The sequence below is a fragment of the Neoarthrinium moseri genome (assembly GCF_022829205.1).
Source record: "Neoarthrinium moseri strain CBS 164.80 chromosome Unknown scaffold96_Wmoseri_CBS_16480, whole genome shotgun sequence".
Taxonomy (NCBI): Eukaryota; Fungi; Ascomycota; class Sordariomycetes; order Amphisphaeriales; family Apiosporaceae; genus Neoarthrinium; species Neoarthrinium moseri.
The window spans coordinates 1-67,309 of record NW_026055210.1 but is presented as its reverse complement, the minus strand read 5'-3'; the positions used below and the strand labels follow the sequence as shown (position 1 = coordinate 67,309).

At 55.4% G+C, this 67,309-nt stretch overlaps 19 protein-coding genes across 19 annotated transcripts in view; 10 read left to right on the top strand and 9 right to left on the bottom strand.

Annotated features, from left to right (window-relative positions):
- JN550_012854 (uncharacterized protein) overlaps window positions 1-428 on the bottom strand; it is a gene marked incomplete at both ends in the record, with an annotated part of 2,289 nt that extends 1,861 nt beyond the window's left edge. The window contains one exon of the mRNA XM_049311376.1: window positions 1-428. This exon is cut by the window's left edge and continues 1,861 nt beyond it. Coding sequence (XP_049165181.1) covers window positions 1-428 — 428 coding nt within the window.
- Window positions 429-5,589: 5,161 nt separating this feature from the next.
- On the top strand, window positions 5,590-6,386 carry JN550_012853 (uncharacterized protein; the record flags this gene model as incomplete). The annotated part of the gene is made up of 5 exons (XM_049311375.1): window positions 5,590-5,691; window positions 5,756-5,785; window positions 5,900-6,053; window positions 6,119-6,297; window positions 6,354-6,386. 5 exons carry the CDS (start codon window positions 5,590-5,592, stop codon window positions 6,384-6,386), a joined length of 498 nt encoding a protein of 165 aa, XP_049165180.1.
- A 933-nt stretch (window positions 6,387-7,319) lies between these two features.
- On the top strand, window positions 7,320-9,909 carry JN550_012852 (uncharacterized protein; the record flags this gene model as incomplete). Its single annotated transcript, XM_049311374.1, has 2 exons — window positions 7,320-7,515; window positions 7,811-9,909. 2 exons carry the CDS (start codon window positions 7,320-7,322, stop codon window positions 9,907-9,909), a joined length of 2,295 nt encoding a protein of 764 aa, XP_049165179.1.
- Window positions 9,910-12,065: 2,156 nt separating this feature from the next.
- On the top strand, window positions 12,066-13,596 carry JN550_012851 (uncharacterized protein; the record flags this gene model as incomplete). The annotated part of the gene is made up of 3 exons (XM_049311372.1): window positions 12,066-12,683; window positions 12,852-13,012; window positions 13,068-13,596. 3 exons carry the CDS (start codon window positions 12,066-12,068, stop codon window positions 13,594-13,596), a joined length of 1,308 nt encoding a protein of 435 aa, XP_049165178.1.
- A 974-nt stretch (window positions 13,597-14,570) lies between these two features.
- JN550_012850 (uncharacterized protein) lies at window positions 14,571-15,390 on the bottom strand (the record flags this gene model as incomplete). The annotated part of the gene is made up of 2 exons (XM_049311371.1): window positions 14,571-15,080; window positions 15,349-15,390. The coding sequence occupies 2 exons, from the start codon at window positions 15,388-15,390 to the stop codon at window positions 14,571-14,573; spliced, it is 552 nt and encodes a 183-aa protein (XP_049165177.1).
- A 12,769-nt stretch (window positions 15,391-28,159) lies between these two features.
- On the top strand, window positions 28,160-30,691 carry JN550_012849 (uncharacterized protein; the record flags this gene model as incomplete). Its single annotated transcript, XM_049311370.1, has 1 exon — window positions 28,160-30,691. The coding sequence occupies one exon, from the start codon at window positions 28,160-28,162 to the stop codon at window positions 30,689-30,691; it is 2,532 nt and encodes an 843-aa protein (XP_049165176.1).
- Window positions 30,692-31,388: 697 nt separating this feature from the next.
- JN550_012848 (uncharacterized protein) lies at window positions 31,389-32,866 on the bottom strand (the record flags this gene model as incomplete). Its single annotated transcript, XM_049311369.1, has 4 exons — window positions 31,389-31,997; window positions 32,168-32,228; window positions 32,321-32,700; window positions 32,804-32,866. The coding sequence occupies 4 exons, from the start codon at window positions 32,864-32,866 to the stop codon at window positions 31,389-31,391; spliced, it is 1,113 nt and encodes a 370-aa protein (XP_049165175.1).
- A 953-nt stretch (window positions 32,867-33,819) lies between these two features.
- JN550_012847 (uncharacterized protein) lies at window positions 33,820-36,657 on the top strand (the record flags this gene model as incomplete). Its single annotated transcript, XM_049311368.1, has 2 exons — window positions 33,820-36,049; window positions 36,107-36,657. 2 exons carry the CDS (start codon window positions 33,820-33,822, stop codon window positions 36,655-36,657), a joined length of 2,781 nt encoding a protein of 926 aa, XP_049165174.1.
- Window positions 36,658-36,955: 298 nt separating this feature from the next.
- On the bottom strand, window positions 36,956-37,389 carry JN550_012846 (uncharacterized protein; the record flags this gene model as incomplete). The annotated part of the gene is made up of 2 exons (XM_049311367.1): window positions 36,956-37,092; window positions 37,161-37,389. The coding sequence occupies 2 exons, from the start codon at window positions 37,387-37,389 to the stop codon at window positions 36,956-36,958; spliced, it is 366 nt and encodes a 121-aa protein (XP_049165173.1).
- A 990-nt stretch (window positions 37,390-38,379) lies between these two features.
- Window positions 38,380-40,782, top strand: JN550_012845 (uncharacterized protein; the record flags this gene model as incomplete). The annotated part of the gene is made up of 4 exons (XM_049311366.1): window positions 38,380-38,536; window positions 38,865-39,317; window positions 39,562-39,902; window positions 40,021-40,782. 4 exons carry the CDS (start codon window positions 38,380-38,382, stop codon window positions 40,780-40,782), a joined length of 1,713 nt encoding a protein of 570 aa, XP_049165172.1.
- Window positions 40,783-42,561: 1,779 nt separating this feature from the next.
- Window positions 42,562-43,756, top strand: JN550_012844 (uncharacterized protein; the record flags this gene model as incomplete). Its single annotated transcript, XM_049311365.1, has 3 exons — window positions 42,562-42,923; window positions 43,161-43,368; window positions 43,625-43,756. The coding sequence occupies 3 exons, from the start codon at window positions 42,562-42,564 to the stop codon at window positions 43,754-43,756; spliced, it is 702 nt and encodes a 233-aa protein (XP_049165171.1).
- Window positions 43,757-44,500: 744 nt separating this feature from the next.
- On the bottom strand, window positions 44,501-45,963 carry JN550_012843 (uncharacterized protein; the record flags this gene model as incomplete). The annotated part of the gene is made up of 7 exons (XM_049311364.1): window positions 44,501-44,641; window positions 44,695-44,839; window positions 44,901-45,363; window positions 45,489-45,576; window positions 45,659-45,769; window positions 45,851-45,882; window positions 45,951-45,963. The coding sequence occupies 7 exons, from the start codon at window positions 45,961-45,963 to the stop codon at window positions 44,501-44,503; spliced, it is 993 nt and encodes a 330-aa protein (XP_049165170.1).
- Window positions 45,964-47,875: 1,912 nt separating this feature from the next.
- On the bottom strand, window positions 47,876-48,774 carry JN550_012842 (uncharacterized protein; the record flags this gene model as incomplete). The annotated part of the gene is made up of 4 exons (XM_049311363.1): window positions 47,876-48,053; window positions 48,207-48,331; window positions 48,407-48,618; window positions 48,729-48,774. 4 exons carry the CDS (start codon window positions 48,772-48,774, stop codon window positions 47,876-47,878), a joined length of 561 nt encoding a protein of 186 aa, XP_049165169.1.
- Window positions 48,775-49,859: 1,085 nt separating this feature from the next.
- Window positions 49,860-50,246, top strand: JN550_012841 (uncharacterized protein; the record flags this gene model as incomplete). Its single annotated transcript, XM_049311361.1, has 1 exon — window positions 49,860-50,246. The coding sequence occupies one exon, from the start codon at window positions 49,860-49,862 to the stop codon at window positions 50,244-50,246; it is 387 nt and encodes a 128-aa protein (XP_049165168.1).
- A 1,390-nt stretch (window positions 50,247-51,636) lies between these two features.
- Window positions 51,637-52,752, bottom strand: JN550_012840 (uncharacterized protein; the record flags this gene model as incomplete). The annotated part of the gene is made up of 2 exons (XM_049311360.1): window positions 51,637-52,423; window positions 52,502-52,752. 2 exons carry the CDS (start codon window positions 52,750-52,752, stop codon window positions 51,637-51,639), a joined length of 1,038 nt encoding a protein of 345 aa, XP_049165167.1.
- Window positions 52,753-54,550: 1,798 nt separating this feature from the next.
- On the bottom strand, window positions 54,551-55,487 carry JN550_012839 (uncharacterized protein; the record flags this gene model as incomplete). Its single annotated transcript, XM_049311359.1, has 3 exons — window positions 54,551-54,978; window positions 55,032-55,154; window positions 55,217-55,487. The coding sequence occupies 3 exons, from the start codon at window positions 55,485-55,487 to the stop codon at window positions 54,551-54,553; spliced, it is 822 nt and encodes a 273-aa protein (XP_049165166.1).
- Window positions 55,488-57,459: 1,972 nt separating this feature from the next.
- On the top strand, window positions 57,460-58,451 carry JN550_012838 (uncharacterized protein; the record flags this gene model as incomplete). The annotated part of the gene is made up of 3 exons (XM_049311358.1): window positions 57,460-57,567; window positions 57,624-57,845; window positions 57,903-58,451. 3 exons carry the CDS (start codon window positions 57,460-57,462, stop codon window positions 58,449-58,451), a joined length of 879 nt encoding a protein of 292 aa, XP_049165165.1.
- A 5,667-nt stretch (window positions 58,452-64,118) lies between these two features.
- On the top strand, window positions 64,119-66,158 carry JN550_012837 (uncharacterized protein; the record flags this gene model as incomplete). The annotated part of the gene is made up of 4 exons (XM_049311357.1): window positions 64,119-64,242; window positions 64,354-64,435; window positions 64,497-65,877; window positions 65,928-66,158. 4 exons carry the CDS (start codon window positions 64,119-64,121, stop codon window positions 66,156-66,158), a joined length of 1,818 nt encoding a protein of 605 aa, XP_049165164.1.
- A 482-nt stretch (window positions 66,159-66,640) lies between these two features.
- On the bottom strand, window positions 66,641-67,309 carry JN550_012836 (uncharacterized protein; the record flags this gene model as incomplete). Its single annotated transcript, XM_049311356.1, has 1 exon — window positions 66,641-67,211. A coding segment is annotated over one exon (571 nt), but the record flags the coding sequence as incomplete, so codon positions are not given.

Here is a 67,309-nt window from a genome sequence, read left to right as displayed (position 1 = left end):
GGCTTGGGTTTGGAGTCGAAGAAACCTAGGTTCAGCCGACCCAATTGAACGACGGGAGGGGGAGGGCTGGGCGTGTTTGTTCTGGCAGGGCTGGTGAGTCCCGTGTCGCAGGTAAGGTCGGCGGTGGAAGCAAGGCTGAAGGTGCTGTTCATCGACCGGCGTCTCGAGGGCGAGGTCCCAAAGCTGAACGAGGTCGGCTCGACCTCGTCGTCGGATTCGTGGTGCAGAGCCTTGGTCAGAAGCGACCGCGCATGGTCTGCCTGCTTGCGAACAGCTGTCCGCTTAAAATCGGGTTCGTAGTGGTGTTCGGGCGGTTCATCAACTTCTGCGGCCGCCTCGTCTTCGGGTTCGTGCTGCATGTGTGCACTCTGGGAAGACCACGCCAGTACGTTTGACGTGGTCGAGTCGTGTATCCTTTCGTTCGTCATGACGAAGAGATGTGAGAAGGGTTGGTGGGTAAAGTGGTTGTAAGTGGTCGTCGGCCGTGGCCCTGCGCGGGTGGCAAAACCCGCGTGATCGAGAAAGACTACCGGGCAGCCTGTCGTGAAACCGGGTACGACGCGGTCGAACAGAGTATCCAAGTCGCAAAACGACTCAATACAATAAGCAGAAATCTCTCGAATGTCCTCAGCAGCTGACGGTTCGAAGATATCGTCGGGGAGCCTTCAAAGGTTGCACTATGTGCAGTCCTCAGCAGCTGTGATAAAGTTGTCCCAAGGGACCGTGTTGCTATAATTGGCGACCCATGACGGATAAATCTGTAACGTGAGGGATTCGAATGATTTGATATAGATGGGAGGGCAAAGCAAAGCAAAGCTTAGCAGAGCAGAGCAGATATGCCACGCGCGCAAGGACAGGGGAGGGGAAGGATGATCAGTTGCTTGTGGGTTGTTGTTGTTATGTGTGTGTGTGTGTGTTGTTGCTGTGTTGCGGGCGAAGCAGGTAACTGAAGGGAACGAAAAGTCGCAGGAAAAAGGATCGAGGCGAGGGTTCCCTAGCGGGCACTACGGTAGAGTAACCGCGGGAATTATCTTGGCTGGGTGGGAGGCGCTGGGCCGTGTGATGGCACCGATGGGATCTGCACTGGGTGGATGCAGGGCTCTGGCGTGGTTTGCGTGGGAAGAAGGTCCAAGGTCCCTTGGGAAAATCTTGGCCCGTTAGGGTTCCCCCAGGGCGCGCAGGGGTCGCTGGTACTCTGGTACTTCACTTGGAGGAGTGCCAGTCAGGGAGTGCCAGTCTGCCACTCGATCCGGTCTCGCGCGGATGACGTCGGGATTGGGTGGCTCAGTGAGGCGGGCTTGGAAGTTGGGAATCCACCAGAGTAGGGATTGGCAAAGATGGGACAATGCACACACACAGTCAGCAGAGATGCCTGGCGAACCTAGAATATCCTGACAAACCTGACTGCCGTGGGCGCCGTGCAGCAGGTGAGCAGATGAGCAGATGGGTAGATGGGCAGACCAGGTTTTCCGGCTGCCGGAGCAGAGGGCGGTGGGAGGAATTGGACCCTTTTGTGAGAGCGCATGCGGGTGCGCGCAACGGCTGCCGCTGGCTCGAGGGCTGCCTTTGATTCACGAATAGGGCACCCTAGCCCAAGGACGACCTCGAGCTTGTGCCGTTGTCAAGCTGTGGGTGTGGTGTGCACTTGAGTGGATGCCCCAGGCGGTCTGGCGGAAAGGAACAAGCGGTATGGACTCGTTCCATTCATGTGCTGGAAGCTAACTAGCTGCGGGTAATAATAAAAATCAGAAATAAAAGAGGCACGCTTGCAAGCGGGACATGGCCCTGCGCCCAAGCGCTGGATGGGTGGGAAACGAGCGACCAGGCCCGGGCGAGGCTTGTCTGCTTGTGGTAGCAAGACGATGGGGAAACACGCTCCTCGCTTGCTCGCAGCCATTTCCCATGCGAACGGCGCTCCAGCACGGATCAGGCACTCCTTGTCCTCCCCTGCTGGCAAGCGTGGGGTCGAGGTTCTCCTACAGGGAGTATCCAACAGAACTGTGCGGTGTACTGTATTTGCGATGGCGGGCCCCAGTGGTTGGACAAATCACTGCGTTGCCATTGGCCGCGTCGCAGCTGAACGTTACTCCTGGCTTGTGCTGGCGTCGCCAGGTAGCGTTTCTGCCACCGAGCGAAATCAGAAAATTTTCTCACCAACCTGGAAAAGGGACCACCGAATAAGGCGGGCGCCAGCCGTAGTGCTGTTTCTCACGGCAGAACCACTGGGGTTTGGTCGTCGAGCGCCCAAGCTCCAGCGGGCTTGCTGGGGTCTGGTGGGTTCGGGGCGCGTCTTCCATACGCTGGGGAAATTTTCGGCGCGCTGCGCGAACGGAGCAGCCTCTGCAACAGGGCATCCGGACGCTGGATGGGCGCTGGAAGCCGACAATTCAGTTTGTCATAGCTGGGCTGGTTGAAATGAAACCTTTCCCATCAAATCTCGTCAACGCCAGCACAGTCCCACTCGACCTGCGTGCATGTCCGTCCGATTCGTCGCGCTGCAATGCATGAAAACCCCCTAAATCGCGAACGCTCCCGACGTGGGATGACTCGCAGACGGCAGCGCCTAGCGTACCATAGCAGAGTTGGTGGTGAGTGATTTATTATTCCTCACCTACCGTTTTGTTTTTCCTTCCCCATCCCCTTCGTGTGCTTGGTGTGAAGCCGGGCTCCTGCTCTAAGCTCTGAGCGACCATAGACTCGTTTCACACAGTGTCCTACCATTTCCGGAAATTTGGTCTATTAATGGAGACTCTCAACACGACGGCCTAGAAAATCTGGGCCTTGTAATTTCACAGTGACGAAAAGACTTTTGTTCAATTCATCCTGACATCACCTCGTGGCCTAGGGTGCATAACCTGACAATAGATCTAGCAATGCGCTTCGTTCCTGTTTTCTCAAACTAAAACATCTTTTTGGTTCCCTCCTTGTATGCCGATTGCGGCGGGGGGGAACAATGCTGCGGTTGGCTGTGCGAAGTATATTATAATTGGTAACAACAGGCGCGACAAGTACCTGTATACATTGTAGTAACTCCGTGCAGAGTCAGCATGGTGGCAAGCTGGAAAGTCAGCTTTACTTGAGCCTCCATGCCCGCGCACCGCAGCTGTCGCAAATAGATCGCCATGATCCTCAAACCTGGTTCACTGCCCTTTCGATCCTCTTGAGCACGTATAACCACGTTCCATGCTAATATCCTGGTTCTTGATACACGCCTCGAACTCTGCCATAGTATCTACCCAGGTAATGTTGGCCATCCGCGTCACAGATCTTGGCCGCTTGCGTCTCTGTAGCGTCGTCAGCTTTACACCATAATACCTTAATCAAGGCGCCTTGGCTGGTTAATCAGGCTGACAATTCCACTTTTGCCCATATTGGCCAAGACGGATTCCACCCAGGTACTGTACTGTAAGTACTACGACAGTACTGCCGTCTATGATATGATTGCGATATGCACTTCTATTCCCACCCGGCTTTCTCCAAGCGTGCAACTTGTCCTCGGTCCTGAGGATGCGGCACGCTGCAACGCCGCGCATCCTCTGACATCACTCCTCATCTAATTAACTCTTCAGGAAAACATGCATAACCGTCACCTCCCCCATCAACCAACCGAATTGCCTGGCCGTCGTTGGAACTGATAACCCCAATACTTTCACGTGGATCCCAAGTGTCGCTGGCAACGCTGGATGATGTGAATACAAGCCTAACCTAATGCAACTAGCAGATCATGGGCATGCAAATCAACTTGAGATTCCCATTGACAGATCATCCACGCAGCCACGTTTCCCTCTCGGCTCCGCTCGCCAGCACCCAGGTTGTCGATAGCTTCCATAACAGACTGGGGGATTGACAGGTTTCACCATGGAACTAGCTATTCCAAGCCGCCCATGCATCGTAATACCAGGCTAGTCAACGTGATGATTTGCAAGGCCCGATTTCACACGCGGGGGGAGGGGAGCGTCAAGTGACCTCCTCAATGCAACCAAGCAGACTGCGACGGTCAACTTCCGCAAAGTTGCACACAGCAGCCTTCGCAGCTTTCCACATGGTTTGGCGAGCCTACGGCCCTATGCCCTACGGCGGTTGGGAATGCCTGTCTAGGTTGGGGTTCACACCCTCTCTCCCTCTTAGGCCCTCTCGAGCCTCGAGAATGGAGGTCGCCTACGAGCGGTCGTTCCATGGCCGATATTGGGCATCCGAGCTGTTAATCTGAACCCCACACACCGACACCCACACGCGTTGTCGCTGGCACGAACCCCGCACTTCTGTGATTGGGGCCCGTGGGCAGGTATGGAGCACCAGCACTGCAGTGGACGCTGGCTGTGGACGCGCACATGCCCAAGAGGACTGCGGCACCAGCGCGTGGCACAAATAGAACATGGGCGCTCGTCTATCGGGATATCCTGGCTCGGGATGCCCGTTTTGGATCCTCCAGATCCCAAGGATTTCAGGGTCCTTTCTTACTCAACATCGAAACGTCTCATACGATCCCATCAGATATGGTAAGATTGTGTGCCAACAGCCTGTCGGAAGGGTCAATTGCCCGTATGAGACGGAATGTCTGCGGCGGTGTATAGTATCTCACCATCGATTGAGATCGAGACTCGGTGCTTGAGCTGGGTTGCACCGTCAGCGCAATGTCGCATCGAGACCTGTTACCCCAAGCCGGCGTAGGTATTGGACGCAGCTGGGCCCTGCACAGTAATAAGCCCATGCATGTGATGGTACAGGATAAGTTAGCTGGCGCTGCCTATGTGATCCCTTTCCAGCTCTGCCGCATCGTCGCCGGATCACGAGGCGCAATGAACTGGATGCGACTGGGGTGCTCGTCTGTTTTGGCTGACCGCTAGCAAAGCCATCATTCTTTAGAATATACGAGATGATATGTTTTTGGAAGCCAGGTCCCCGACAGCATGGAGCTGACTGACTATAATGCTAGGGAGCCGTTCGTGTAAGTCAGATTGCGGTGCGACTGTGCCATTGAGGCATTTACTAGGACCAATCGCTCAGGCTAATTGCTACACACACATTGCATGATCAAGGTGACGGCTAGAGCTAATGGCTACGTGCAGTGATAGTTGCACTGCATCTGTGACAGACCAGAGGCGGCAGATCTGTGACTCAGGACATGGCGCATGGCGAACAGGAGCAGAAGTCGTGGACCATGTTTGAAAGAGGCGATAATGCCATCGGGCTGAGCCCGTTTGCCGCGGACCTAGTTTGATACGTATTGCGGCTGAGTATGATATTTTGGCAACTGGCGGGCTTGGCAACTTTTGATGACTCTGACGATGATAACGAATTGATGGGCTCGAAGTGTCAGCAAATTGTACAGTCAGCGGTTAGCATCGAACGAGAGAGAGATGGAAGGACAAGATTATGTCACGCGAAATTTGTCACGTGACTTCCCTCGAGACTTTTTTTGTTCCCCTGGATCGAGCTCAGGTCACGGGACTCAGCACGTGCCCTCGGAGCAGGACAGCCGATTCGTCCCGAGAGCAACATTCCAATTCCTCAATTTGCGGTTGACGACCATCGTGAACGATTCGAAGCTGCTCCGATACGCATTCCCAATTGGCAGCACCACCCATCATGAACACCTTCCGCGTCGCCCGAGCAGCTCTGCGAGCCCGTCCCGCAGCTCTGCGGATGCCTCTGCAGCGCCGCACCTACGCCGACGCCGCCCCTGACAAGGTCCGTCCCAGCTTTCGTGATCGCGGATCCCCTGGGTTTTCGCGTAGGCTAACACATGACACAGATCAAGCTGAGCTTGGCCCTTCCCCACCAGGTACGATGACCCGAACGATGGAGCAGGAGCACGTCGATGCGATGGCCATGATGCCCCCGACGTCGACGACCGAGCCGCGCATTGCAGGACGGCCCGAGCTAATTGCCGCAACAGTCCATCTTCCAGTCCCAGGATGTCGTCCAGGTCAACATCCCCGCCGAGTCCGGAGAGATGGGTGTCCTTGCCAACCATGTTCCCTCCATCGAGCAGCTGAAGCCCGGTCTGATCGAGGTCATTGAGGACGGCGGCAGCAGCAAGCAGTTCTTCCGTACGTTCCATCCGACAAGACAACGACAACACCCACATTGAGAGCGGGAGGCTGACTGGTTACAGTGTCTGGTGGATTCGCTGTTGTTCAGCCCAACTCGGTCATGAGCATCAACGCCGTTGAGGGGTACGCCGTGGAGGATTTCAGCGCCGACGCCGTTCGTTCCCAGATCACGGAAGCACAGAAGATCGCAAACGGCAGTGGAAGCGAGCAGGACATTGCCGAGGCCAAGATCGAACTCGAGGTATGTGCCTCTGCTGCACGTCGCTGCGTTGTGGAGTCCTGCTAACAGAGTCCCAGGTTCTGGAGAGCCTGCAGTCCGTTTTGAAATAGAGCGTGTATAGAGAGGACTGGGGGTTACCCTGTGTACATCACAAAACTTTCCTATAATCAGCAAGGCGTGACTGCATGAATTGAGCATTGTTGAGGCCTTTCCGAATGGTTCCTTCCAGTTTGCTGTGCCTGTTCCGTTGGGTCCGGTCGCGATTGCCCCGGCGTATACTAACATGATTTACTCGCCACCGGGCAGCTGAACCATTCGTTGCCGCCTGATGCCTGCCACTCTATATTCCCTCATGCTACCTAACGCTCAATACTAGGCAGTCTTGGAGGCGCGCAATTCCGGCTCAATGACTTGTCCGACGCTGGCTCGGCAAGCATCCGTCGGATTCAGCTAACGGCAAGCAATGGCCAACCCTACAACGAACCCAGAATATCTGTTAGATGACCACAGCCGAGGTGAACCTCCTATCACCCCTCCCGGTTTCACGCATTGCCCCCAAGACGACGGCAACAGTACTATCTCGGCTCGAGCTCGTCGTCTTCGCGGGACACTTGATCACCGGCAAAACGCCTCAGACGAGCTTTGGTGGGAATGGGACCCGGAGCATACGTCGATTGGTTGGGGGCGCCTTTCTCGATCCCATTTTACCCGGCCTGAACACTCATATGTCGGGCTGAAGGTTGCGCGTTAGGAGCACAGTGATGATCACGCCTACACTGAAGAGACCCGCCATGTTCACGGCGAACGTCTGCATACATCTAAGGGGCGGGGACCTGAAGCGCAACGCCCCGCTCAACATCCTGGACTAACCTTCCCGCCCGCTGACAGCCATGACTACTCAAACTCCTCTGTCGCTTTTGATACCGAGGGCAGTGATGACAAAGGGAAACGGAAATCTGCCAGAGACCTTTTCGTACAGCATGGAGTAGGGAGGCCCAGCGGCTGGCTCTCGGACGACGAGGACTTGGATCTTCTCTCGGGAGATGGAAACCACAGCCCCCGAAGATATTGCCGCATTTGCCATGTCTGCTCGGCCCGTACGTGGTCGCCAGCACATTGCTCAACATGTGGCCATCGACTCTGTCAACGATGCCGCTGCGAAGTTCCCAAGACCACTGCAGAGGGCCACACGGGCTTCTCGCACCACCCGAGCCCCGCAATCAGACGGGATGGAGCGCGGTATGTCAAGCCTCCGACAGCAAATGAAGGGCGCGCAAATGATCAGCAGGCTATCGCGGAATCAGATCATGCTACGTTCCATCACATCTCTCATGTAGATGATCATTCCCGGTCAAGTGCCGTCAAGCTCGACACCCAAAAAGAACATTCTTCGCCGGTACAACAAAACCGATTTCTCTTAGCAGACAGGAATACCGCAGACATCGTAGGCGCTTCAGGAACGACTCAAGATACCCGTGGTAGTACTCACGTCCACGGTCGATGTTTTGACTAATGAGTGCTAACCTCCGGCCAGACACCGCCCCTGAAGGTTGTGGCGATCCAGCATGTCGCGCTACTCATAAGGGGCATCATCCATATCGTCACAGCGTAGCCTGCGCACACTATCGGAGCAGCGGGAGTGGCGAGTTCATAACTGGCCCTACAGCAAGGTTTGAATCTTCTGCCGAGGTTTTGGGAGCCACTTCACCGGCTCCGGGTCCACGGCAGTGTCCACCACGATCAACAGATGAGCATGCACGGCATGCGAATATACACAGGCACCACTCTTCTGGCTTTCATGGAGCACATCATATTGCGGAACATCTCGCAGCAGCAGCCGGACATGATTTCCCTAGTTTGCGTGTGCATGCAGCAGAAAAGCCTCACCGTAAAGGAGCACACGAAGGGTTACAAATAGCCAGGCATCTCACTCCCCTCACGCCTGTCCAAGCTGTGGCGGAGGTCAGCTCCTACGAATATGTAGAAGACCCTATACAACGGGGACATCCTTGCCGTGAAGAGCCCGCGCATGTCGGCTCTAGTCCGAACAACGGCAGCCATACTCTATCGCCTAGAGCTTTGCCCCCAGGGCTGCGGAGAACCCGTCAGAAACATGGGTCGACGCACAATGACTTCAGTAACTTTCGAAGCAGTCAAGGAGTAAAGCAGACCTCGGGGCATGCCTGGACTGGAGAACCAGTTGAAGATACACATTCGTCAACCCATTACAAGAAAACCTATGCAACACACGACCATCAGTCAGGCCAGAGCGCACATCATTCAAGTAAGCAGATCACGGCTGCCGGCTCTGACTGGAGTAGTGCCTTGTGTAATCAAGAAGAACACCAGATCACAAGCTTGGATTCTACGCATTTCAACGCTGATGTTTCTGAGGGCGCCTCAAGACCAATGACACAATTTGAGGCTCCCGCCGTTCCGATCAAGCCTCACGCTGCGCACTCCAAACAAGCCGTAGTGAGGCAGCATATGGCGGAGGGAGGCATCCATAGCAAGATATCTGCCATACAACAAAGAGTCGATGAGGAAGAACGAAAGAGGTCTGGAAAAGTGGAACCCGCCACTAACCCAGTCACTCATAAGCAAATAGCACCCAAGAAGCGTGTCAGAAGTCCTCCCTCGTGGTTGAAGCATCCAAGCCATGAAGCAGCTGAGGATTGGATTCATTCGAGACTACGGCATGTCTCTACTCAAAGCCAGCATGACTTGTGGCGCAGCCACTTGAATGCAAATCGACAGCTCGATCGACCCAAGAGTTTCGTTCGCGAGGGCGGGAATGCGCTTCGTTCATCCAACAGATTATCTGCTGCGCATGAAAAAGTATGGATGGCCAACCAGCATTCATCTTCTAAAGCTGAAGAATCAAACAGGGCTGAGGATTGGGCGGAACTGCTTGGTATACGCTCAAATCAACGCTCGTCCCAAGGATTCCGCCAAGTACACTCTGGAGAACATCACCGAGGCCCTGTGACTGGGTCAGACTCGGCAAGGCAAAAAACGCCGGTGGCTGTGAGACCCCAGACGCAAGCCCTTGAAAACGCCGTCGCCCAGCATACCATGAGGGGATCTCACCATGGGAACCGGACACTCCAAGAGCAATACCAGGAGGAGACTATGCAGACACAGGAAGAACCGCAGCGGTTGAAGATCGAGCAGCAACTTGTTCGGGAGACGCAAAGCGCCCAGCGCATCATCTCCAACAAATCTACCGCAAGCCAGGTACCTGCAACTCCTTTACAACCAGCTCATCCGCATCAAGTCGCTCTTCATCAAGGCCAGGGAGCAGCCCGGGATAGCCAAGTCGCTACGGAGGAATTACATCGGGAGAACGGCCTCTCCATTGTCGAAAAACCCTTGGACCTAGAAGTGCATCGGCCTCAACCCGTCGCGCCGCCAAATCACGCGTGTAGCTGGAAAGACCGTTACATGTCACTGACGACCGAGATCCGACACCTCAAAGCCGAAATGTCCGCTACGCACCAGGTCGAGGCTGTCTTGCAGGAGTCGCAGGAGAGTGACAACTTGGGCATTGAGGGGTTGACCATCGTTATGCACCTCAAAGGCAAGGACGACTTGGTCATCAACACGGACCTGACGCAGGAGGGTGATGAGTGATCAGTTGAGTTGCAGACTGTGAGTCACGGTTTGGTTAGGACGAAGTAGGGGGTTGTAGCCAGTCCATCATTGGTTGCAGTCACCGCCCTCTGTGGAAGCAGGTTGATCAAATAGCCCTTAGACTGCAACAATAGACCGTATATTCATTTACTGACTGTTTTCCCGATAGAGTCACTGGCAAATGATGAAGAGATACTGACATCTAAGCAGGGCCAGACCATTGTGTAGGCGTGCTGTTTCTGAGAAGCAACCCAAGATCGGATGAGTTGCAGTGAATTCAACCTAAATCCTCCCAACCCAGGTTTGAGGACTTGTCCATGCCACCATGTTTCTGGCTTCATTGTCTAGGTCAAAGTAACTCAGTCACTTGGTCCCCAAGCTCTGAGAATCATTTCCCCTTCTTGCAATCGGGTCCTGAAATTTTTTCAATGCGCTGTGATTGACACAGAGGTTCATCTTACGGTTGTGGACGCCGAGACATTGTGTTCGTGCCAAGGTCGTGGTCTGTTTCTTGAAGCGGGAAAACGCTTCAACATCTGCAACTTGCCTGAATAGAAAAGACCCTTCAACTAAGATGAGCTTTCACGCCATTTCCAGTGTGCAAGCGACTCTTGCTGAAGGGCGGCGAGCCCTGACACACCGAATCATAGGAGAGGGCGCACATTCACACTTTCCAAATTGCATGGGCCATCATCTGCGACCGTCACAATCTGCTTTGAGCTTATTGTCGACCTTGCTATTTGGCGCAGAAGCTACAATAAATACTAACCACGACGAGGAGGAAGAGGAAGAGCAGGTAGACGGAGGTGACGTCGACTACGCCAGCCTAGTTCTTCCTCCCCTCAGGCAAGGCAAAGGGGTTGTGGCTACCAGCATGGGTATCTCAGAAGCCTCTCCAATTTCAACAATCGCTGACACTTATCCTAGACGGAGATGAAACATCGCGACTTTATCACAGAATACAAGACTACCAAGGTGTGACCGACCAAGTTCCCTGGGAACAGCAGCCGATCAACCCCGGCCCTACGCCGGAGTTCGACCCTTTGGTGCCACTGGTGCCAACTCCGGGGTTGATGCCGCCTCCCTCTCCGCGGCCACGGCCGCGGACTACTTTCCTACAACGACCTCCCCGGGCGTATCGGCTACAGTTTACATACCCCTACCCAGCCAGACAAAGACTCCCTCGGCAGTCGATGTCTATAAGTCGGCAAAATGTCGGTTTGAGACACGGACCGTCGCCTTTGAGATACTCCGTTCTTGCAGAGGATGCGGGTGACAGCATGTAAGCCAACCAGGTATCATCACCGAAATGGGCATGGACAGGGATAGAGTGATTACAAAGTACGAGGAGCAGGAAGTCACAAGCATATATTTTCAACCTTGATTGCTCGATCACAGATTTCACTTGGTGTTACATCGTGCTTGGTACTTCGCACATGCCGTCAGTGCAAACAACCCGGAAATAGGAACAATTGAATTAATGATACACTCACTTTCAAGGAGCATCGGGAGGTTGGTACAAATTGGGCTGAACAAAATCATGGGACTAGATGTGGTTAAGATGGGTTTGTTTTCGGCTTCCCGCTCCCATCAAGAATCTTTAGTCCGGCCGCATTTGTTTTAGCGCTTTCTGAATGAATTTCCATTATAGTTGATAAACTTCTAAATATACAAGTACATGATATGTTATATTCTAAGTTCTAATTGAACTTAATTAATAGTATGTTTGTTCGGCAATGTTTGGCCAATCAAACCTCTCCGTGAATACCCGCGCCTACCTCCAGGTAAGGGATCAATATCCTTGTGTGGTCACATCGAGACTAATGCTTAACGTGATTGTTGGTCTGTCGTACGCAGTAGAGCCTTCGGACCTTCCTTATGTGATATGTGACCCAGAAAAGTATCCCTGGCCTATCATAGATTCTCACAACGTTTCTCAGCCGCAGCAACAGCAGGGTAAGGATCGCGGAGGTATGGATCCACGCTTACATTTGCTTTCCAAGTTCCAACATTGATTCCACCAACAGTGACGCCAACTGCCCCTCATTCTAACAAGGCTTTCAGAGCGAAGATACCAGGGCCAACGCCATTTCCTTGTTTGGTTGTCTTAAAAACGCATCTGAATTTTCATGACCAACGCGACAGATAACTCTGCGATGGAGAGTAAATGCAAGCATGAGCAGAGTGCCCAGGCTGCTTGCCTAGTGAGAGCTGGACTGAAAACATGCGTATTTCTTCCCGGAGACCTTGAATATCAGACAAGCATAGGCTCCTATTTCTCCAACACAGCAAAGCTCGCACCGGCTTGTGTCTTTATTCCGGAGTCAACCGAACAGATCTCCCGAGCTGTCAAAGCACTGGTCGCTGCCAAAGAAAAATTTGCCATTCGCAGCGGTGGACACGCCCCATTGAGCGCGGCGAATAACATTCAGAACGGCGTGGCAATTGATCTAAGTCAACTGAACAGCATCCAGTATGACGCTGAGTCCAAGCTGGTGACTTTTGGTCCCGGTGTTCGTTGGAAGCACATCTATCACGAACTCCAAAAACACGAGCGTGTCGTCGCTGGTGGCAGGGAAGGCGAAACTGGTGTTGCAGGTTTCCTTCTAGGAGGCGGGAATACCTGGTTCACCGCACAGAAAGGGTTCGGGTGCGACAATGTTGTGTCTTATGACATCGTATTGGCGGATGGCCAGATTATCACGGCTAAGCAGGGATTAAACGCTGATCTTTTCCGTGCTCTCAAGGGCGGTTCCAACAATTTTGGCATCGTTGTGAGCTTCACTATGAACACGATTTCTTGCCAAAATATTTGGGGAGGCGGTATGACGGTGTCCAAACAATACTCGGCAGACGTGATCAGGGCTACAGCCAATTTCACCACAAACCTCACGAAATTCCCAGATAGTAGCTCGATTTCAATTATTAGCTACAATCCCTAGGTGAAAGATATCATTGTTGGAGGAGCACTTGTGGAGACACGAGGCGTTAAAGACGCTCCTGCATTCGCGGAATGGTTCAAGTTACCCAAGATCATGGATACAACCAAGTCCAAGTCGATATTAGATATGGGGCTTGAAACTGCACTGCCTTACAACTTATAGTAAGCCAACTTCCACATCATTTGAACGGATCGCGCTGCTCACCCTAGATAACAGCGATACTTGGTTCACATTGACCATTAAGAACGATACCCGTATCATGTCCAAAGCGGCAGAGATCCACGATACACTTGTCGAAGAACTGAGATCCTACATCCCCGAAGGAGATTTCATCACTCAATGCCTCTTTCAGTCGTTGCCAATGACTTGCGCCAAACACTCTGTGGCTATCGGTGGAAACGTGATGGGCATCGAGCGCAACAAGTCCGACGGGCTTATTTGGCAACTGAATGCTATGGTGAAGACTGCCGATCAGAACGACTTCGCATACGCCAAGGTGAAAGCTGGTGTAAAAGCTATCAAGGAATTTGCAGGCTCCGTAGAGGGGGGTTTACTGGACTGGATCTATCTCAACTACGCAGATCGAAGTCAGGATCCCCTTGGAAGCTATGGTGCTGAGAACTTGAGGCTGCTGAAAGAAGTTGCCGCAAGGTACGACCCCGGTCGTGTATTCCAGACATTGTGCCCAGGAGGCTTCAAGCTTTCCGTGACGGACTCATATGGGGTAATCGCAGAACAGGAGTAACTCTGAAGATACCTGGAAAGCACGGTTATATAATGCCCATGCTTCCCATTTCCTGCTTTACTGTTCCTTTTGTTCTTCAGACCTATCTATTCTACCTGTAGTACTTCAGAAGATACAATCACGGATAATACCGTTTCGAAGCTCCTATTATTGTGACTATCCCGTCACACTTTCAGAGTCGGAAAAATGATCAGGCTGAAGGAAAGAAGTGAACTGTAGGCCTTGATTGATAGATCATACCGGCTTTACTTGGCATCACATTAGAAAGGCCTGCTTTATGTGAAGCTCCGGTAATGAATCGTGGCAATCTCGTAGAGCGGCGTCGAGCCTACCCACAATGGTGAGTGTATAGAATTCACTTTTGGTGAATTCCCATACAGGATGAGTGAACTGGAAGCGTGTATTTGGAATTTTAACAAAGGATTGGGCTCTAAACCGCTGTGTAAGGGAGGAATGAGCCTTGGCACGTGGAAAATAGTCCTTAGGTGTCATATTCTCTAGCGGATATAAGTCCAGATAAAGTGAGAGATGGGATAGGAGGAAATTTCAATGGAAAAGACTATGGAGCCGCTCAATTCGAGGGTCATCACAAACTTACATCTCTAGCACTCCCTTATACTTGGGCGGAACACGATATTGATACCACACTCTGACGCCAGCGCGCTCTCAACTTACAACAATAGTCGCGCCACGATATTCTATTTTTCGAAGCATGGTAATAATGTACCCCATGAATCCATTTGCCGTACTGACTTGCTATGCCTAAGGAGAGGACTGCTTTCAACATACAGATCAACTCATACCTGACTGATAGAGCACCCGTCCATGAATGATCTTCAATGCGGCAGTCGCACTAAGAGTTTGGCTATGAGCAAGCTTTCAGCCGATGATAACAGTTGACTAGGAAGCTGACGGTTGTCGGTTCCTGGGCGTGCCTTTCGGTTCGTCGAGGAGAAGCATCGTGATTTCCCCACTTATTTATTTCTCCATGAGCCCACAAGGTCATCCTTCGTCTCCGCCCAGTCGATGTATGGTGGACGGACGTAGAAGGGCCACCAAGCATCCTCCTCGGTCAGTATATCGTACCAGTTCAAGTAGTCAAAAACAGGCAAATACATCCAACCGACTTCCTCCTCGCCATCATCAGTTTCGCCGTCGTGAAAATCAGGATGGATCTCGTACTGCCTCTCTGCTAGAGACAGGGGACCCCAATCCTTCTCAAGCACCTTGACAACTGGGCAATTGCGAGTCTCATGGTCCAACGACTCTAAGCATATGTCGTCCACGAAGAGGCAGTACCGATAGCGAGCTGTCTCGCTTGCCCACTGCCCAAATGCTTTATGAGTAGGTATACCTGGTTTCAGTCTTGATTCTAACTCGTGTGGAGCCCACTGAAGGAAGTGGTCCCGGACTTCATGCGACGTCGCCCCACTAAAAGACTTGGTTAATTGGAAATGGCTTTGGAGAACATAAGGATTTACGGACTAGGTATATAATTGTCAGCATGTAGATCAAGAGTGTAAGGTCCTTGGCAAACCCACCTAGAGTGATTTGTCGTCTATGATATGTAGGTCGTGGTACTGTAGCAAGTCCTTGCTTTGGCAGAAGTCAAACGTCCCAGCCACACCGTCGCGGATGGCTTGCAGCATTCTACCCCACGCGGCATCGTTCCCTTCAGTGCAGCGGTATATCTGCATCCACGGCGTTGAGTGCTCCAAAGCCGACGATCAAAAGTGAGACGTGGGCACTTACAACGAAGCCCCAACGGCTGTCGCGAAATTCGGGACAGGTCATTTTGGACGTGATGCGCGCCAACCAGTCGTCATCGTTGGGTGGGTTGAAGTTAGTGGTTGGGGTGCTCCCTGGGGGGGTGCTGATACCCCGTTTGTACATGACCCGGAAATCATGGGGTTTGCCATCACTACGGTGGCTGCTGAACTGTCTGAATGACTTCGGACCGAATCGTGGACCTAGCAAGCCCGATTGTGCACCGAGTAGAGGTGCAGTGATCTGTCGGCGGGCTGTAAGCGATGTAAAAACTGGATGCGCGCCTCGTCTCATCGCAGAAGAGGCCATGGAGTCTTCTGCTTCGGTAAAGGAGGAGGAAAGGAGACTGCCTAGTTTGGGCGGGCCGTCCTTTTGTAGGACGGGCTGCGGCCCGTGCGAGAGACCCTATCCTTGTACATACCGTCGCTGGCTTGGCTACCAGTGACCCGGGGGGCACCGGGGGCCGGGGGTTCTCAGTGACACGTCGAAATCATGAAATTGTCTACAGAAACTACGGCGGGCCAAGGAAACCGTTGTGGCACAATGTTATCCGTATGACGTTCTCCGCGTTGTGCACAATGCGATCATATGTTATAAGAACTCTATACTGATGCAATAAATGCGTAGTTCGTTGATGACCATCTACCCACTTGTTTCTACAGCTTTGCGGCGTTGTATAGAAGCTTTGCCGACGGTTCGTTCCCAAATGACTCGCCGTCAGGAAATATTTACATTACATACCCTACTCAATCATCAGACGACTTGACCTACCTATCGACCGCGTAGTGCCAGTAATCTGGCTCTCACTCGGACCAGACCGCTGCTATGCTCTTCAGCTCGGGTATGTACCGATCTGCATATGGTATTTTCTTGGCGCCTTTCCTGCCTCAACGAATCCGACCTACAGATTGTCATCATTCACTGAATTAAAAATGCTAATAATCTTGTCTTGCGGTCAGCGATGCGTGATGGGTAGGTGGTGATAATCATATGAAAGAGAAACAGTGGGCTGGGTTATATTTACCATATGAATAATGGTGGCGGTTTGGTTGGCTCCTTTCATGTCTCCATTTTGATAAACCAGCTCGAATAGTTGTTTGAAACTCGTCATACAGCACCGGAGTTCGCTTTCCAGAAGCACGTATTTTTTTCACAGGGTTTATGTCTCCGGGAAGAAAAGACAAGCCAGCACGGTAGGTGTAGGACTCCACTACTTCATATATGCAGTCGTGGGGCGACAACGGCTAAGTGAATGGATAAATCAGGCTACTAGTGGTGGACTTGTGGCAATCTTCAGCCGGGTAGGTATTTACCTCCAGGTTATTTTGTTGGGTGTTTGTCATTATTTGGGTTCTCAGGTTGTTATAGACTTCATATATGTCCTTTCTAAGCAGTGCGGCGTGCGCAGTAAGCTATAATCGATCTTGTGAGAGCAATAGTCATTGATTATCTGTTATTCAACTCACCGAGATCCGAAGCTCAAATCAGCGCGCCTGAAAAGCCGATATTGTCCTCCCATTATTCTTTTGCTTGAATGTGGCTGCGTCGTAGTAAAAGATCCGTGGGCCATCACCCCGTGTGAAGTACTTAAGCGCGGCGTCTTCGTCATGGATTACTTCGATGTCGGGGTTCTCATTCGAAATGTCTTGGATCTCATAGTAGGCCAGATCTACTCCCTTTTTAACCTTAGTCTTGTTCACCATCATTCAATTGGCTGATCGAACCTCACCAGTCAATGTCGATACCGTCGAAACCACAGGCGTCCAGGAACGTCACCATGTTGTCCGCGAACTTCTGGCGGTTTGACGAGCTAGGTGCAATATTCCCAAGTATTGGTTGAGTATAAGTACCTTTGCCTGAGAAAGTCCTACCGCCGATGCTCACGAGCAATTCGCATGCAATCTCCTGTGTCAAGGTTCGCCTATATTACAATGAAATTGCCACTTTGATTCCTGGCATCTTCAGTCAGTTGTCACTAGCTAGAAATGTAGGGTTAATGGCTGAGCTTAAATTATATCTCAGTGCCCGGTCTGAACAATACAACGTGCTCAAAGACGTAGAGCCACAGTAGCGGCAAATGCGCAAATTAGGTCGAATTTCCAATCTTTAGCTACGAAGCCACGCCAGCGCACTTACTTTTTCCATCCACAAATTTCTCAAGGGTGTTAGCATTATTGTCCCCATATACCAACACACCCTGCTGCACATAACAGAATCGCATTTCTTCGAGAGCTGGCGCTGCGCGTTTCCTGTTGACTGCATTGTTAACATGATGGAGATGATTTGAGCTTGTCACAGCCACCGACGTGACTTTTGCCGCTCTTGTTGAGAAAAAAATAGTCTGGCCTGAAGGAGCTCAAGCACGGTCAAACTTTTGCGTCATCAAGTTGCTTGCCTGCTTCGTTAGGGTAACTCATTGGTCAGAAGACATCTCCAAAGGAGAGACATTGCCTCAAATGGCGACAGCTTACTGGAAGTCTTCAACCGTATGGGATTGCTCTGAAAGGGCTTCTCTGTCACCACGTCTACGACCGTTGTGGCTGTTTTGGCATGCTTTTCATATCGATGAGACGCGGAGATTAATGAGGTTCACACCGAGGAGAATGATGGCATTCGTGAAACTGTCTCAATTTATATTGGAATAACACTAACCCCAGGTAGTGTCGCAAAGGTCCAACTCATTCCTGTAGTTTACGGCAGCCCAGTGCTCCCTGCACACCTCTCTTGCAGTCAGACCGAGAACCATGATCCTGCTGACGATGTTACCACATATTCCTCAAGCATTGACCCGCTGGCAGTCGAAGAGGACGATGGTAACAGAGTATAGCTCATCGGTCCTTGTACCGCAAGTCGCCAATGATGAGTTGTAGCAGTGTCTTCTGCTTGTCACGTTTGAAACGTTTGATCAGGCATCAACGACCACGCAATCGAACCTGAGGCGACTTCAAGGACGGGCCTGGATAAAAAGTGGTGCGTTAGCCTAAGCTAACGTCTTGGAGGTGCTATCTGATCGTAACAAGTTTTTGCTTTTCCTCATTGGGGACTCAGAATTCTCTTCATTGTCCTCTCAGTTGCAATTTTATTCAATCATTACCCACCTGGTTGTGGCTCAAACAAGACAAGATCCATGATGATTGGCCTTGAAAGCCTTGGGTATCAAATCATTCGAAAGGGTGTTGTTGGGCCAGGAAGCATAGTCTGAGATCTGAAGAGAGTCTTGTGTTTGAGTTGATGCGCTCGAGATAGCCAAGTGGTATTGAAGTATATTGTTGGAGATAGTAGAAGTGGTTGAGATGCTCGAATGGATTCTGAGAATGATTGCAGAATGGTGGTAGTTATCAGCATAATAACACTGTGGACGAGTGGTGGAATGGGGTTCAATCTTGTGAGAGGCTTCCGAATCTCCTTGAAAGGGCCATGTAGATGAGTTTCTGATGGTAAAAGTACAGAAGGATGATTAGAAGGTTGGTATTTGGGGGGAACGATGGAATCATGATCACTGATGGAAGAACGAGAATATGGACCCAAGTGATCTCGATACTGCAACTACTACCAACAGACATAAGATCATGGCATTTCTTGAAAGAGAAGTTGCTGCTATGAATAATACCATTCATCATGGCCTGCCCTGGCTAATTTAATTGTGGTAAGGAGCAACTTTCCATCTTCGTGACCTCTTCTTGCCACTTGATGCCTTTGGAGCGTTGTGCTTTCTCTCAAACATCTATGCAAGCCATTTCGCTGACACCAATGCCGGCATCATATTTCAGCGAGCATGATCTTGTGTCAAAGTCTGATCCAAGATGATATGTATTACTGTGTGCCATAGCTATATTATGGTGTGCAATAGATGTAGCACAATCATCACTGTCAAATGCAGATTAAGGGGACAGCTCCGGAGTAGTGAGCGCGGCTCTGCGCTCGGACTGTCCTTCCTTTTACGTGGGCAAAAAACTGGAAATGTTGACAAAGAGAAGGACTGTTCCCTTCGTAGCTTCTAGGATCTAGTGTTTCGCGAATCTTGACATTTTGGTTGGGTGACAGATGACGTTCGGCAGTGCGCAGCACTTGGCAACCTTCACGACTATGGTTGGAAGTGCCATACCTCAGAACATCGAAGGCGCGAGTGTGCAAGTGGATTTGGTAGTGCTTATTGACCTTGGTCGGGCAGACGCATCATTCAGATAGAGCAGGAACATCATTAAACTCGAGTAATCGCATCCGATGTCATTAGTGGCGAGCCCCCAGTCGTAGCCAGTACAAGGTGACCAGGAATGCAATACGAACAGTGCATGCAGGCTGATTGATGAGTATTTGTGGAATTGACAGCGATAGAATCGCATCGGAACTATACTCTGCTTTTCGGGGCGGTCACTGTGGTGTTGTTGAGTTGCAGGCGAGGACGGCAATTATCAACGAAACGGCAAAGAGTGAGTCCGTCCTTACATGTCTACGAAGTTTCATGCTCATTGTGTTACGACAAGAAAATCGTATTTGAGAAGATTCTTAACATCCTACTAGATTCTTTCTACATACATCTTCGATATTTGGATACAAGAAAGTCGTCGTGTTTCGAGGTATAAGTAGTAACAATGCAAGGAGTCGCTTCTAAAAATCTAATGAACTTTACGAGTCGCGTAGGCGGAATTATTATTGAGCAGTAATTTGACAATGCGATGTCGAGTTCCTCTCGCCATGGTTTACAAGATCTTGCCTTGCTACATAGGCCCCAAACGATCGTATAGGCATCGTATCATCCCCCACGCGAGCACAGGTACTATGTGAATCTGGGAGTTGGCGAGTCAGGAATGACCAAGACAAAGCGACAGCTCGAAAACGCCGCATCCCAGTCGGTCGAGATCACTTAAAAGTTGGATTTACTTTTTCCAAGTCTTTGTCATGTCTCTGGCTCACCGTAGTCCTGCCACGTTGATGGGTATCCATTCGGTATCTCCGTCCCCTCATCATCACGATCATGCAACAAGTTTGCAAAGCATACCAAGTAGAGTGCGATCTCCTCTCTGGACTTCGTACTTGGAAGCAGTCTCACCGCTCGAAGTTGCCAAATGTATAGATACTCGCACAGGATTTCGCTCTCCATGGAAACCCCTCACGAGACCCAGAGCCTCGGCAGCCTCGAATATAGAAGCGGTCAAGGGGCCCGTGCCTGGCGATCTCCCGAAGGATTGCGCGCGTCTTGGTCTGACGGGACGTGATCGGCAATCGGGAGTTGGCACAGCAAATCGGGAGAGTCCATCGGGGTTTGCAGAAGACAGGCGACGGGCGAATCTGGGAATCTCCATATTTTTGCGGATATAGTCGACAGCAGGAAGTGCGACGGTGCTTCAAGATGGGACGAAAGCCCCCAGTTTAAGTGTCCTTTCAGGCAAGGCCGTTTACATTAGCGCCAACCTTACCGGCGGGAGTTGGCGATGCTGGACAGCTAGCAAGGGTATAGTCGTAGAGTTGAGTATGTAAGCTGCACGTCATCGTTCCCAGATCGCGACTCACCGTTTCCATAAATGGAGTTCAGGTGGCTGTCAGAGGAGAAAAGTCTCTTTGCGGTGGGGGGATTCATGCACTGGCTGCGCTGGCATGTGCCTTGATTCGTGGCGGCTCGTGAAATCACAAACTATTATAGCTACATAGGACGAATCCGGCGTAACGGTCCCAATACTCAAAAGTATGTTACCCACTGGCCCGAACCCGGGGGATCGCTGCTTCGCTTCGCAGCCTACAGATGAGGTGAATGCTCACCGTAGAATAGTTGCATATACCCACAAGATCTACAACTCCAGGTCAAACTCTAACGGCTTTGCGGCTTCGGCATTCGTCCTCCTGCGCAGATATAGTGGTGGCGGTCAGTCAGCCTCACTTGGCTTTGTGCTATGTGGGCCCCGTAGGCCCACTCATTCTGCCATCCGATCCATTGGGACGTCCTATTAGAAACTTGGTTTTGGCAGATCTGGACATGGGTGTTGCTAGTGGCCAAGATCTCCACGAACTTTTTGCAGTTTGGCAGTCGGCTATTTCTCTTCCTGTTAGCGCGAGGCTGCTGGCGATGCGAATGCCTGCCGGCCATCGTCTGCATTCGGAGCTTCGCTTCAAGCCCCTCACTTATTCTCCGACCCGGCGCCGGGGAGGCCGGCGGAGAGGCTGGTGGAGAAGCAAGCAAGGTGTGAACTCGCACGGGCCTGAGTGTGCCGAACGAATTGCCCACCAAAGGCACGGCATGGTATACTTGTGTATCGCTGCGGTCAGTAGCCTTGTTATACACCGGTGAGATTTCTGTTAGTCTGCTGCTGGGAAACCTAAGCTCTAAGCGGCGCGTTGCAACCCCGTGCTCTCGGCGCGTGCCTCTCCTGAATTTGCGACGGGTAACTGCTCTAGTTCCCTGTCCCAGTGGGATGGCATAGAACGGTCAGCCGGCGTGATCACGATAGAGAAGAAGAGGCGGGCAGGCGCATCTTGGGACCCTAGACGCAGCCAAACCCGACAGACAAATACGAGTGTTCGTGGTTAGCCGAAGCAGCAATTAACTTCGAGCTCACATCGTACCATTGCACTTTGTTTTCCAAGTGCATGCATCGTCACCCCTGATTAACTGCCATGGTATTCAGATCACAACAGCCGGTCAGAAAAACAAGACGGTGCCCTTGTGTAATGAGGACCACGACAGAGGAGATGCGTCCCTACCAAGAATAGTCTGGAGTTCTGCGTTGTTCAGAGGCGGTGGAGATATCAGACCGTTTGGTGAGATCAAGCATGCAGATACGCTGTGTGACATCCAATGCTGTGTGACATACCAAGAATGGTGGCAGGCTACAGGAATTGCCCAATGAAGTTCCTGTCGTATGTTGCAAATAAAAGTCAATTTACATTGGTAGGGAAGTTAAGTGAGCGGTCAAGAAATAAGCAAACGTAGTCATACAACCGCCCAGTATAGCGTCGTCTTCAGCAATGTGGTGTCGAGCTTCTCTGTGTATAGGCATGATTTGATATCTGCTCGGCTCATCTCCATCCGGCAGTTGTGAGGAAAATCGATATGTTACATTTCCATCTGCATCCAGCCGTGTGGTGCAAGTCTGCTTCGACGTCGAGATAGATACCCCACGCGATCGAGGCTAAAGAGCCCCCCTAGCAAGCCTCCGATTTACGCCGTCAGCTTACTTGATTCGTCGCTAGCCGATATGCACGAAGGGACGGGGGCCCCCCGACAGGGATGATGGCTTGCACCCATCAGAGGCAGATATCCCGCCCCAGATGTGGTAAGCATGTGCCACCTGACGGTGCTAATCTCACGATGATTGAACCACACGATCCCCGACGTCCCAGACCGACTGATGGAAGGCGTTGGTAGCGAACAATTAGGACCTCTTGCGTGATACTACGCGCTCCCTTGCGCGCGTCACACCGAGAGGGGCAGGCGAAGAGGCAAATGGTATCGCGTGCACACGGCGTCGGCATCAGCATGAGCGTCCTGAAAAATTTCTTTGCTTTCGCTACGAGGCGGTGAGTGTCAATTGGCGTATCGCCGTTGCGGGAACACAGCTTTGGGAAACCCGATGCAGACGCGAACCTTATCCTGTGTGTGCCCCCATCAATCCCATTCTCCAACCACCAGAAACAGATGTGGGTGGGGAACTGTTATTTTCGGACCAGGTCGATGCTTCTTACGAATTGGCTCGCTTGTCCGGCGCAAATGTGGAGCGTCGACTTACACTGTCGCTGCAAGCTGCAGACTGAGGTTCCCGAACTGCCGCCTGTAGCGCCAGGGTAATAAATCAAGCATCAGTATCAACCTCGTGATTTGAGACACACCGCAGCGAATGCCTCCAAAGGGAGAACAAGTCTCAAGGTGTCACAAAGTCAAGAGACAAGAGACACCGTGGTGAGGGGCTCGCATCAATGCGAGTCAAGCTATAGCAATACTGCTGGGGCTCATGATTCGTAGGGAGCTAAATCAACCCCATGAAATGCAAACCCGGTCATCTCCTGCCCATGAATTGACAGACAGGGACTACCATGGGACCTGTGAAGCAAGTACAAGCCCATGAAATGGCTGATAGTTGCTGACTTATAGGTCCAACATACACTTTTCCTGGAGAGTTTTCGCTCACCGCAGATGATCAGCAATCTTCTGAATGCAGCGTAGTTAATGGTACCGAGCTTGCAAGATTGCAACTGTCGTCTCTTGGAGCGCAGCGCTGGTTAGACTGCGCGCGAGCCTCTGTTCCTTCCGCAATCGAAATGTCTGAGCCATCCCACCACCCCGACCTCTGACTTGAGATCACCGTGCTAGACAGCCTTCGAGGCCCGAGGCTGGCCAATGATCATGTCGAGCGCTACACCTACAGGTGAGCACTCGCAACCCACCGCTGTTAGTCGCATAATAGATCTTCCACTGCAAATCACATGAAGGGGCCGACATGATACTGAGGGAGATGTAGATGGTCTCTAACTATGCCACTCTAACCTTCCAGATGATTCAATAAGTCCCTGGAGCGCAAACACGGCGCCTGTCAGGCCGGAGACTAGAACAAAGGAGAGAGTCTAGCGGGACGCCGGTCTCTCGCGACGAACATACCTAGTTAGATGGAGCAACTACTGTAGTTCAGTGCACTGCATCTTATCAGCAGAACCCATACTTGCACAGAATCGTTTCCTGGAAGGACATGCAGATTCAGTAAATAGGACGGCATCATTCCCGTCTAAGTGACGAAATTTTTGGATAACGTTCAGGCCACGAGGTGGGATGCTTGTCGCAGTGCTACTGTATGCGAGATGCAGGATGATGTCGGACCAGCACATAACATCGTGAGGGCGGCCGGGCAGCCGGGCGGATATAACCACGAGACGGAGCGATTGGCGTGATAGGATGCAACACTTGCCCGATTGCGCCGTCCCCTTTGTCGTACAGCAGCTGCAGGTATCCGCGTCGCCTTCATCCTGTTGATGAAACACAAACCACTGACTATCGCACCTGATGCGGCACGGCGTATCTGTCAATCACGACGTCTCCGCCGGGGCCGAGTCAGTCGCCACGACGAGATAGTCGCATCTTTGCCAGAACGGACTCGTTCGACGAACATCATCACCTTGCGAATAAGATGATGTGCGCCGCTAGACTCGACCGCGACGTGCCCCTCCAGGTGGTGGCCAACCCCTCCAGCCCTCCACCCCGCCTCGGCGGTGGGCATCGTACCAGCCTCTCTCATCGAGGTCTGACCCAGCAGGACCGGCGCGGAAACCAACCAGAACAGAAGCTCACGCAGTAGTCCGGTGGGGTCGAGGAACAAAATTGGCCATAGCTGCTCACCTCTGCCCAGTTGGGCCACTTGGAGAAAGCTCGTGAGTGGAATGACATCCCAATCAGACGTTGCCCAAACTGTCGGATGTGGAGTTATGACATAATTGTGCCCCAAGGCCAACCAGCAGATTATCATGCCGTGGGATGGATTTGTCGGCATTGGCATGGATATCTTGGAAGATTCCCACATGAGTAAGTGATTGGTGCCCGTGCTGTCATTGAAGCGGCTACAGATGCTGGCACGGTCCAAGCAGAGCCAAGTACAGCCGGGTAGAAACAGGTCAAGTGGCAGAGGATCACTCACGGGATCGGCGCAAAACGGGGAGCAACTCAAAATCCCAGCCAGTGACACGCGTCGCTGGGGGTTGTAACAGTGGCCCACGAGTCTGCCATGACCAGAAGGTACCGCGAAAGCGAGGCATTGGTAGGACGATGAAATTCAGCTCAGTATGGTAGAACGCGCTCTCCTAGCTGAGGTTACGCAAGTACCTACAGTAGACCACGGCTAATAGGATCTCGTAGAAGGTTCGGTCGGGTCAGATTTCCTCGGGAGCGGTTCTAGCTGGAAGGATAGCGCACAGACTCGGCCGCTGGTAGGCCAGCAGGCCCAGGATCGGGCATGTCGGTTTAAGATTAGCGACCGAACCAGGTGTTTCCGGCGCAGGATGCGAGTCGAAAAAAAGAAAGGGTCCATGATGACGGACCAGGACCCTGAATCTCCAAGGGCCTCTGCGTGCTCTCGCAGGGATAGAAGTAAAAGCCTGTCGTGTGGGCATCGAATGAATGCTTTGCTCAACTGGCGACACAGTCTGTTCCGTGTTTACATTCGCATACGGCGACTGGCCAGTTTGATTGCATACCGTCGAAGCTTCTGATATGGGGCCCGATGATCCCCGTTGGGAAACAGGCGGGCGTGCACAGTTGTTTCCATTACCAGCCAAGTTGCATCGACGTGGGTGCCCCCCAGCGAGGAATCGTTGTAGGCGCGGGCTCTAATTTCTGGCGACGGTATGGCTTGCGCCGACGAAATTAATCAAACAAGCCGGTCTAGTGCTGGCGCATGGCATTGACGATAAGAGAGGCGTAATGTCCGAGTCGGAGGCTAAAAGGAAAGGCGCAACATCAACATCAACAAAAACAACAGGCGGGAGCTGATTGTAAACAACAAAAGCCAACGGCGCGTCCACTGCCGGCGTGAAATGACTAGAAGCTCTGGCTGCCGATGCTGAGGTGTACCTTGGTGTAGTATGGTATGGTTACTGTAAGTCACACCTAGAATTGTCGAGGAAACCAGGTGGCCGGCCCGCCTGACAGAGAGACATGTCGGAGCACCCCCTTGGTATCACGCATTTGCCCACGGTGCCCACGGGTGCCCTCGGGGCCCCTCGTATTACCCTCCAGGCACCCAAGCAGGAAGCCATCGTGACGGGGCCACGGCTGCGAAGACTCATGTGGCTCTGGGGAGAGGTGTTAGTAGCTGGCGCGAGAGTCGCTATCGACATGGGTGTCACACCCTTTTCTCCCCAATCGCGAAGAGTCGGGGCCCATCCATGGCGGGCGAGCCACGGACGAGCAGGGGCCCTGGTCCTCGGGCGGTTGGTTGCTGGGCATCACAGATAGCAGAGATTCCCTAGCCTTCCTCTAGGATTTCTTGTCCTCATGCGGAATGTTTCGAGTGAGCAAAGCCATGAATAAACAATACTGACAGCGAACTTACCTGGGAGTACCGCACTCAAGCTGAAGCAGCCGCAGCAGCGCAGCATTGGATATTGCATCAGAAAAAAACCCCCCCCAGAGCAGCACGCGCTTTACTCGACTCAGACTTACATGCACCAAGGCAAGTGCTACCTCCTGCAGCATGGGAACTGGCGAGACAGCTGCCCATTATTGGCCCGTTCCACCCCCCAGTCCCCAGAGCATGCGGGCCCATTGGTTGGTCAGTTGGGTGCTGGGGCATCTGACTCTGCGCCAATGGCCAGTGCGCGTGGGCGCCCAAGTCTTTCTACATGGCGAGCGGCAGGCCAGCAGCGGGGGGCTTGGAGCTGATCCCACTGTTACTCCGCTGTTGTGCCCACCGCGGCCCACCAAACCACCGCGCGAACCCTGCTGGAGTGGTGGCCGTCCAGCGCGCCAGCCCCAAGCAACGGTCAGGTCTTGTACCGGTACCGACGCTGGCCCCGCCGCGCGTGGGGCCCACTCTGTCGAACAGCCCCCCCGGCTGCAGCACCACACTGGGACCAGCATGTATGGCCGAGAGGAAGAGAGTGGGCAAGGCCACGGCCATGGGAACCCTTGGGACTTGGGAGCACCTTGGGAGCACCTGGGAGCCCATGGGAGCCAAGGTGGGCCAACCCTGCTGCTTGAGTGGGCCGCTCGCCGGCCGTCCATGTCGTTTATTATATTTCCCTCTCCAACCGCCGCCGGCCAATCTTGCGATCCTCCCCGCCTGCCATCCCTCACAAAAGCTGCTTCACTGCACCTGAGGATCTCGAGAAGGGTTGAGAGTTGGAGACAGGCGTCACTCACTTTGGTTGTCCTTTGCATCCTCCGGCCTCTCGCCTCTCGCGTCCTACCGCTCCCCCTCTGTGCTTTTGCACATTCCGCCCTGCGAGACGAAACCGAGACGAGACGAGACGCTTATCTCGACCGTCTCTCTGCCAGCGTCGACCGGCTGGCTCACGGTCAAAATCCCTGGTACGTTCGACGAAACAATCCCTCTGCCGTTCTTTTCTGCTTGAGCGCTGCGCCAGTAGGTTCTCATCCTCTCTGCGCGGGTGCCGTTTTTCTGTTACTACTACTACCACCTTCTCTCCCGTCTTGCCCTTTTGTCGTTGCCGTGACACTGCTGCTGGATTGCATCGCCTCGCGCGTTGCCTCGCCTCCGCCGCCCTGGCCCTGCTACGCGACCTGCCACAAGTTCCTTCCCCTCGCCTCTTCCTCTGCCTCGGGCTCACGGATCCCCGCGCGCCGCCCGTTGAATGTGTCATTCAAAAGATTGTGTGATGTGTGTGAGACTTGTCGTTGGTCGTCCCAAGACCCATCTGCCTGACACGGAGCCGCCTGATGGCATCGAGGGCGGAGCTGGCCTATAAGAGTCAATAGCCGGACTTGGAGGCATCTCGAGTCATGGGCACCAAACCTTCAGCCGTCCTTGTGTTTCAGAGAGCACGCGGCTCTTGAGACCTCCACCTTTTCCCACTGCCGTCCCACGCGCCTAGCAACGTTGCCGTGCCTATCGTCGTGTTCATCAGTTTCATGTATCAAGACTAACCGATCGCGTCCCCCAGACTTATCTTGGCCCAGAGCCTCGAACGGTTGCTAGCCGACTCGAGACCAGAGGCTATAGACCGTTTGTTCGACCGTTCGACCCTATCGGACGAACCCCTCGTCGGGAGAGGTCGATAGTCCCCTGTACTTAACAAACGAGCCGCCTTACCGAACCGCTTCTCCCTCCGACCCTACCCCATGTCTCCGTAAGCCGAACAAATGGACTCAGAAGACGGGGAGTTCTTCATCAAGCAGCTGGCCAGCTTCGTGCGCACGCACGAGAAGGCGCTGGCCAACGCTCTACAGTTTAAGAGGCAGAACAGTGGCCCCAGACATGGCTCCTCGCAGAGCGTCTCGGCGCTGCCCGCCATGTCCCAGTCGTCGGCCCCGCTGCCCGAACGGCCCTCGACCGCGTCTTCCACGTCCGGTGGCCTGGCTGCGGCACTGTCCCTGGGCTCCTTTAGCTTCACCTCGCATAACATGAAGCCCGCCAAGCTGGCACTCACGCCGCACCACCTATTCTACCTCCTGTCGCGGTTCGAAGAGATGGGAATCAACGTTGGCCCCATGAAAGTCCGCCTGGAGAATCTGCATGACACTTCGAGCTCTGCCAACTACGTGTCTTTTCTCAGCTCCTCTCAGCGTACTCGCAGCTCTGACGTCGTCTCGATACGGTCCGTCTCGAGTGTGAGGAGCGTCATGTCAGGCATGTCGGCTCTCTGGACCAGTTTCGGTCTCGGAGCTAGCATATCGGCGGCTAGAAACGAAAAGCAGAAAGCTGCCCTCGCCGCCGACCTGAAGTATCTCTACTCGGCCTTTACGAAGATCCCCTGCCTCAGGTTTGCCCCGGATTGGCGTGCCAGGTTGATTCGTGGATACGAGGAATTTCCCTTCGACTCTGCCGTCCCGCTCTATGTTTTCAAGAACCTCCAGGCCTTGGAGATCAGCGGGATCGATTTCAGACAATTCTTCGGCTGGGATCGCCTCGCAGACCAGGTCCGGTCGCTAACACTCAAGCGTGCGGGCATCGACGACCCTGCTGATATCCTGATTGACATCGTCTTGGACGATATGGATAAGAGGCGCCGGAGGACATCCAAGAACCAGCACTCGCCCACCATACCCAACCCAAGCCCCCGGAGAAGTCCGACCATGGCCCATGCTGAATTGCACAGATCTGGATCAACCCCAGGCTCGCCCAACCCCAGGGGATCTCTTGGAGACCTTCCGGTCGGCTCGCTTGGAACCGATTCGTCGTCCCCTTATGGTAGCCGCCGCCCTTCGGTGGCCAGGATCGAGACCGATGAGCCACGATCTCCTGGAAAGTCCGATCGCCCGAGGAGCCACTCCCCTTCGCGCCCTGCCAGCTCTCGCCACCACACGGCGCCAACCACCAGACATTCGTACAAAGTCAGGCGGTCCGGCTCTGGCAGTTCCCACTCAAGCCTGTCCGACTCGTGGCACAACTCGAGGAACAGCGCATCTAATCTGTTGGGCATGGGCATACTCCCGGCTTCCAAGTGGCGTTTCCTGAAGCACCTCAGTCTAGCTGACAACTCATTGACTGCCATTCAGGCAACAAGTTTAACACCTCTTGCCAACACTCTGTACTCTTTGGATCTGTCGTCAAACTTGTTCACACAGATCCCTGACAGCCTGGCAACGCTTACCGCGCTGCGCGCCCTCAACTTGTCACACTGTATGATTGATTCATTGCACTCGCTGACGCGCAACCCCCTGCCTGCCATCACTGCTTTGAACCTCCGCGCCAACCGCCTGCAGTCTATCGCCGGGGTCGAGAAGCTCTATCCCCTGGAGAGACTCGACTTGAGAGATAACCGTTTGACTGACCCCATGGAGCTGGCACGCTTGACCGGCATTCCCGACATTCGAGAGATCTGGGTCGAGGGGAATCCGTTCACTCGAAGCCACCGGGACTACCGTATCACCATCTTCAACCTATTCCGAAAGACACCCGGCTATACTGAGGATGTCATCATAGACGCATCTGGCCCGACATATTCCGAAAAACGATATCTCGTGGAGCGGGTTGATGTACCAGCAGCTGTTCCCGTAGTGAAGCAGCCCATGCCAGAAGTACCTGCCGTGGACGTCAGCAAACCAGCCATCGTCTACGATGCACCCAAGGCACCTGCCGTACTGAGGAAGGAGCGCCCAACGCCCAAGGCGGTCGCCAGTGAGATCAACACAAGCTCGACACGCCGGAAGCGGACACCCAAACGGAGGATAGTTGACCTGGCGACGAATGATCCGGCCAAGGCGGCCAGTCAGGCCATCAAAATCAAGGAGCTGGGGGCAGACAAAACCTCGAGACCGGTCGGTACAGAGAGCAACTACCGCATCTCCCAATCGCCGGAAGCACAGAGACCGATATCGACAGAGATGAGGTCGTCGAACTCGTTCAACCTGCCCGAGATTCCCCGTTTTGACTCGAGTGCGATCTCGACGGTGTCTCCCACCTTTGGAAGTGACACCATCCCCAGCCAATGGAGAGACAGCCAGGACTGGAATGCCAGTGGGGAAATCTATCGGCAGAAGATCGAAGCGTTGAGGGATAAGGTTGGCAACGGGTACCTGAGCGTTCTCAACGAAGAGAGCTGGGAGCCAAACCGACCTCCTATTCCTACATTTTCAGGCGATTACGCCCCGGCTTCTACCATCCGACCAAGTCTAGCTAGTCCGCGGACGACGAGTGCGCAGACAATCACAAGCGGCCGCACACTCGGTTGATCCAACGGGACTTGGTCATGTCACTCTCGACCAACATCTTTGGGCTTGGTCAGCCTACCAGAATACCCCATTTTGTGTTTTTTTGCGCTTGTTTCTCTGCACATTATACACCATTGCAGCATTGTTACACATTTTTGTTTGAGGTCATGGAGCATAGCGTCGCGGCGTTTTTGGAAGGGTTGATTTTGATCTGAGGGGCTTGACACGGTTGTGCATTTGTTTGCTTCCATTTTTTGCAGAAGATACTCCCCCCCTTTTTTGTGCGCTGGATTTGGTATGACAGGAGACCAGTTGTTGGCTCGCATCAGGTTAGAGTGGTGGATGGCGGTCTCGCATGGTGAGAGATGCATCAGGAACACTTAGACTCCAAGAACGAAGTCGAGGATGAGAGCAGGAGCCCAAGCTCTCTCAGCATCTGGCTTCAGGATAGGCGTTCAGGTTGTGGTATGAGGCGAGATTGCAACGTCTCTAACGATGGTTGGGATTTCCAGCATTATAGTACACTGGTCTGCATTGAGACAGGGGACCACTCAGTAGAGAGACGGTTCCTCGGCGCCATGGTTAATCAAAAACTTGCATTCTCGCGGTGTCCTCCTACTTTCTTCTGCTTCTAGCATCGGCATCAAAGTGACTTTGATAAATTGCAAATACGACTATACTTAATTCACCAAAGAGCCCTTCCCGTATGATTTCACGATCACTTCTGCTGCAAAAGCCACCTCACCCCCACAACTGTATCCTCAACGAACTTCTTACTCGCCTCGAGCCCCGGATAGTTCGTCCAGAAGTAGTGGCCCAGGCCGGGGTACAGGTCCACCTTTGTCCGCACGCCGGCCTCCTCCCTCAGGACCCTCTCGTAGATCAGCGCCTCGTCCCTCAGCGGGTCCAGCCCGCAGACCTGGAAGTACGCAGGCGGCACGCCGCGGTGCCCGCGCTCGCCCTGCCGGCCGTAGTGGAGCGGCACCATGAGCGGGCTGTCCGGGTCGGCGCCGAGCCTCCGCAGCATGCGGCGGCCCGCGGCCGGGTCGTCGCCATCGCCGCCCAGCTTGAGCACGGGGTCCCGCGCCGGCGTCACCGCCGGGTGCGACAGGTACTCGGCCCGGTACGCCGCCGGCACCAGCCCCGGGTCCAGCAGGCACGTGATGGCCGGCACGCACAGGTACTGCCCCGTCAGCCCCGGCGACAGCCCGCTGTCCCGCGCCACGTGCGCCAGCACCGCCGCGATGTTGCCCCCCGCCGACCCGCCGCCCACGACAAAGCCCGCGCCGGCCGGGTCGGCGCCCAGGGATGCGGCGTTGGCGGCGGCCTATTTTTGGCGGGCGCGCCCGCCGTGTTAGCTGGGCGGTCGTTATCCTTCCTGGCGGAGCGGGGATGGGGAGGATGGGGATGGAGGGATCAGGATCGGGAGAATGAGACGATGGGGGCGTGGGTGGCGTGGAGGGATGTGGAGCAGCGGAGGAATGGAAACTTTCTCACCCATTGTAGCGCATCCCAGGAGTCGTTGATCCAGGTTGGGAAGGGGTGTTCCGGTGCAAGCCTGCCCTTGAACATCAGTCATCTCTGTCTATTTCTGTGTCTCTTCCTTCCCGTTTCAGATAGACGTCGAGGCGCAGCAGCATTGTCACATACCGGTACTCCACATTGACGCAGACAGCGCCGAGGTCGCGGCTGAACAGCCGGCAGTTGACCTCCTCGTCCGTCAGGTCGCCCATGCTCCAGCCGCCCTCGTGGTACATGACGATCAGCGGGCGGGCGGCGGCTCCCTCGTCGGTGGGGGGCGGCAACGGCGCCGTGGGCCGGTAGATCCGGACCGTGATCTCGGCGCCGTCGCGCACGGGGATCCGCCGGTCCTCCTCGTGCACCTGCTCCGGGATGGGCCCTGGCAGGTACCGCAGGTGGTGCTTCTCCCGCAGCGTCGTGGCGCGGTGTGCGCGCTTGGCCGCGTGGTCGTCCCGCCCGTAGTACGGGTCCGACGGCTGCGGGTCCCGGACCGGGTTGCGCTCCAGCTCCTGTTACATGGGTGAGTTACTGGGGACTTTGATCTTGGTTGTGAATGCGTAGAAAATACAAAAGAAGGGAGGGAAGTAGGGGACAGAATGGAACGAGACTCACGGCCAGGAGAGCGGGGTCCGGGATGCCGTAGGAAAGAAGCTCCTCTCGCGTGCGCGGTGCCATGGCTCTTTGGACTTGATAGTTTATGACAGCTAGGATCTCTGGTCTCGTATCGTATGCCGGGTTGGCGACGATCTAGATTGGTAAAAGCATATCTGCGAAGCGGATGGGGCCGCTTTCTATGGAAACAACTGTATGCAAGCTTAGCTCTGCTCTGATCGACGTCATATGCTCAACCACCCTTAGTCGGCATTAGGAGGGTCCTACCAGCACTCGATCAAGCACGGGCGGAATAGAAATGAGAACTACCAAGTGAAAAGCAGAAATACAGCCACATGCTTAAAGCGATAGTGAATAACATCCTTTGTCAATCTCCAGGTGCAAAGATCAAACATGATCCCAAACGAAGCGTTAACAACATTGCATTTTGGAGGCTGCGGAAACCACTGGGTCACAACAAGGGTCAGATGCTGCTGTTGAATGGCGTGAATAGATGCACTCACAATTACATGTCAATTATTCTGAGCCTAGATCCGGTGCACTCTTGAGATGAGAGACCTCCGTTCTATAGCACGGATGAATTTACAGAATGTCATCAAATGAACCTTGCGCTACCAGAGATAGTGGGGGAGTATAGCGGAACATGAGCGTTAGTCACCCCGCCCAGGATTTCTATAGCGATCCGCGCTAGGCCAAGGGGGCTAAGCTAGGGGGTCCATGGGTCCTGTGGCTGTGCGCCTGCCAGGTACCTACATCATCGCCAGCGTTTGCCTTCCCGCATGCTGCTCTCCAGCGGGCCGTGTCAATTAAAAAAAAAAAAAAGGCTGCCCGACGCGGTCCATCACCAACGCGCATCCTCAGCCTGCATTTCCGCAAGCGCATCACACCATCAACACATTTCACCACATTAGCTTAGACCACTGCGACGAAACTATCGATGCTCTCTCAAGCTCATCACCGAACCACCGAGAGGAAGACCTGAGAGTCCTCCTCCGATGAGCGCCACGGACGCGACCATGGCTGCCGATGGGGAGGAGCAGGCGCAGGGGCTAGAGCAGGAGCAGCGCATGTCGGTCGACCAAGAAGGGGAACAGGCCGCCACGAGTTCGAGCAGCGACGATGACTCCGATTCCGACTCCGGTGAACCGGCAGCCCCGCAGGTCGAATGGCTGGCGACGGGCCGAGAGAAGCGCTCGACCGCCGGGAACCGCATGAAGTCGATGCTCGCCGCAGAAGAACCCGACGACGATCTTGAGCTCCTGTTTGCCGAGGTCGAAGGGGAGGATGCCGGCTTCACCGATGTCGACGACGGCGACTCGGATGCCGTGATGGATTCCTCGTCCGACGACGAGGATGCGCAGGAGAACGCCGACGAAGACGAGGGAGAGCGCGAGCTCGAGAGGCAGGCCCGCGAGAAGCGGCAGGCGGCGCGGAAGCGCAAAGCCCAAGAGGCCATACCCGTCAAGTTCCGCAAGAAGGTCAAGATCAGCACCCGGACCGCCGCCCCCGCCACCGCCACCGACTCGTCCGCGTCGACGCCCGCACCCAGGCCCAAGAAGAAGTCGGAGCGCGCGAGCTGGCTGCCCACCCAGGCAGACATGCCCACGAGGGCCTCGAAGCGAGAGACCACCATGCTCAGCAAGGAGCAACTCCACCAGCAGATGGTGGAGCGCGAGGCCAAGCGCCTCAAGCAGATCGAGGCCATGGAGCGCAAGGCGAAGCGCATGGAGGCCATGAGGAAGCCGCCCAAGACGCAGGCCGAACGCCTGGCCGAGGCGGCCATCATCGAGAAGAGGAACGCGAAGAGCCTGAACCGCTGGGAGGAGGCCGAGAAGCAGCGCGAGGAGGAACGCCGGGCCAAGCTGGCCGCGCTGAACAACAGGCAACTGAGCGGGCCGGTCGTGACGTTCTGGAGCGGCGTGGGCGAGTGGGTCGACGGCAAGCTGAAGCACCTCGGGAAGACCGTCATCATCGAGGAGAAGCCCATCAAGAAGCGTGTTTCCATGGCCGGCCCCGGCAAGTCCTCGGATACGCCCGCCAAGGAGGACGCTGTCAAGGAGGAGCAGGCAAAGGATGCAGGTTCTACGACAACCCAAGCCCCCAAGCCAGCAGACAACGACAAAGCTGCAGTTCCGTCCGAGACAGCCGATAAGCAGACGCCGGACAATCCTAAGACGGCAGACGTCCCCAGTGAGCCCTCAGATCAGCCTGCGGCTAGACCGGAAGCTGCTTCTACGGCCGAGGCTGTGAACGCGCCGGCCGAGTCACAGACTCCAGAACAAAAAGATCCGAAGCCAAAGGCTCCAGAGTCGGAGGCTGCAGGATCAGAGGCCCCAGAGCCAAAAGCTCCAGAAGCAAACGCTCCAGAGGCAAACACCCCAGAGTCGAAAGCTCCAGAACCAGAAGCTCCAGAACCAAAAGCTGCTGCTTCGGTTCCTGAACCTCCGGAGGAACGGCCGGCGGAGACGAAGGTGATGGAGAAGACACCTGCGGAGACGAAACTTCCAGAGACAAGGCCGCCAGAGCCCAAACCTCAAGCGTCAAAACCGTCTGAGATGAAAGCCCCCGACTTGCAGCCTCCAAGCACAAGCCCCTACACGACGAGCATGTTTGCACCGCCGCCGCAGCCACAGAGCTCACCGATCATGAAACCTCCAGATATGAGCCGGCCGCCGAACAGCTTTCTGGCACCACCTCCTGGGGCTACGAAGAACGGGCTCTCGATGCCTATGCTTGCCTACGGCTCGCCAGTCAATGCCCCCTCTCATGGCTTGGCACCTCCCAATACAGCACAGAGACAGTCGCCATTGTCTATGCCGCAGGCAGCTGCTCGACCTCCTCCACTATCAGCACCTCCACCACCACCTACACCTGCAGCATCACATACAGCACCCGTGCATACTACACCATCCCAATCTACACCACATGCTCCACCCTCGCACACTGCGCCATCCCGTACGACGCCAACACCCACACCCTCACCAATGCCCCGTACAGCATCTGCTACAAAGCCCGCAGGGCAGCCGCCGGCAAAGCCTCTCAGTAGCCTCAAGCCATCGCATACGAATGCGGCTAAGAAACAGCAAAGTGTACCGGATTTACCACCTTCGCCCCGCCCACCACCACCGCCTAATGGCAAAGCCACCTGCAACTCTTTCATCCTGCAGAACTTTGATGAGAATGCCATCGAGCAGAAAAGCGTACAGCAGCGCATTCTGTTTGGCAAAGAGACGGGCAAGCTCGCAAGTGAGTCTTTCCACGTGCCCAAACTCGAGATGTAGCAAATATTAACCCATGTTACAGAGCAAGCACCGGCGCCAAGGTGTATCATCACGAACAAGGTGGCAAGGTACAAGGATCCCAAGACGGGCCTTCCGTATTACGACTCGAGAGCATACAAGGAAATCCAGAAACTGCAGCGGGGCGACTACAAATGGAGCCGATTGGTGGGTGCTTGGGTTGGTACGGGAGCATCCGCCGCCCAAGGAGTCCCGGCTCGGTTTCTCGACCCCAACGCACCCGCGCCTCCGAAGCCGGTTCCCGTCAAGCAGGAGCCGGCCAGCACCCCTAATCAAGGAGCGCCAGCCGGCGTGACGGCGTCAACACCCAGTAAAGGGGTTGAAAACGGACAGTCGGCCAAGCCCGCGACCCCTGCATCGAGCGCCACTTCCACGGTCACGCCAGGGGCTACGGCACCTACTCCAGATGTAGCGGCAGCGACCGCCAAGGCCACCACTCCTTCGTCGAATCCGCCGGCTAGTCTTGATCAGAAGGCTCCAGAGCCCGCCCCATCTGCTGCGGCAGCAGAAACGGCGCCTGTGCCGGCTGCGCAGCCTGCTCCAACAGCGGCATAGGAGGGGCGTTAGAATATCCCTTCCAAAGGGGCTGGCGCTGCACATGTTGTACTATTAGATGTAGAAGCATTGGGACATGAGAAATGACTAGGGTAAACAATGAATTTTAAAAGCCCGTGAATGGGGCCAATCCGATACCACAAAACTACTGACAATCAAATTCGATGACCCCTTTGCAAGAAACGCCTGTGACACCGTAACTCCTCGAATGCAGATGCCCGCTCGCTTGTGCCGTGTATGTACAGCACGCGAAGAAAACCACCGTATATCCCGGAAGCCGAGCGTCCCCTCCCGATCTCTACCTCTTCTTGCCCTGCTTGCGGTCGCTGTACTTGGGGAAGACGATCTTGGACGTCTTGCGCCTCTTGGCGATGCGGCCCTTGGGGTTGCGCTTGCTCGCGGACGCAGCCTTTCCGCCGTCGATGTCCATGGCGGCTGTTCGCGGGACGTGTTAGTTTTTGGTATCTCCATACGGCGCATTTTTTTTCTTCTTCAACACTTACCGTCTTCGGCGTCGGCCTCGGGGGCCTTTTGTTCGCTAGCGCTCTCGTCCTCGTCGTCCACGATCTTCATCTCGTTCTCCTCGGGCTTCGGCGGCTTGGGGGCGGCGGCCAGCTCGAGCAGCTTGGACGACAGGCGCTCCATGCGGGCGGACTCGACGGGGCCGAAGACCTTGGCCTTGAGGCGCTGGTTGTTGGCCTTGACCGTGCTGGCGCGCGAGCTCTTGGCCATGGTGTCGTGAGGGCACGGTTGTCTTTTGGCTATAGGGGGTTGTTGGTTGTCTTTGGGACGTTGGCTGTTTTGCTGCTGCAGCAGATGAGAGAGTCTCGCGCGGCCGTTATCGACTGTGCAACTTTTTGGTGGGGCTTTTTTTTCCCTCTTTTCCCAGTCGGTGTTCTTCTGTCCGCCTATCGAAGAAAAAAATTCCCTGGCAGGCCTGGGCGCGGCTGCTTATCGGCTGCCGTATCGGTTGGAGAGCCTGAGAGTTGGGGTCCGCCGTGGAGAACGAGCTTACAGTACAACCTATCTACTATCTACAGGCCCGACAGGCCTGACAGGCTAGACGAGGGGCGCCAAAGCACGAAGCCGATCCGCTACGCCCAGGTACTGGGTGGTCGGGGGACCCTTGAATGGTGCCGAGGTCGCAAACGGCAGGCGGTGTCTCTGGTTTCGCCGCCCCCGGGCGAACTGCGACGACAGGACGGGAACAGGTATGCAACGGGCGGCAAGGCTGGCTGGCTGGCTATAGACTTTTTGCATGTAGATACGACCTCAGACCACCCCCGTTCTGGGGATACCGCTTCAGCCTTCTGCACTGCTCACGAGGGCGCCCCGGGCCTTCTGCTTTCAGCCCCATCGAATCTGTATACCCGGATTCCGGTGAATAGGATCCTTGGCTTTGACTATAGCCTAACAAAGGCCCGCCCGCCGCCCGCCTCCCCGGTTCGCCCACGCACGCACGCGCGCAGCCTCTGCCCGGGTCGTCCGCCCGTCGGACGCCGTGTATTGCCACAGCCTGCTCCGGGTTTCTGGGGACACGACGAGCCCACCCTATACCGCGCCCGTGTCCGCGCCGACAGCGCCGGTTCGAGCTTGCCTCGCGCTTCTCTTCCCCCCATGCGGCAACCAAAACTCCCGCCTCAGCACCGCCCACGCCTCAGCCGAAGCCCAAGAAGCCTCACGCGACGACGGTAGCCAGGCCCGTCCCCTCCCCCACCCACGATGGCTTCCAACGCCAACGCCCAGACCCAGAGGGACATCTCGTCGCTCTATGCCCGGGTCCAGACGCTGCTGGTCAAGCAGCTGCAGAACGTCTGCCAGGTCAGCGGTCTTAAGTCGAGCGGTGTCAAGGCCGATCTGCAGAAGCGCATCCTCAACGGTAAGGAATCCCCGATCCCCAGATACTGCCCCCTTTCCCCCCCTCTGCCCCTCCGTTTCGCGCTCAGTTCACCTCTGCGCCGTGTGTTCGCGCCTGCCCAGGCACTCACTCTCGTATATCGCGCCCGTTCACCCAGGCGACAAGACCTAGACTGTCATGTGCCCAAACAATCACAACTTGACTCTTGACCTTTCCACTCTACTCCTCCATTCCCATCCACCACACCGCCCCTTCATTCTCGGTTCAGACGAAAATCATCCTGGATCCAGACAGTATTCCACACCTTCTGAAGAACGAGCGCTGACAAAGGCCTTTTCTCCCTCCGCAGCCCTGTACGAGAATGTCAATGCCGACCCGGCACAATACGGACACATCAAGGACGCGATCAACAACGTCATGGCAGGCTCAGGTCGCCACGTGAGCAACGGCAGCTCTGGAGCCGGCGGGCCCTACGGCCGGGCAGGCGGAGGAGCAGCAGGAGGAGCAGGAGGAGCCGGCGCATTCTCAGCAGCCCCGACCACACACGCGACGGCGCACCCGCCCGTCTACGGCCAGAACAGCTTCAGCGGCTTCGGCAGCCAGGGCCGCGCTGGCTATGGCGCAGGAGGAGCCGGCGCATCGGCTTCCGCGCCGCAGCGGCCCGGTACGATGCCCTTCCGCCCGTTTACCTGGCACTCTCCTTCCCCGTCCTCAGGTCTAATCTCGCGTCCAGCACTCCAGTTCAAGGCCAGCCCCTTCCACAAGATGGAGCAGATCCTCGGGAACGTCCGGACACTTGAAGGTAAGGTTCACCTCCTGGCTGGTTTCCATATCTCTGGGCGACGATCTCGTTCGCATGTGCGCCACTTCTTGACGAGAGACATTTGAGCTTCTTGTTTCCAGCCTGGATTACCGCTTTGAAGCTCACATGTCAAGGATTCCCCTTTTTTTGCGACAGGAGAGGGCGAGCCTTCTGACCGGTGGCACATGATGCTTCTCATTTTCGTTCGCCTCGCGCTTTGGCCATGTGCTGATTTTTACTCCAGTCATGTCGCAACATCGCAACTCAACCAACATTCCCCTCAAAATCAGCGACGTGCCAGCTCTTGCCCGTTGTATACATGACAAGACGTTGCGCGTCATGGTCTTCTGCGCCGCAGATGACCGAGGACCCCAGGACATCGCGTTTCCCTACCAGTCGGAGCTCAAGGTAAACGGGGGCGACATCAAGGCCAACCTGCGAGGCCTCAAGGGCAAACCTGGGTCGACGCGGCCGGTAGACATTACCAGCTCGTTGCGCCTGGACAAGAACTCATACGTGAACAACATTGAGTTTACATATGCGTTGACCACTAAGGTGAAGAAGCACCAGGCGGCAGAGAGACAAGTGAGCATTGATTTTTCTCCCGGATCCAAGTGGTGCCCATGCTCACGTTACCCCCTGTCTCTTCTGTTCGTTTCATTTGGCTTTACGAGTAGTCTGTTTACTGACTCATGAATTGTAGAAGTTCTATCTGGCGCTGTATCTGTGCAAGCTGGTCCCAGTTGACGAGCTGGCGGCGAGGGTCAAGGGCAGGAAGATCCCCCGAGCATCCGTCATCAAGGAGCTCACCAAGGCAGCACACGACCCCGACGTTGTCGCCACGTCTCAGGTCCTGTCTCTCAAGTGCCCTCTGACCTACGGCAAACTGAAGAACCCCTGCCGGTCCACCACGTGCAGCCACATCCAGTGTTTCGATGTCACGTCGTATCTCTATCTCCAGGAGCAAGGCCCCCAGTGGGTGTGTCCGATCTGCAATAAGCCGGCGACGTTTGACAACCTCGCCATTGATGAGTACGTGAAGGGTATCTTGGACAGTACGTCCGAGGACACAGATCAGGTCACGATCGAACCTGATGGGCAGTGGGGCACAGAAGGGCGGAAGGAGCCCGAGCCCAAGAGGCCTCGAGTTTCGGGGGCGGCGTCCATGACGAGTGTCAACCTCGACGACGACGACGACATTGTGGCGCTCGACGACTTTAGCATCGTCAGCAACCGCACCACGCAGACACCGAACCGCTCCATGCTCGGCACGCCGGCTGGTGCGGCCAACGGGTCCTCATCGACGCCCAACGGCAGCCGGAAGAGACCGGCCGCCGAGGTCATCGACCTGACGTTGAGCGACGACGACGACGACGCGCCTCTCCACGCGCCCAAGCGCCAGAACTATGGCACGAGTGCGAGCTTGACCTCGACTCCGGACTGGAACTACGGCGCGACCTTCTAGCGCCCCATCAGGGGGAACGGCGCACGACGAAGAAAGGAAGAAAGAAGGGAAGGAAAACTTGTGCATTGTATTAGGCGTTGGTGGCTAAGGATGGCATCTTTTTACGTACCTTGAGGGGGGGAAACACGGAGAATTCCCCCACCCGGATATACCACGAGTTTTCTTGCAGCGGACCAGGGAGAAGAGAAAAATGGGAAGCCTTGCTTATGATGAACCCACCCCCCGGAAAGGAAATTGCATAGCTGTGCCATGCAACATGGTGCGATGGATTTGTTATTGTTGTCATGATCGTTTCTGGATTGCTCCTCTTGACCTGTGTATCTACCTATTTGATGACCAAGGCAGTGAGAGAGAGAGACTGGGTGTGCGAGATAGAGAGGCTGCTTCACGTCGGATTCCCAGGGTGGTCTGGCAGACGGGCATGCTTGTCCGTCTACTTATGCAAGCCACCCCGTTCTGCCAAAAGTGTGTTGGGCGTATCGGTCGTTGCGCTGGCCTGGCCCGCTGAGCTGCTCGGCAGCCAATATACTGAATCTATATCACGAGCTCGATGAGGGGTGTGGTGTCTGCTGGCGTGGGGAGTTGGTTTTGGGTGCCGGCGCAGGTGAAACGCAACGTTATGAAGCCTATTTTACGATCTCTCGGCCGGGCGTGAACTTGAATTACTGGGTTCCTAGTACTATGATTTTAGCACGGGACCACGCGAGGTTTAACACTAGAACAATGGGAAACGGAAACCCTCTCTCACCAAAGTATGTCGAATGCAGAGATGACAAGGGCTGCACGGGGCATTTCCAAGGCTGGGTTTGTTGGATTGGTGTGCATGCGTTGCTGAACTCCAGGCCTCTTATAGGACATGCAATGGATATTTCCCTAGGCAAGTAGATCAGATACTAAGAAAGGGGCTATAGTAAAAGCACCCCGCTAGCTGAACCCCAAGGGTCTTTCCTGAGGCAAGAATACACTTTTCCAAAGGTTTTCTGTATAATCTTCAAGATAGGGGGACCAACTCACATTTCACGAAATCTAGATTATGCTGCAGCATCTTATTTTTTTTAGCCTGCTCAAATACAACCAGGGCTGCCCCCCAAACTCTCTCCAGTTGAAAATGCCCCCCCCCCCAGACGCCAGACAGAGGGCGCCCCACCACCACATAGAAGCTCCCCCACAGAGCCGCCGCGTCGCCAGACCGGGCCCCTCGTTCCCTTGACCTCACCCCCTGGGCCCGGCTCAGAGCTTCAGCCCTATCCACTCCAGACGTCAGTCAACGTCGACCGCCGCCTCCAATCTCTCAGCCTCGCGGGTCTACCCTTGACTTTGGGCGCGTTACCAGGAAAGCCGACCCTCCAATTCACCCTTTGCATACACGTCTCGGGTCTAGAGAACAGCCAGCGACTCCGATCATATTACCAACTTGAGCGAGCCTCAATTGCGACGACGGCCTTTCGCACACGCACATACCTCCTCCCCCCCCCCCCTATACCTCGGGGAACCACAGCGCCGGCGTACAAACCCGCAAAGCTGCATACGGCACATAGCCCGGGTTCTTCAACTCGACCAATGCGCCGCCGCCCATAGCACAAACACGAGCAACAGCAGCGCGCCCGGGACTTGAAACGTGGTAGAGACAAGAGGCACCAAGAACGAAAACCACCAGCACCATCACCACCACGCTTCGCACGCACCAGACCACAAACCCCCCCCGGCTTCGGCGGCCGCGACCTGCAGGAGCGAAACAGACGACCCAAAAGCGAAGAACAAGAAAGCAAACAGGCAACCATGTCCTTCGACCAGCCCCTCCCGCCCTTCAACGCCTCGGACCCGACGGCCACCTTCCTCAACTCGTCGTGCCTCGACCTGCTGCTGATCGAGATCGTGCCCATGGCGTACCGGCTGGTCAACGAGCTGGACGACGCGGCCGAGGTGGCGGCGGCGGACCGGAGCACAGCGGCGGGGGCCGGGACCGGGACCGGGACCGGGACGGCATCCAAGCAAGGAGCAGGTGGTGATGCCGCCTCGCTGTCGACGACGGCCACGGCCACGGCGACGGGCAGGAAGCTGGACGATGAGGAGGAGCGCGATGCCGTCTTCTACCGGCTCGAGACGCTGGGGTACCGTGTGGGACTTGGGCTCGTCGAGCGGTGAGTGTGTGTGTGTGTTCATATTGCCCCCTTTGCCCAGCGTACAGGTCTCTCTCTCTCTCTCTCTCTCTCTTTCTCTACGTGACCTTATCTCTCCGTCTCTCTCTATGGCCTGGGCGCCCCCCTCCCCTTTCCCTCCTACGCTACCTGATTTCGTCCCAACAAAACCGGAAAAGAACAAGTGAGGGAAAAAAGGAAAAGGAAAAAGTGCCGCCGCTGATTAGGGGGCCAAACCAGCTTCTCGCGCGACCGGCCGCGCTTCAACGACACGCTCGACGTCATCAAGTTCCTGTGCAAGGACCTGTGGACGCTCGTGTTCCGCAAGCAGATCGACAACCTCAAGACCAACCACCGCGGCGTCTACGTGCTGACGGACAACCTGTTCCGGCCCCTGTCGCGCATGAGCACCGACGCCGGCGGCCAGGCCGTCGTGCGCGCCCAGCCTGTGAGTTTTTTTTTTCCTTTCCTCGCTTCCTCTTTCTGCCTTCTACTCTTGTCATCGACATTTGCTGTTCAGCCTCCCTCTGTATTGTCCCACTACCCCAAAATCTCGTGTATCTCGTACGTCTCCCGTCTTCTTTATACGAGACGAGCGGGACGACAGAACATGATTATCACACAAACCAAACCAACAAACAAACAAACACGCCGAAATCCCCATTACTGACACGAACCCCGCGCCGCCGGGGGGGGTCCTCCAGTTCCTGTGGTTTCCCTGCGGCATCGTCAAGGGCGCGCTGGCGGCGCTGGGCATCAACGCCACGGTGCAGGCCGAGTCGAGCGAGCTGCCGGGCGCCGTGTTCCAGATCAAGACGATACCGGCCAAGTCGTGAGAGAAGAGAGACGGAACGAGAGAAGAAGATTAAAAACCCCCGTTCCCCCTTTCTACGCTTTTCTCGTCTCTTACCGAGTGAGGTCGGAGGGGACGAGGTTTGGGTGTTCTTCTGGCCTGTCCCGTCTGTCGTATATCCGGCGCCGCCCGAAGGCAAGACTAGGGATTTGTGGCGCAGCTTGCCAATGTAGTAATGCACGACGCCGGAGGTGGGCGCGGGGGCATGAGCGGGGTGGAAAGCATCTAGATGGAGTGATGGCGTTCTATGGCGTTTATGGCATTTGGTGAATATCTACATGAAGATTTGTTTGCCTCCCCGTTTCCCACCCGAATCCTTTCCCGTCTGTATGTCCATCCGTGCTTCTGCCTGAGCTCTCGTCCCTCTCAAACCGTCGAATCCTCAGCCCCCCTTTCCACCGCCACCATCCCGTCTCGGTTCGCCGTCGTCAGAGCGCCAAGCGCTGGGCGAGTGTAATTCCGCGCGGGGGGGATCAAGATAAAAGGGGTTCATCACTCGGGAAGGGTTAAATTCCTAAGGACATCACGTTTACAGCCTGGGGAGAACGCATGCTATCAGTCACCGGTCTCGTCATTTTATCGCTCAAATCATGCTTTTTTGTTTGTCTACACACCACGCCGTTCCATAGGCAAACTGTGTGTCCCATGAACCCATCAAGAATAGGAAAAGGCGCAAACGTCCGCGAGAGACCTCGCGGTCTGGGGGGGAAAGTCAGATGGGGTAGATTTACTTCTGGGGAGGGTTGTGGGCAAAGTTGATGCCCTTCTCGATGTTGCCCTTCAGGCCCTTGATGGCAGCGTCCAACAGGGTCTTCTCCTTGTCGGTGATGTTGGCCAGGATGTCGGTGGCCTTCTCGGCACCGTTGGGCTGCGAAAAACCGTTAGTCCGGGCTGTGGTCTCTGTGAGGCCATTGCACTTACGCCAAGCTCCACGGGCACGGAGAAGAAGTCGACACCGGTCTTCTCGGCAATCTCCTTGCCGCCGGGGACACCGGGGAGGTAGATGTAGCTGGGCTCTACAAGGCCCTTCTCACCCTTGATAGCCTTGAGGACCTTCTCGGCGAAGCTGGGGAGGGAGGGAAGTCAGTCAGCCGGCATCAGCGAGGACGGGAAGTACATTAACGTACCGGAAGCCAGCGAAAGCCATGGACAGAGTGGCGGAGCCAGCACCGTCCTTGGCCTTGACGACCTCATCACCACCGAACTGGACGCGGTTGACCAGAGCATCGTACTTGTCATCGGGGATGGAAACGCCGGGCTTGACGGCGCTGAAGAGAGGGACGATGGTCTCGCCGGAGTGGCCTCCGATGACGGGGACGGTGAGCTCGGAGCCGGTCTTCTTGCCAGCAATCTCGGCAACAAAGGTCTCGGCACGGACAATGTCGAGGGTGGTGACACCGAAGAGTCTCTGGGGGTTGAAGACGCCCTTGGCCTTGAGGACCTCGGCGGCGATGGGGACGGTCGAGTTGACAGGGTTGGAGATGACCAGGATGTAGGCCTTGGGGGCGACCTCGGCGGCAATCTCAATGAGGCCCTTGACGATGCCGGCGTTGATGTTGAAGAGATCGTCACGGGTCATGCCGGGCTTGCCTGCGAGTCCGTGTAAGTCACAGTGGCGCTGTGGACACCCACCCAGCCACCCGCGTACACACGGGAAAACTGCAGCTGGCGCCGTGGGGTCTGGGGTTTGGGGACGGGGTTTTTTTTGCACGTACGGGGAATGCCAGCAGGGATGACAATGATGTCGGCATCCTTGAAGGCGGCCTTGCCGCCCTCCTCCTTGGGCAGGTAGCCGGTGACTTTCTGGTTGTTTCAGATGCGTCAGCCACGAAGATCCTACCTGAGAGCAGAGGGGAGGGGTTGGAGGGGTAAGGGGAAGTCTTACAGCAGTGGAGGAGATGTGGGAAAGATCAGTAGCAACACCCGGGGTGTTGACGACATCGTAGAGGGCGAGCTCATCAACGAGCGGGGAGAGCTTGAGGAGGAGCGAAAGAGGCTGCCACGGGTGCGTGTTAGTCGTCCGGGCTCCCGGATGAGTAGGCGGATTAGTTCAAGGGACATGGGGGAGGGGACGGACCTGGCCAATGCCGCCAGAGGCTCCAGCAACGACTGTTCGGTAGTGTCAGCGATTCGATCTCGAGATGAGCAGAGAGGGGGACAATTCGTTGGTGACATACCTGCCTTGACCATTGTGACTGAAGTGATTCGTGGCTGAACGGGTGTGAGTGTTAGGTGGGGGGTTGCGGGCGTGTTGGGAGTCGAGCTCTAGAATGCGGGGTCAGAGAAGATCAAGATGCAGACGAGACACGGTAGAAGACGTGTGGACTGACGATGGCAGAAAATGAGAGAGCAGGAGAGGGGGAGGGAGAGATGGCGCGGACAATGTGAGAAGAATATCAATGGAGTCGGGAAGGGGAGAGGAGGGCCAGCGGACTCACCTGTGCTTATTATAATTCACGCGAGCTTCGGGACGGGCTGGCTGCTGGCTGCTGGTCTGCTTGTCTTGGGTTCGGGTTTTGGGTTTTGGGGGAAAGGGAGCAACCACGATGGCGGGGCAGACCAGCAGCCAGCCAGCAGCCAGCCAGCAGCCCGCAGCGTGTACCTAGCCCGAAAGGTTGCTCTGCTCGTTGGGAACCGAAGCAGAGCAAGCAGCTCTCTGCCCTGGGGCCGGGGGCCTGGCGGGCGGGATCCTCACAAGCTCCTGCAACCGCCATCCCACATCCACAGGGACACACAGGCACCCCCAAGCCCTGTTTCGGCCTAGTGGACCGGGGTCCGAGTGGCATCCATGGGATGGGAGTGCGCGACCACACTGACCCCGCCATCGCCATCGGCCCAGATACATTCAGAAGTGCTTTTGCAGAGCTCAACAGTCGTCGTAGCTGCTGCCAGCAGAGTCAGGTGCCCGATCCATTGGACACCGGACTGCAGCATGCACTCGCCAGCGCTTGCGCAGCATTGGATTCGCATTCCCCTGTTCCAGCATCTATCTGTCCTGTTTCCCGCCCAGCCATCGGGAGGCTCCAGATTCTAGATCCCACCCAGCCTTGTAACTGCGTCTCTGGTGTGCTTTAGATCCCGAGTGCGGATAGCTGGGTCTCACTCGAGGACCACCTACCTGCCTTGGACAAGACACACACACGTACACACACACACACACACACAACAAAACCACCCGAGTGAGGGTCCAGCCAGCCTGCCCATCTTGTCTTGCCGACCCGATCATCGTGACTATTGCCGCACCGTTGCCGGCGCACTAGCGAGCCGCATCGCCCATTTGCCCATCCCGCACTTGTCGTGAATCTTCGTGTCCCGAGGTATTATTCACCCTGCCCGTCTACGCCTCGGGCGGGACCGGACTCTGGACGACAATATCTCGACCACGGCATTCCGACTCTATCCACCCGTCGATTATCGTGCGGATTCTCGTCAGGAGTACCTACTGTACAGTCACTACTCCCATACGTAATAAGGATTACATAGCACGTAGCCGGACCATGTTGGCGGCGACTCCCAGTCAATCCACAATTGGGCTGTCCCGCCGCCGAGGAAACAAGCTGTGTCACATGGCGCTCGGCATTGGGTGAGCCCCATGACGTGATGAAGCGCAGCCGCAGTTTCGAGGCTCCACGCCCGTGTAAAACAATCTTTTGACAATCAATGACAGGAAACGCTTGGCAGCAGACTGTGGTCCGAATCCCAAGTCGTCTCCCCACCAGGTTTCCAGCCTTCGCCTCTGGATGGAGCAGCAGCAGAAAGGTAACGCCGCAGGCCGTCCGCCCAATCCTGATGAAACCGTACGGCCCCATGAGAGAAACGTCGCTGTCACTTCCAAGACGCCATGCTGAGACTGGCTCCTCGCCGCTGTTGTTTCCATGCACTCGGCCATAAGTAGCGACTTCCAGGTTGTCTGTCTGAGGGATATCTCTGCTGAGGTTGAAACCTTTTGTATTCGCCAAGCTGCCCAACGGCCCGTTACCAGGGCTCTACAAAGCTAGCTACAGAAATACGCCTGTTTCGCCAACCTGAACCTTCCCCGTACTGTCCGTGGGGGGAAAACCCCCTCTCCCCTCCATGCCGTTTACAAAGCAAAGGAAAGCATCTACGACGACGCGGCGGCGGCGGCCTTCTTGGCAGCGTTGCCGCGGAGCTTCTTCTCGGGTTCGGGCTTGACCTCAAGCTGGGATCGGCGGATGGCAGAGACGCGCTGGACGGCGGCCTCGCGCAGGTCGGCACGGTAGCCGTTCTTGGCGGTCTGGTTGGCAACGGCCTTGTAGGAGCTGTGGCGGAGAGGGAGGCCGGGTCAGTCATTTGTGCTCCTCATATCCCATTGCCCGGGTACTTCCCTCCCAGGCGGTCCAGTAGAGATGTACACAGAGCGACCGAGGGAGATGGATGTAGATCTCAATCATCCGAGGGGGGAGGCTACTCACTTGCGAGCAGACTTGCCACCGTGGAAGGTGGTCTCGGTGGTGCTGGTGGCGGGCTTGTGCTGGGTAGCAGGCTTCTTGCTGACGACCTTGACACCGCCCTTCTCGTTGGGGATAACACCGACGGCCTGTTCCAAAAAAAAAAGTATTCGTAAATGCGCTTCGTTATCCCGAGGGGTGTTTTGTAGGACTGCGTCTCATACCTTCTCGTTGACGAAACCGGCGTACTGTATGCCACCCCTGTTAGCTGGACCACGCCTTTGAATTTTGACCCGTGTCTTTGCTCCGGGCTGGGCCTCGTGTGGGATTGGCTGGCTCACCTTGCGCGAGTGCTTGTTCTTCAGGTTCATGGGGTCCCGCGAGAACTGGATGCCGCCGCTGGTCTTGCTCTTGACGAGGAAGGCATTGTTGGAGCCTGGACGACGGGGTAGAACGAAGCAGATCAGCTATCAAATTTCTCGTGTGCGCGGGCTGTGTGTGTGTGTGTGCCGCCCAAAAAGCGCGGTCGCGGGGTCCCAAACTTACGGACGATCTCCCAGATCAGGTCCGACGAAACTTGAGGGCTGGCCATTGTGAGCGTGTGGGGGGGTTGAGGATTCGAGATGCCTTGAATCTGGTGGTGCGTCGAGAGTTCGTCGTCGTTTCGTTCGAAAATATGCCCGATAGACAATTCTCACCGATCTCTGCGATTGATCTGTGGGAGTCGCTTAGCATACCTAAACTAGCCTAGGGCGACGGTCCCCACTAGCGCCACTGCCCAGCAGCCCATCAGCCCATCAGCCCCAGGTGGTCATTAATTCTGGCAACGGGGCCACAGGTGGCTCAAGGTTGTCGACAGGACGTGGCGGTGCATGAGTTGTGTCAGCTATGGGCTAACTATGCGCCACTCCCTGCTGCTCCCAATCCCTCTCGATAACCTAGTTGGTGTATGTATCCCTTGCCCCCTGTCGAATGCTGTCCTCGATGAGAGTCCCCAGAGTCTTCCAGGGTTGAGTCTTCCTTGGTTGGGACACACTCTACGCGGCCAAACACGCATGAAAGAAGCACAGCGCCCCACCCTTGCTTGCCTTGGCTCAGTTCATGCTGCCGCGTCGTCAGTCTCTCTGATTAAAGCAATCTACCACAGTAGTGCCAAAAGTGCCCAGCGGCCTCCCCTTTGCGACGCCGAGCCCAGGAGAGTCCGTCGTCGTGAGCTTCCCCAACCACGATTCCGCTGCACTCGACTGCGATACCCCCAGGTCCAGCAGATGGCCCGTTACAGTATGCGACTTCTGGTCTAGTTGCGACTGCACATCTGCAACAGTTTCGCTTTTCTTCTTGTTCTGTCCGTTGGCCTCCCTTTCCGAGACCCCGTTCCACCAGAGGCCCGTACGTCCGTCAGCCGCACGCCAACGTCCCATCGCTTCCGAGCAGACCGACCTTGCCGTCGATACGAACGAGCGCGGCGAGCGTGGAAACCCCATCGGCCGACTTTCTTCGACACCGATTCCTCATCACATCTTCGTTACAATACAGTACATTTAATACCCACTACTACAATACTCGACTCTCCTTTCCTCTTCTTTCCGACTCGTCCCTCGGGTAACTCCAGCATTTACGACAGCAACCCACCCACCGCCAGGCGATCGCAACCCAGCCCAACCCCAAGCGGCAACAATGGCCTACCTCCTCCCCTCGCTGGTCCTCCTGACCCTGATCACGGGCACGATCCTGTACGTGACGCGCGCGCACTGGCTGCACCTGGTGCCGGACCTGTCGGCGTACGGGCCGGGCCACCTGTACGCGCGGCTGCCGTCGTCCTTCACGGGCGACATGGAGGCCGGCCTGAGCAGCAGCACCTTTGACCTGACGGGCAACGTCGAGTCGGGCGACGGCCGCGCCGGGCTCGACGACGCCGCCAAGGCCGAGATCCTCAAGATCATGAAGAAGCGCCGCCTCCGCTTCGACGCCGCCCGCAAGGTCTACATGGAGCAGCGCTTCAGCGCCAACGGCATCGGGCCCGACGGCCGCCCCCGCGACCCCAAGTTTGTCAGCTTCTCGTGAGAGAGGAGAAAACGGAAACACGAGAGGGATTTAGGGGTGTTAGGCGTCAAGTGGGGGCAAACGAGAGACCGAGCCGGATCGCGAACCTCTTTGCATACTGTACCTCGCCCAACGGCTCCAATACGAGAGTGGAATCTGTAAGGGTCCGAAATTTCGACCGGGACCCAAATGACTGAAATATATCAATCGCCAGGAAGCCCGCATCTACTATAAGCGGTGGCGACGACAGATACAGTTTGTTTGAGGGGCATTGGCACCGACGGAGGAAGGCAGGAGCCCCAAAGCGGCTGCAGGGAGCTTGGCTTGGATTTCCAGTCATTCGACGTGATCTGTTTTCTTGTGTCTTTTTAGCGTTACGGCGTTGGTCGGCTGGCTGGCTTGCTTGCTGGGATTTTTTCAGGCTTCAGACTTCCCGCGACATGGGAAGCGAAGACGGGCGGCGCGGATGCCGATTCAACTACTCGACTCTTTTCACTAAGGTTTCCTTTTACTCTGTTCTTACTTTTTTTTTCGGGCCATGTAGAGCAATTCCTTCCTATAGGGGGATGACTCTAATCTGAGAAGGCTTCAGTTCGCACTAAGATCCCATTGCTTTCGGGGCCTTCGGACACTGTCGGTCCTCTGTTATCGATAGTTCACATCAACTTGACATCAAAGGGGTTGACAGGCTTCATTTTTCTTGTCCAACTATATGTTATGGTGCCCGTGCTTTGAAAATGAGTATACGTATCCACACAATGTCTTATATATACGCCCCGCCCGTACGACCACTCTCATTATCAACTTTGGCTACTAGATCTGTTGCTTCTTCCTACACACACATTTATAGGGAAACAGCATTCTCGGACAGAACGACTAGCACTGGTTTAACATAAACCGAAGAGTGGGGTATAATTATTAGTATTTCATAGTCTTTCATCCGCGGTGGGCATTACAAATATGATATAAATCGTCTGCATCCTTGAGATAGTGACACGGAGTGGCCTCCTGGTACCCACACTCTATCCTCAGATGGCCCGAGAAACCCTACTGCGGTGGCGAAATCCTGCTTCTTCCTACTTGCTGTGAAGAAGATATAGATGTACGTGGCCGCCATGATCCTGAAAAATAAAAATAACGCCTGCTGCCATGATTGCACTCATCCCGTCGTGGGCGAGGCTGGGCTAGCTTTTCATGCATATGTACATAGATTTTTGTGTCATATAGCCCCAGGCAATGACAGCGCCCCCTCTTCATTCAGAAAAGAGCCCTGTTCTCATAAGGTTTGTGGATATGTACACATACAACCTACGGTTGTGTATCGACAATACCATCCCAAAGGGTCTCTCATTGAACATCGGATGGATTGCTTCGCCGCTTGTCAGGGTGTAGAAACAGCGAGGTCCCTCGCTTATTTGTTCTTCTTGACCTCGGTCGGGTCGTACTGGCGGTCGTCCTTGCCCTCGACCTCGAGGACCATCTTCTCCATCTCCTTGACCTGGGCCTTCCACTCCTTCTGGCTGAACTTGGTGTCGCGCTGGAACAGCTCGTCGTTGGGCTTGCGGTAGCTGCCGCCGAAGCGGTCCCAGAGCGTCGTGTACTGGCCGTAGTTGTAGTTGAAGTACAGGTGGTGCATGGTGTGGCAGGCGGCGCCGTTGATGACGGGGCTGTTGGCCACGTACTCGCCGTCGTGGATCATGATGGTCCAGAAGTTGACAAAGATGAACAGCCCCACGTACGCCAGCTTCTGCAGCGGGAACAGCAGCGGGTACACGTGGTACGGCAGCGCCTGCGCCCAGCCGTCGACCGGGTGGAAGGCGTGCGACGCGTACGGCGTCGGCATGATCCACTTGTGGTGCGGCTTGTGCAGCGTCTTGTAGACGAGCGGGTGGTGCAGCCCCCGGTGGATCCAGTAGATGCAGAAGTCGGTGAACAGGATGAAGAACGGGAACTGCATGACGTTGTACCACGCCCCGGGGCCCTCGTCCGGCGTGTCGTAGCACTTGGTGAAGCCGCGCACCTCGGCCAGGAAGAAGGGCAGCGTCAGCACCGACATGATGGGCATGGAGATCATGGTCTGCCGGATCTCCAGGCGGATCTGGTTCTTCAGGTATTTCGGGTGCTGGAAGGTCGCCTTGTCGAAGATGAACAGGTACGATAGCGTTGCGAAAACAAAGTAGGTGAGCAGACCAAAGATCCTAGGGGAGAGCGCAAAGTTTAGCAACGCGGCGGTATAGTATAGGTGGGTGGCGCTTTGTCACAGGGCCCAAACTCACCAGGTGATCAGGAACAAGTTGACCGACTGGCGGTAGATGTTGTCCCTGTCCCATGCGCTCATGTAGGCATACTGGCTGGGCTGGACCTGGAGGTACTTGGTCGCGGGCTCATAGCGCCACGCAGAGAAGACTTGCTGCGTCGAGTTTATGGTCGAGTCCGGGAAGTCGTACGGGGCGGGACGCGCCGGCAGCAGGTATGCGTAGGCATAGTCGCCTATAAAGGTGTCCCAGAGCTCATTGACGACGTCCATGGCGAATATAGAGAGTGTGAATCGCCCAGCAGACAAAGTACACGAAGCTGCGCGCGTGCCAAAGAAAGATCAAGGCAAAGGCAAAGCGAGGCCGAGCCCGAGGCGCAAGCAAAAAGAAGGAATATGGTCAGGAAAAGAGAGCGGCAGATTGCAATGTTATCGGACAATCAATATGGAGGGTAGGGGCGGAGCGACAGCACGGTAACGGAAATTTGCTCCCTCGTACTATGCAATTCTCGCGAATTGCAGGGATCAGGCGGCCTCGTTAAGGGGGGTTTCTTTCGTCCGGCGCCACGCTTGAGCTGCAGGATGAATTGAGTTGGCGGGTTTGCAGATCGGCCTAGGGGGAAAGAGACCCTTCTTTTTTTCTCCGAGTTGTTCAAGAAACTTTTGGTTACGACGCGGGAGAAGGGGGAATGCCAAAACTCAAAATCTCTCCGTTGCTCGACTATAAACCTGGCGAGGCAGCAAATGAGGACACAAGAGGCCGACGGATGCAACGGAAACCTAACTTGGACATTTACTCAGTGGCGCGTCGCAGCCTTTTTGGTGTCGCCTCTGGGAGATTGCCTGCGCGCCCCTGGAGACAAATATCGGATATATCGAACGACAGTGCCCCCATTTTGCAGCCCCAACGACTGACATCAGGTCACGCCGGAAATCGGGGTCCCCATGCTCATAAGGCGTGGAGCATTTTCTAAGTACTTAGTTAGGTACTCGTGGTGTTAGTGGCCAAGGCTGGCGCCAATTCAAAGTACATCTTTCGCTGGGGGTATGATGATATCCGTCGAGCACAGCCGCTTGATGGTTTATAGTAAAGAAGAAGTTTCCCTGCCTTAATACAATGCTTCCCGCTGAAGATTGTACAGGCCAATGTGGTTGCACAAGACTCGATCGAAATAGGGGATCGTGTAAGCTGATTGGGTAGCCCCCCCTCAAAAATGCACCCCGCAGGACCGAGCTCACCGACTTGAGAGATAGAAAAGCGCGGTTCGATGATATGCAGGTGAGCGAAACATCTCATTCGCCCAAATAATCAGGCCACTCAACATCGGAGTTTTCCAAAAGTGACCAGTCAACCAGTGAAGGAGAGTGGCTTGCACCGCCGACTCTTCCCTGAGCAATCTTTTAGTCAACCCGCTGTTCGGTACCGTACGGCTGCATGTGCCAATGCAGGCTTTGCAGTGTCGATATTCAATTATACGAATACTCGTGTTCGTGTTCTCCATGCGCTGCGTCGCGATGGCGATGGCGATCGTCCCACTGATGGTGCTAATGCGCCCTTGGCAAGATCTCCTTGATCTGATAAGATTGGACAATCTGACAGTCTCGGGGCCCGTCTCCGGCCGACAACGGTATTTCCGTGCCCGTCCAAGCCTTTTGCCTGCGTGTTCAGCCAGCAGTTTGCGAAACTCAATAACAATAGTTCTTCCGCTTCACACGTCTGTCCGTGCCCCTTTCTGTGGCCTGGACCCCCAGGTTTGATAAGACATTTATATATATCTGAACATGCACTCTCCACAAACATACAGATCTCATGACCGGCCAACTGCACCTGCATGTCTATACCAGCTGGGTGTCTCTTTGGAAAACTCATTTGATTATGTGCTGCACGATCAAGTAAACGCGTCTCAATCCTTTAGTCGTAGTGACAGCTCTGGTGTCGTCCGATAACATCCTTGGAAAAATAGGAACGGCCTGGTATCCAATTGTTCTTAACAGGACTGGCGCTTATTCTAGTTTTATATACAAGTCTTCAATGTATCTTGCAGTACTCCTTATTGGGTTTGGAGGTCCCTTAATGGGGAGGCTCGCCAGGCGTGTGTGGGACACCGTGCTCAACTGCCCACGTCCGAAGACTCTCAAAGTTCCTGCACACATGCGGTGTAGTATAATCCGGCCAGGGGTCGTTGTCGCCAAATGGATACCTGAACGCAAACACATTGACGTCTCCCTGGCACATGACAAACTGGCGGAGTGCATCGATGCAGTGGTCGATATGCCCAGCCAGGTCGTGCTTCGGGGCAGCCGTGTCCCCGCCAAACTGCTCGTAGTGCGACTTGTAGTTGTTCTGTCTCATGAGGTTCAGGCAGTGCAGCTGGTGGAAGACCTCGATGGCCACTCGGTATCCATGCTTGCCGGTCCTTGGGTCTGTGATCTCGAGAGCGCCTTCCGGGTCGAGACCTATTTTGATCATCTCCTCCCGAGATATCATTGTGTCCGGAACTTGCTAGTGTTAGTCAACTAGTCCAAGATGTCAGCGGCGGCCGGTTACATACTGCCATCGGTGATGTAGTCCCATCGCGCATCCACGTCGTCGCCTTTGCCGATGAAGGGCCCTTCAGCTATCGGCGGCAGGTCGAAGTGTTGTATCTCATACTTTATCGCACCGAGTGCAGGCGCTGGGGTCTCGTTAGCTCCAGTAGAACAAAATGCAATCGCGCTGTCCAGTCTGGCAACATACAGTACGTCTCTGGTAACCGCCCTGCCGGCCCATGTCTGGCCGACTTCATGCAGAAGGACAAGGTAAAGAAAAGCATGGAGATCGACAACAGAATGGCGTGCGCAATCCAAGGCCAATGTGGACTTATCCTTCGCAGCCTCTTCGTTATGGGCGATTCCATCTCTGATGACTCTGATGACCTCCACGACCACTTCTCGTCTACGGCATCGTTGCCGTTGCCCGTAAGAGGCTCTTCCTCCTCATGAGGAACGGACCGGTAAGCCTTGGCCATCTGGGAAACGAAACAAAAACAGAAATATAGTACGGGCACACCTGGTGCTGCGAGAAGGGAAGAGAACTGGGAATTAAAACGGTGCACACTGCGAAAGGCGCGGAAGTGACACAAGGAGAAGGAGAGCGAGAGAGAGAAGGTTGAGACGAAGAAGAATCCGGCCTTGAAGGAGAGATACCAACATCAGCGGGCGGCGGCCGACGCCTTGGCGACGTGTTCGTCGAAAGCGGACAGAGGCATGGTCAAGAGGCATGGTCAAGGCGCATGCTGGCGACAATTGTGAGGGCATTTGGAAACATCCCTCGATGCAACAGACAAGCTTCTGTTGCCGGGGGGGCGTGGTCGCCTGCAGCCTATACTGACGAGACTGGCCCTAGCTTCAAACCAAGACGAGACGTCTCACGCATCCATGGAGGGCGGGTCCACATACTAATTCCACAATAGAGAGTTGGCGTTGCGGGCAGCACTAGGCCAAATGCAGGTACGACTTGAGAGAGGCGCCTGGAGTCTGAGGTCTGAACTCTTGGAACTTGTGGATGGGCGGGCCATGGCCATGCAGAGAGCCCACTCGCTCACTGAATTAGCTGCAGGCTGCTGGGTTGGGGTTGGGGCACTAGCTTTCCTCATCACGAGAATACCCAAGTTATCATACGCAGGAAGTTCATCATTGTCAGCGAGTGCCAAGCAGAGGTTCGGCAGACTCGGGCTTGGCTTTTGCGAATCGCTATGATGTGAGATTCACGGCAAGGGAACAGTGTCTATCCCTTGGCATTGAGCTATTTCTTGCGACGCAAGTGTAGACGATGATTCGCGACAATAGCAACCGCCCTTAAGACTGATCGCTCTCTCAAAATCTTGGGAAACGGACATGCACCCCAGAGGGCGGCTAAATTTGGACAGGCCTCGTCCAGCGGCGCTGGGCTGCCTGGCTGCCAGCCTGCCCAGGGCACCCACGATGACACATGGGCAGTCCATGCGTTTCATCCCATGTCCACACTGCGGTTGCGACAGCCATATTTTCCTGATGCTGGGGAAGTGCATGACGAAGCGAGACAGTCCCCCCCGATGTCACATCCTCGCGCACCAGGCAAGATCTTCGCGCCCCTCTTGGCGACACAAGTTTCAGACAGGGATGTGAGACAGCCTCCTCCGACTCCCAACGGCTGGCCTCGATGGTCTGGGAATAGCTCCCAAGGCTTATGATTGACGGCACAAGCAGATCGCCCAGGTCCAATGCTGTCAGCGGGCGGGTGCATGTTAATCTGGTAGGCCAAGCCTTCATACCCAGGTCTAACATCGCCTTCCCTGCGTGAGGCTCTGCAACCGCCGACTATCCCCCAAATGGCATACCTCGAGCCTCACCGTCACAGGGCCGCATTGCCGTCCCATCGCAAGCTGGGCCCCCAATGCCGTTGTCGTCGAATGGGGTCCCAGTCCACGATGAAACCCAACCTTGTGTACGAGCCTTCAATCTTCGGCCACGCTTCCATGGGGTGCATCTCGCTTGGATAGATCTCATAGCCCTCGTCTCCCCGCTTCTTTAGCTCAGCACCGGCTCTGAGTGGACGCCAAGATGCCTGCCGTAGATCGGGGTGAGAAGTCACGATGTCGCCCTCTGAGCAGGAGAGACCACGAGCCGATCTTAGCGGCTGTATCTTGAGACGTCGAGAGACGAGACCGTTCCCACGTCCTCGGGGTTTGAGCCTCCATCCGATCTGCCCTTTGGCGGGAAACTTGGTGGCTGACCCAGTTCCGATCCCCTTGTCTTTGCAGAAAGCTTGGGTCCCGACTAACGTGCGATTTCGAATATAAACCCACTCAAACTACCTCTAGGCTTGCCCAGAAATCTTCTCTTAGTATCCGCTTCTCTCTTTGGCTCGACATCTTTGGTTTGACACCCTTCGTTTCTTAGACAGTACTATAACTTAGTCATTCTTTCAGCTGCCGGCCAGCCTTTACTTATTCAGTCAATATGCACGCTCCTTCGCTCCTTCAGCTGGCCGTTTCCAGCTTGCTGGCTACCTCGGCCGTCAGCGGCTTCCAGATCACTGGTCCCCGCGACCTTGCCCGTCCTCTAGCTGTAAGTGTCACCCAGTTACTGCAATATGGTACAAGTTTACTAACTCATCCCCTTAGGGCGTCTTGGCTGTCTACGCTGCCCCGGCCTTGGCTGCTCCTGCCATTGAAGCTCGGCACCATGCTGGTGGAAAGGGTAACAAGAAGGGGGCAAAGGCACAGCGTGACGAGTCTGAGCTAGAGACTCGTGAGCCTCACCACGCTGGCGGAAAGGGCAACAAGAAGGGTGCCAACGCCGCCGCTAAGAACCAGCGCGACGAGGCCGAGCTCGAAGCCCGCCACGTAAGCTTTCCATTCTTATCAATCACGTCACTAGAGCGTAGCTAACCGGTCTTTCAGCATGCTGGTGGAAAGGGTAACAAGAAGGGTGCCAATGCCGCCGCTAAGAACCAGCGCGACGAGGCAGAGCTTGAGACCCGTGAACCTCACCACGCCGGTGGCAAGGGCAACAAGAAGGGCGCCAATGCTGCTGCCAAGAACCAGCGTGATGAATCCGAACTGGAGACCCGTGAGCCGCACCACGCTGGCGGCAAGGGCAACAAGAAGGGCGCCAAGGCACAGCGTGACGAGGCAGAGCTCGAGACCCGCGAGCCTCACCACGCCGGTGGTAAGGGTAACAAGAAGGGAGCGAAGGCACAACGTGATGAGTCTGGGCTAGAGACCCGTGAGCCTCACCACGCCGGCGGCAAGGGTAACAAGAAGGGTGCCAACGCTGCTGCCAAGAACCAACGCGACGAGGCAGAGCTCGAGACCCGCGAGCCTCACCACGCTGGTGGCAAGGGCAACAAGAAGGGAGCAAAGGCACAGCGCGACGAGGCAGAGCTTGAGACCCGCGAGCCGCACCACGCCGGTGGCAAGGGCAACAAGAAGGGCGCCAAGGCCAACTAGGAGCATTATATGTGATAATGTCCAGTATACACAGCATTATCCGCTGCTTCTGCTACTGAAAACATTGGAAAGGGTCTCGCTTTCGCTCTTTTTTGCCAGAGTCGACTACTTGCCCTTTGGCGGCGTCTTTTGCTCAATTTCTTCCGGTTCGATATCCCTGTATACAGCTTAGCTTCTGCCGCGCCATGGTCACGTCACCGAGTGATGGATCGTCCCGCGCGTGGTGTGCGTGTTAATATAAAAAAGACTTGAATAATCCCATGTTAAATGGCCTCCGCGTCAAGTGTGATCTGCGCTCAGTGCCAGTTTCAGTTGTTCAGTATTGGTCCACCAGCTTGCAGAGGCACCTGTGCTGCTTTCTTGTCCTAAAAATTTTGAACTGAGAAGTTACCATACTGCTTCATAGTACTGCGGCGAGGTGCTCATTTCGGAAATTGAAGGTGTCCACATGCCATCGACCATTTCGTGGGATACGGCGTAAGTTGCATGAGCGAAAAGTTCTCAAGCAATAGCAAGCATAACAGAAGTGATCATGCTTAGTGCTGGCATTTGCAGCAAAATGAATATCAAGTTCATAATTTCGAGGGTTGCCAGCTCTGTTTATATGCTGCACGAAATCTTGCTCTCACGGGGTTCTTGGCGGGTTTCGAGTTGCGCCCCGTATAACATGACATGAGCCGATGAACCGGCCATAATCTGCTCTTATGTGCTCCACCACAGAACAGTCGCCGTTCCAGATCTGCAAAGGGATCCTCGAAATCGACGCATGGTTTCCTCTGATCCCCATCGATAATCGCGGCCAGGGGGGAATACAAGTGCATCGACTGCGTTGGTGTGGCTGTCGTGCATTTGCAGCATTCATGGTTGATGGTGCAGGGGAGGATCGGGTGGCATGTTCGAAATTTACTAGCATGAGATCAAAGTCATTCTGGAAGGAGATTGACAAACCTGCCGATATCCTTCGGAGGCCATCGTTTCTAAGTTTTCCATCCAGACAAAAAATTGTGCCTGGAAACGGTAAGAAATACTTTGGTCGATATCACACTTTCCCATGGCAAGTTTCTTTTTCCTTTAATTCAATAGTGCTAGATAGAAAACACAATGGTTATATTGAGCCACGCGCTTTTAGATACACGATAAAAACTAGAACCCCTATACCAGAAGCCTAGCCTCGATCGCTAAACCGTTATGTAATGTACATAAGCTCTAAGCTTTCTATCCGAGTCTCGGGGGTCAGGATCACGGTCTAGTTCCGGTGAATCATGCTCCTCCTCAACCGTGAGCGAGGCAGAAGTAAATATCGGCGTCCGTACACAGTATTATTGATGTGAATAATACTCATTCCAGTCTGCCCTGGTCTTCTGCTTCTACAATGCCCTATCTGATCTTTCACAAACTGTGCCGTGTAAGTTAGATCTTAAAGCCATAACACACAGTCTGATGTTGTATGATCGCTGTTGCTGCCAAGTCATTATCAGTTTGGGCGATAGCTAGGACTGATGCGGAAGTCCATAGGACTGCGGACTTGACTATGCTACCGTGAAACTGAACATCTCGCGCCTGGGCGAGTTTTCAAACATGCATTGATGCTATGATGCTGACTGCGATACTCCAGGGCGAGGTTCACCAGCACACACACTTGCTTGTTCGATGATAATGATAATGATGGTAACAACGTTGGTTGCTATTTCTAGTGCAGCTGAGGTAAGATAGACCATGACGGTCACTTTGAAGGCACTTGACGAGACGCGCCGAGCCGAGCACAGCCGCGTTGGATAGGCGAGTTCCAGCTGTTCTGGGGCCCCAGCAGAGAGCATCAGTTTGGTGGCAAGTCTGTCACTTTAAGACATATAGATCGTTGGCAGAGAAAAACTTGGGAACGTAGGTTTTGCTAATATGGTTTCCAGATCCTTCGGCTCCCATTGCTCTCTTTTTCCTCCCTGTTATGCTCCTGTTGAGTGTATTGCGGTAGCCGTATATTTGTGCTATCCTGCTTCTTGTTCCTGATCACGCTAGGGTCTCCAGTTCTGCGGAGAAAGAGATATAACGAGGGACGATGAGGAGCTTTTTCTAGGATTTATTTCATCAGCCCAGGTAACTCAAGTTGTGGAGTTTGGATATGCTAGTCATCGTGAAGACTACCTATGTAGTTTCGGCGTTCGTACTACTCTCGCTCCCGCGTGGTCACAAAGCCCCAGCCCGAAGAGAGTAATCTGGCTACGCAACGGGAACTTTCGCAACTGACTAAATCTGTGCGCCCATTGGATACTGGTGGGATTTGTCGGTGTACGGCTTTTGAAGCCTGGGCAGTGGCTGGGATGGAGAGCAAGTAATCCGTGGCAATGCACACACAAGTATGTCTCTCACCAGGCGGTGTCGTTTCGTTTTGAGCTAAAGCAGCCAGAGTCATGCGGATGGTTTGATGGAACCTGCCTTGCATGGGCGGCAAAGGGAAAAAAGAGATCATATTCTCACGCTTTCGGAGTCGTGCAGCAAGCCTGCAGCGCACTGCTGCACTAGCCCGCAACGTTTCGTCCAGCACGCCCTGCCTGGCATACATACATGGAATCCAATGGGGTTCCAAATACTATTTGACCCGCCTGCCCGCTGCATGCAGTAGGCACATGTCGTAAGACTCTAGGAAGAGGGGGTGAGTGGTGTGCGGAACAAGATTCCTTTTCCAACCGCCAGGATCACTTCTCCAGTTTCGGCTCCAGTCTTGGCTGCTAGCAGATTGCCCAGCCAGGAAAGTGGCCTTGACGGCTTTTGGATCCGTTGAGGTTCGGGAAGGCTAACGAGCAAAAGTCTAAACGGAGCAAGGCACCAAACTCTGCCAAAAGGCACTGCCGAGCGCGGCCTGCACTGATTGCTTTCGCAGCAGAGGAGGGAGGCGAGTCATTGGGTGTGTTCTTCGTTCTGGCCTGAGTAATTCGGTCGGCGCCAAACCAAAGTCAACTCGTCTAGATGCACCCCGGGGAGGAAGCTGGGGTTAAGCTGGGCCCGAGACCCCGGTAACTCCCGGGCAATCTCGTAGGGAACGGCAACCCGAACGCGTGAGGGGTTCCGCTAGAGCTTGGCGAGCCATCGGGGAAACCAAAGCTCGCTGGTTTCCCTGACCGAATCGAGCCCCCTGGGGCTGTCTCGGGCACACTGCCATAAGCGGCTGCGATAGGTTCAAAAGGACCAAAGACTTCGTTTCTTATCAGGAATACCATCGGAAACATGCGCGCCAAAGTCTGACATCCTACAGATATGTAAGGTTAGGCACATGCATTTCGTCATGGTCGGGCCATGCCTTGCTGGCTTCGCCCACTCCGTCCTTCTCGCTGAGGATCGTGGTCCCAGCCGCAGAGAAAAGCAAGACCAAGGCTGCTCACTACGGGAATGCAGATCGATCCTTGCCAAGACAGCATGCGTATACCATAGTACGACTCTAGGCCTAGATGACCGAACAAATTACCCCGAGCCCGGGCAGGTGCCGCACACCGAACGGCAGGCAAGGCAGGCAATCCAAGACGGAGGCCTGTTGACTGTCAAGTGGTTCCCTAGTGTTGGCCGTGGATGTGGGAGGCCAGTTGAACCAAGTTATCCTCGATCGTCGACGGCAGAGCACAAGCAACCGGCTGCAGTGAAGCCAACCTCCTGGGGTCCCGATGCAGGCTCTTGGGTGGCTATTGTAGGTAAACCAAGACGCACGTTAGCAATGGCTTTCTTACTGCATCTCGATGATGTACCATCACCGCGGGCTGCAGTCGGTCCGGAACCTGTAATCTGCATTGATTTAGCACATGCACTGGCTGGGTGTGCATGCGTGGCAGGCCGCACGCAACCAGCCGATGCGAAAGCGACGTTTAAAGAAAGTGATATAGGGTGTTTGCCGTCATGGGGATCCCCTGCTGGCAAATGCTCTCCCCACCCCACACACTCGATGCAAATATGCTGGGCACATTTAACGACACATTGGATGGGAGTACGCACTGTCGTCTAATTCTATGTTGTCTGTCAATATTTCTCTGAGCACATAAGCTGTCGGACCGTGGCCATGGCCAACCAAGCAGTCACTGTGTCCCGCCTGGGAGTCCAAGCTTGAGGCGTCTTTCCCCAGACAGTTTGCAATCTGGAGCTCAACGCGACGCATGGAGGGCTTCGGCATAGCAAACAGAGGGCTGACTGATTGACTACTCAAGTATCTGAGTATTTGTGCAAGTGGACTTGAAGGTTTCCATGTCGCTCGTGTACAAGACCGACCTCCTGTACCATGGTAGTCAGGTACTTGTGAGCGAGTGCATGGTAGTAGGTAAGCAATGTCTCTGCTGCGAACACCCCCCCTCCCACCGTCCCTGTACCGCAGCGCCGCCTGGACACTGCCGGAAGCTTGTGGGAACGCGGTACGTACTGTATCGCGCGTGGCACGGTACCGTCGGCTGATTGATAGGGAACTTAGGTTTGCAATGTTGGGCTGGGTACGCGAGATTCCGTAGCGTCTCTTCCAGATGGCACCCTACCTAACCCACGTCCGATGTGGACCCCCCCCCCCAGTCGACGCAGCCCAGGTCAATCTGTACGCCTCGAGCGCCGAGCGCGCCCGGCGGCCAGCCAGCGGCCAGCCTGGCTTGACCAGTCAGTCCGGCCCTGGTTGCTGGCTTGCTGGAGCCTCCCATGCGCCGCTCCATTAATTGCCCACCCACTAGTTATTAGACATGCGGGCCATGGCCATGCCACCATGCATCCCAGGCGGGCAGGGGCTTCTAGCGGCTGCACCAGCCTGCAGGCCCTGCAGGCTCCAAGGTACCTAAGCAGGTACTGCACACTACAGTAGCTACCTAAAGTTAGGTAGTCACTAACTGCACAGTACCGTACCTTGGGCCATCATCATCATCATCATCACTACCAGCCCGCTCAGTGGGTGCTCCCCCCCCCTCCCCCCTGCCCCCCTGGCCCCCCTGTAAGTTTACCTTTAGCGGCCGGGCCAGGGTCGCAAGTCGCCCAAAAAAGGGCCCCCAGATGCACAAGACGCCCGGGCCCTCTCGCTGGCCCGCTGGCCGCTGGCCGCCTTCTCTTCTTCCTTCCAGGCCGGTGCAAGGGTAAAACTCCTCTTCCTCTGCCGTGCTCCCCAGCGCTTGTTTTTCCCAGAGATTCCCATCCCATCCCATCCCATCCACCCTTCTCACCCGCCAACGCCCGCCCGTCGCGATCCGTCCATCGCATCGCACCCCCTTTCCATCGCGACCTTCCATTGACCGCTGGCCTGCCATCCCACCGCGGCCATCTCCTCACTGCTGCCAACCCCCGTCACGACCGACATGCTCACTGCCGTCTGAACGGGGCTCGACATCTCCCGAGACAGACAGCCTCATCGCACCGCGTCGTGTCCGTCGCCGTCTATCGCTCGCCCCTCCGACCGCCTCACGGGCTCACAGGCTGCGTGGCTCCGTTCAACGTGCGCCGGACCGGACTGCAATTCCTCCATCGTCTGCGCCCATCGCCAGCCGAGCATTGTCGCAACCGACCTGGACGCCGCCTGCTCAGGTACCAGCCTTGTCGAACACTGCGCCAAGAAAGACCCCCCTTCGCGTCTAATCCGTCTCACGTTCGGTGCAACCACCGGCTTTCATCACTTCAACCAACCCTTTGGAGGACACACAGCCGCCGATCAAGTCCGCCATCATGTCCATGTACCCGCAGCACCGGGGCCTTCCCCAGAATGCGAGCCGCTTGAATGAGCTCCTGGACCAGATCCGCGCCGAGTTCGACAACCAGGTCCGGCTCAACGAGGGCTACGAGCAGCAAAGTAAGTAACCATTACGCGCAGCCTCACGCCGTGGCCAGAGCACACTTGCGCTTCCTCCCACGAGCAATCTTTGCCGTCGTCAGATGCCAGGACGCTGACCAATGCCCCCAGTCCAGCAACAGGTGCAAGAGGCCCAGCTGGTGCGCGAAAAGGTCTACCAGCTTGAGCAGACGCACATGACCCTCAAGGCCAAGTAGGTGACCAGCAATCAGTAGCCACTGAACCCCCTATTTTGCTGACAAGACCCCGTCCAGGTATGAGGAAGAACTGCTTCTGCTGCGTCGCCAGCTTGAGGCCGCTCGCGGTGGCGCCCCTCAGCCGGGCATGCCTGGGCCTCCCCAGCACGGTGGCCCCTCGAACGTTCCTCCTCCGCCCTCCATCGGCATGGGCAACAACCTCTTCCAGGGTATCATGACCGGCCAAGGTGGCCAAGCCGGCCTGCCACCGCAGCCCCCGCCCCAGGAGCAGGGCCCCGGACCTCAGCAGCACCAGATGCCGCAGCCTCCTCCCGGGCTCCAGGGACCTCCTCCCCCACAGCCTCCGCCGTCTCAGCAGCCCCCGTTCCAGCAGCCCTACCAGCAGGGTCCCGGCCCCAACGGCTTCCCGGGCCAGCCGCCCCAGAGTACCGCTAGCCCCGGACCTGGCAGCAAGCGCGGCATTGGTGGTAGACCCCCGACCGGCCCTGCCACTCCGCAGATCAACAACCCCATGCCTTACCCGCCCGGCCCCGGTGCCTCCCCTCAGGTTCACAACCAACCCACGCCCGACCACAGAGGACCGATGCCGCCTCACCCCGGTCCCGGTCAGCTCGTGAACAACGCCCTGGGCGATCTCGACCCCGACCGTCTCCCTGCTCACAGCAAGAAGACCCGCGATGACTGGTTCGTCATCTTCAACCAGCAGGTCCCACGCACGTTGGATGTTGAGCTTGTCCACACCCTAGGCCACGAGAGCGTTGTCTGCTGTGTGCGATTCAGCCACGATGGCAAGTACGTTGCTACCGGCTGCAACAGATCCGCGCAGATTTACGACGTCAACACCGGTGAGAAGGTCTGCGTGCTCCAGGACGAGAATGTCGACATTAGCGGGGACCTCTACATTCGAAGCGTCTGCTTCAGCCCCGATGGCAAGTACTTGGCCACCGGTGCCGAGGACAAGCTCATCCGCGTCTGGGACATCCAGAACAGAACCATCCGCAACACCTTCTCAGGCCACGAGCAGGACATCTACTCCCTCGACTTCGCCCGCGACGGCCGAACGATCGCGTCTGGTAGTGGAGACAGGACTGTCCGTCTGTGGGACATCGAGACCGGCGCTGCCATGTTGACCCTGACTATTGAGGATGGCGTCACCACGGTGGCCATCTCGCCCGACACGAGATACGTCGCAGCCGGCTCGCTAGACAAGAGCGTGCGCGTCTGGGACATCCAGCAGGGTATCCTGGTCGAGCGACTGGAGGGTCCCGATGGCCACAAGGACAGTGTCTACAGTGTGGCATTCTCTCCCAATGGCAGAGAACTGGTCTCGGGCAGTCTGGACAAGACTATCAAGATGTGGGAGCTCTCTGCGCCCCGAGGAATCAGCAACCCCCCTGCGAAGGGAGGCAAATGTCTCAGGACCTTCGAAGGTCACAGGGTAAGCATATTTCTTATCTGTGGATTTTGCCACTTGCTAACTGATGACAGGATTTCGTCCTATCCGTCGCGCTCACCCCTGATAACGCGTGGGTCATGTCCGGTTCCAAGGACCGTGGCGTGCAATTCTGGGACCCAGTCACTGGGTACACCCAGCTCATGCTTCAGGGACACAAGAACTCGGTTATTTCCGTGGCACCCAGCCCCGCCGGAGGCTTCTTCGCGACCGGTTCTGGTGATATGAGAGCTCGCATCTGGTCCTACAGGTCCGTAGGCCGGTAAAAGCTCACACCGAACGGGGCGTTTGGTAAATCGTTGATCTTAGAGGAGACTAAGCGATGAACTCACGGCAGCTCGAAAGACCTTTTTTTGTATGGGAAAATCAAGGCGGGTTAGCTGGGCAAATGGAGCAATTACCCAGGCTTATCAAGATTGTAGGAAGAATTAGCTAGCTTTACGAGACCTTGGGGCTTGTGTACACAGATGCGTTCGTTGGCTGCTGGCTTGTTGTGGAAACAGGGTTGGCGCAATACATGGGGAAAGGTCCAAAACGTTGGCCAAGGAATTGCTGGCTTGTAGAAGTGGCGACCGCTTGTTAGTATTAATGGAGTTATACATTGTCACTTTTCTCGCACCAAACCAGTTCATGATATCCACCCCCGTGGACTTACTTGTTGGCGACTACTAAACGAGACTCCCCTGCTTTCTACTTGGAAAGAAATACGTGATCTGTAGTCCCCTCCTCCCTACATCCCCAGGCGCATTCACATCAGAGAGCTGAACAGGGCGTCGAACTCGTCCCCCTTCTTCGCCTTCTTCTTCTTCTTGGCCTTGGCCCTCTCCTCCTTGGCAGCCTTGTCCCCCTTTTCTACCAACCCGGCACGCAAACGCGCCGACGCGCCAGAAGAGGACACGGCCTCCCCGGCCTCGCGCTTCTTGCGCTTCGGCGGCGGGCTGCCGGCCTCCTCGGTCCGCCTCTCGGCCGCGCCCGCGCCCGCCTTGTCCTTGCCGCGCCTTGCTGCCGCCGCGATCTCCTCGCGCGACACGACCTCGCCCGCGTCCACGGTCCCGATGCCAAGGCCAGGCACGGCCTTGGCACTGGCGGCCTTCTTCATGATCCGGTCCGCGCCCGCCGGAACCGCGGTAGCTTTGGTCGTCTTGGTCGACCTCGTGTCCGCTTCGCCCTCCTCGTCCGCCACCGGCTGCTCCCCGCCGGCGCCGGCGGCCTCGGCGCCGACGATCTGCACGCACGCCGCGTGGACCTGCGCCAGCGCGCCCAGGAGCACGATCCCCAGCGTCGCGAACTGGTTGTCCGCCGCGAGCTGTGAGAACGCCCTGTGGGTCATTGGGAGTCAGCTGCAATGTTCGAGGGAGGAATTGCAACTCCCCGGAGTTACCCCTGTAGGCTTTTTTTTTTTTTTTTTTGGGGGGGG